Genomic DNA, 71,560 nt, shown 5'->3' with positions numbered 1-71,560 from the left:
CCGACCGGCCGCCTCCTCTCCCACGCACGCGCTTCCTCCCTCCCTCCCGGGCCACCGCTCGGCCAGCTCGCCCGCACCCGCGCCCGCGCCGTGCAAGTCTGCGTCGCCTCCCCGCCGCGTCCGGGCCGAGCTCCGCGCGTCGCCGCCGCCGACTCCAACTCCGCCGCCTACAACGGCCGCCGCCGAATCCGGTCGTCGCCGACTCGGTCTCCTCCCCAACCGTCGTCTCTGCCCTAGCCGGCGTCACCTCCAATATAAATTCCCATCCCCCGCGCCGCCTCGCCACCTTTCGCTCGTCGCCCGAGCTTGCCGCCGCCGTTCGATCTCGCCGTCGGTCGTCGGACGTCGCCGCCTATCCGCGTCGCCACTGCCGCCTCGACCTCGCCGACCTTCCGTCGGCTTCCGTCACCACCGGTGGGCACCCGAGCGCCCTCGCGCCTCTTCCTCCCCTCCGCTACCGCGTCCTCACCGCCGCCGAGCAATCTCCGCCGCCACCGCTGATCAACCGCGCCATCGGCCATCGTCACCTGACCCGGGTCCTCGCCGACTTGCTGCCGCACTCCGTCGCCGCCGGTGAGATCTCCCCTCCTTCCTCTCCCTCCTTTTCCTCTCCGCGAGCCATCACCAGGGAAGCTGTTGCCACCGCGCGCCTGCGCGCCTCGGTCCTCGCCGTCGTCCCTCCGCCCACCGTCTACTTCGCCTCGGCGTCGCCGTGGCGGCCTCGCCGCCACCAGAGCGCCGCCAGGCCCGGCACGTCACCGCCGCCTTCTTCCCGAGCCGGCGCCATCCTTTGTTGTCCTCCTCTTGGTCCGACCCCGTCTTCGCCGTCGTCGCCGGTCACGCCTTCGTCGCCGCGCTCGTCGCTACCGTCGGGTCGCGTCGTCGCCGCCCGCAACCACCACCCGCTCGTCGCCAGCACCGTCTTTTCCCCTGGCCGAGGCCGCCTCCCCCTCCTTCCTCTCTCTCCTCCCTGGGCCCGCCTGTCATCCTCCCCTCACCCCCTCTCTCCCACCGACAGGTGGCCCCCACCCATCGGCGCCACCCTTCCTCTCTCCTCTGCTGACGTCAGCAAGCCCCATTTAATTGCGCAATAATTGATTTAGGACTTTTCTGTTTAGCTAAAAAACCTAGAAAACTTCTAAAATTCATAAGTAATTCATCTAGTCTCCGTTTAGGTCCATTCAAATTTCATTAAATTCATAAAATTGTCAAGAATCCATTAAAAATACTTTCTTTTACTGTTTCAGTAGAGTTTGTGCCTGTTTTATTTATTTTTGTACTTTGTCGCTTAGATTTGAACCCCACCGAAGAACCGATTTATTTCGAGATCGTTGCCGAAGTTCCCCAAGGACCATAGCAAGGCAAGTGGAACTTATCTTTGATCACATTGAACCTATTATTGCAAATTCCTCGCTTTATTTATTCAAATATGCATTGTTTTAATTAAAGTAATTACTGTATTTATTTTTCGGGTAATCCTTATTATTATGCCGTTGTTTATCCAATTTTATCCATGCTAGACCAGGGGTAACTTGACTAGGGTTAGGCCTAGGTTAATGCTTAGCCGTGCTTAGGTCAAGTAGCTCATGGGATCATCTAATAATCATGATTAGCTCCGAATAGCTGTAATAATGATTCATTACCCAGTTCGGGTTAATGCCAACTAAAATATTGCTAATGGTGGGTTGTGGGTGCTTGGTTTTGAGAGTCGCGCCCATGAAAATTAAGGACTGGTTCGCAGAAAACCCTGGAAGTTATTTCCGTGCTAACCACAAGCCAGAATGGGCAACGGTGGGATTTGGATTGTAATTGCGAACTATTCGACGTACCCAGGCAAGGGTGAGCGTGATGGAGTATGGATGGGAGTCGTGGTGTAACGATGGCCTATGCTACTTCCGGATTTACCTAGGCACAAGAGGGGGCTGCCCGACTTGGTTTAAAGGAGGGGGCGAAACCTGAAGTGTGGTGCGATTGAATAGGAAGGGTTATGCGACGGGTCCTATCATAGTTCCCTATCCGGTATGCCATGGTGGTATGTCGGCGCACATTCAAGTGTAGTGGGACAATGTCGTGTGGGTACAGTAGTACACCTCTGATCAGAGTGTAATCTATTCGAATAGCCGTGCCCACGGTTAAGGGCGAGGTGCCAGCTTCACTATGATTAGTGAACCTTTAATGACTTGGGTAAACTGGTTTTCACTTGGGACTACTACAACGTGGTGTAAAGTTGAGTATTGGTTGAGCCTGTCGCAACGTGGTGTAACGTTGGACAGTGTTGTGGTATTTTACATTTGTTATTTACTTATTCTTTAAGTTATTTAGTTGCCTTTATTCAATTTTTAATCTCTATTATTTATTTAAATGCTGCTCTATTGCAACTATCCTTAGCCTGCCCTTGATTATCCCTATGCATCATTTGTTACCCTCTTTTCCGTGCTACTTGTTGAGTACGGTGGTTTGTACTCAGCCTTGCCTAATTTCCCTCTCCAGAGTTAGAAGTGGAATCTGATGGAGGTGACTCTCAGGAGTGAGCTGGTCTGCCGTCGAAGCTTTGCCTGTGGACTGGAGCCGTACCCGCTTGAGCTAGTCTACCTTTCTTTCCGCTGCATTTTTCGTTAGAATAAGTGTTATTTTCAGTTGTTTCTAAGAACGATGGTTATGTAATCAACATTGTCTTTTTGTGTACCCTGGCTGGTCCTGGACAGGGATTTTAATACACAACTAAGTTTAGAAATTCGTGTGAGGAATTTCTGGGCGTGACAAGTTGGTATCAGAGCCACCTTTGACCGTAGGATCAGCCCAATGGAAACCATAAGAGCCCTCTGCTTTTCATGTTTGTGCATAGTTTGTGAAAGTTAGAGTTACTTTGAAAATGGGTTAATGCTTTTCAAAAGCGTGAGTCATTTAAAAAGACAAAACCTATTTGGTTGAAAAGCGTGAGTAAATTGATTTATGGGTAAAACTTTATTTACTTTGTTTCTTTTGTGATTTATTTATCTTGAAATAAAATTTTGCATCCATTGATTCTAAATCCTTGTGTTCTTTAGATCGCCAACCACCCCTTGTTTCATCGAGGACATGGTATGGCTGGATTTGTGGCAGAGTTGGCAAGAGTGTCCTTCACGGCAGGATACCCCTATGAGCCAGAGTACACCACTATCCATCCTCTCGAAGGCGAGTTTCCCCACCGTGTCAGGTTGGAGCTACACGGAATCCCCGGTTACCTTCCTAACATGGAAGCAGAAGGAGCCAGAGGCTCGCATGAGCATGCCTGCTAGGAGGCCGCCTACAGTCTGATGACAACTCTCAGGGCCAGGCATGACCTAACATTCCGTCATTCGGCATACCGATATCACCCTGGTCGTGGACCCAAATCCATGATCAGTAGGTTTCGGTCTGCCCGGTGTGAGCAAGACCCTACCTTCGATAGGATGTGCACGGTGCTGCAAGGCCTCGACCAGATGCATCACGACCTTCATGAAGCATCCAAGGCCTTGAACGATGCCAAGCTCACGCAGATCGTCCGTCTGCAGGATGAGATTGATCGCCTAAAGAAGGAAAATGCCAGACTCAAGGGACTCCCAGAGCCCGGTGGTGCAAGGCTTCGCACCACAGCAAGGAAGCGAACCCACGGGCCACCAAGAGTTCAGTCTTACCCCGGTGCTCCGGATGAACCAAGACCACTGATGCAGATGGTGCCGACGTCTCCGACCCCGGTTCCCGAGGAAGGTGTCTCCCCTTTCAACAAAGCAAGAAACCGCAATGGTACCGTCACAGTCTCTAGCAGCAGTGAGTCCGCCTCTGGTGAAGATGAAGACGGTCTCTCCAACAACTCTAGGGGCCGATTCGAAGACGAGGAAGAAGATCCGTCCCCTGTCGTTGATCGTCGCTCTCCCTCCGTGCACTAGATGTCACCTTTAGCTTCGTTCTTAGTCGTTGTGTGCTAGTTTTGGTGTGTTAGGTTCACTAATCACAGTGAAGCTGGGAGTTCGCCCGTGACCGTGGGCACCGCTATTCGAATAGGTTATACTCTGATCAGAGGTATACTACTGTACCCACAAGACACGACTCCAGTACACTTGAACATGCGTCGACATACCACCATGGTATACCGGAAAGGAGACCGTGATAGGACCCGTCACACAACCCTCCCTATTTAATCGCACCGCACTTCAGGTTTCAGCCCCTCCTTTACACCAAGTCGGGCAGTCCCCTCTTGTGCCTTGGTAGATCCGGAAGCAGCAGAGGCTTTCGTTACACCACGATTGCCCGTCCATACTCCATCACGCCTACCCTCGCCTTAGTACGTCAAATAGTTCGAAGCCATGCTTCAAATCCCACCTTACCCATTTCGGCCATTGGTTAGCACTTAATTACTTCCAGGGTTTCCCGTGAACCGGTCCTTAATTGCCATGGGTGCGACTCTCAAAACCATGCACCCACAGCCCACCATTATCAATATTTTAGTTGACATTAACCCGAACCGGGTAATGAATCAATATTACAGCTATTCAGAACTAAGCATGATTAAATGTGATCCCATGAGCTACTTGTTCTAAGCACGGCTAAGCATTAACCTAGGCCTAACATTAATCAAGTTACCCCTGGTCTAGCAATGAATAAAGTTGGATAAGCAACGGCATAATAATAAGGTTTACCCGAAAAATAACATACAGTAAACACTTTAATTAAAACGATGCCTATTTGAATAAACAAAGCAGGGAATTTACAATAATGGGTTCAACTAGATCAAAGATGAGTGCCACTTGCCTTGCTCTGGCCCCTAGGGAACTTCGGCGACGATCTCAAAGTAAACCGGCTCTTCGCCGGGGTCCGAATCTAAGCGACAAAGCACAAAAATAAATAAAACAGGCACAAACTCTACTGAAACAGCAAAAGAAAGTATTTTTAATGGATTCTTGACAATTTTATGAATTTAATGAAATTTGAATGGACCTAAACGGAGACTAGATGAATTACTTATGAATTTTAGAAGTTTTCTGGGTGTTTTACTAAACAGAAAAGTCCTAAATCAATTATTGCACAATTAATGGGGCTGCTGACGTCAGCGAGGAGAGAGGAGGCGCTGACGGGTGGGGGCCACCTGTCGGTGGGAGAGAGGGGAGAGGAGAGGCTGACAGGTGGGTCCCGCGGGAGGAGAGAGGGAGGAGGGACGCGGCGGCGGCTGACGAGGGGAGCGGAGAGGCTCACCGGCGATGGGAACGACGGCGACGACCGGGCGATGGGATCGGGGTGGCGGTGGTGAGGTCATGCACGGCGGTGACCGGGTGGCGAGAGGATGCACGGGTGCTGGAGTTGCCCGCCGGCGACGACCGGGGCAGTAGCAAGTCGGCGACGGCGAGGCGGAGGTGATGACGCGGCTGGACGGCGGCGAAGGGCGTCCGGCAGCGAGATCGAACGGCGGCGATGACGGGGCAGCACGGTGGCGGCTCGGGCGGAGAGGAAAAAGGTGAGCGGCGGCGTGGCGGTGGTGGGGATTTATAGTGCGGGGAGGCTGGCTAGGGTGGGGCGGTGGTTGGAGACCGAGTCGGGCGCGGCGAGGACTCGGCGGCGGCTGTTGCGGCGGCGGCGGTTGCGACACGGCGGCAGCGCGGCGCGGGCTCGGATTCGGCCGGCGCGGGCGCGCAAGCTGGCGAGGGCTCGGTCACTGACAGGTGGGCCCCACCTGTCAGTGGCGCGAGGGAGGAGGGAGGCGGCAACGGACTTCGCGGGCGCGGCGCGGGCGAGCTGGGCCGAGGCTGCGGCCCAGGCGGAGGGGAGGCGCGCGCGCGAGGAGAGGAGGCCGGAGGCCGGCTCGGCTGGGCCGGCCCGGGAAGGAGGAGAGGAAAAAGAAAAAAGGAAAAAGAAAAGGAAAGGGAGGAAAATTGGACTTTGGCCCAATTTGAGAAGGAAGGCAAAACGAAAGGAAAAATGAGGGAAAAAGGAAAGCCCCACTTTTGCCGAGTTTTAAATTAATTTGTTTGGCCAAATTTTATGCTTCTGCAATTTGAATTTAAATCCAGTTAGTTGATTTGCGAGCCTCGATTTAATTAAATTAATTTCTTTTAGAGTGATTTTTCCTGAGTTAATTAAGCCAATTGTTTTTTACGGATTTCTTTTACGATTTTAGGCTTAGGACAAAACTTCGGGTGTGACAGGGGACACGGTGATACACACATCCAATACAATCACCAAGCAGGATTAGGGTATTATCTCACCTAGTTGAGAGCCTAAACCTAGGTAAATCGCCTTCTTCTTCATCCTAACCATCAAGTTCCGAGCCCAATAGCCACCCTATAAGTTTATTGCCGACATCAATCGTCGACAACTATAGTCAATGCCATCATTGAATGTGAAAAATGAAATAGTATTGACTTAAATGTTGTTGAGGCTAACAATACAGCTCTCAAGGAGTTGAAGAAGGAGAATGAGAGGTTGGAGTCCTTGGTAAAGTTTGTAGGAGTGGGAATGGGCCAAGGCCATGGGTTCTTTCAACCCTATTTAATTCTTAAAAGTTCTTAAGCTCAAAACTCTATACAGTTTTATTTTAAACCTGTTTTGAACGCGTCCCTTAAATTTTGTAGGCAAAATGGTTGGGCCCATTACCACCCCTAAAAGTTCGGATGCATTCGAACTTACTAATCCAAGGAAGCCCTCTTCAATATGATCACCACTTATCACAACAAGAATAAGAGTGATCTTGGGTATTCCCCCGGCTCAAATGCTAGATCAAAGAGGATCATAATCAATGGTAAACCATGACTAGCATTTGTGAAGGAATGAGAGTCAATTGGTGAAGAGGGAGGTAAGAACAGCCCTGAGGTCAAACAGTCCGGATAGGGTCGGACACCCTGGGCTCTTTGTCCTACAGAGAATCCCGGCCGAACAGTCCGGTCCCAGGGGCCGAACGGTCCGGCCCAACCCCTCTATCCTCAAGAGAGGCCAGGCCAGACAGTTCGGCCTGGGTCGGTCAGTCCAATCAAACCCCTCTGCCTAGCAAAGAGGTTCAGTCAGACGGTCCGGTCCCATGGGCTTGACAGTCCGACCCCAACATGGTTGGAAAGCTGAGTCTAAGCTCACCTCAATCCATGAGGATCTAGCTAAGATCAGTCTTCTCTATGGCTCTCATGAGATCATGAAGAACAACCATGGACAAGTGGTTGCTATATTCATGGGATCCAATCAAGAGAAGTGGAGGCCAAACATATGTATTCCAAAGTAGTTGACTGCTATTGTGAAGGGACCCAAACTTAAACAAGTTTTGGTACCTAAATTGCATGCTTGACCTGTCTTTTGTAGGTGTACTCCTCCGGTGGCTCAAGTTGAGTGATCGATAGTGGATGCACAAATCATATGACAGAGAAAGGACGAGAATGGTGGAGATCATGACAACATCATCTTTCAAGATGACAACAAAGGAAAGGTAATGGGATTAGGTAAAATTGCCATCTCCAAAGACAAGTCTCTCTCCAATGTTCTTCTTGTTGATTCCTTAAGCTATAACCTACTCTCGGTCTTTCAATTGTGTAAGCTCGATATAAATTGCCTTTTTACGGACATTGATGATATCGTCTTTAGAAGAGATGACAAATCTGAGGTGTTTAAGGGAAGATTGAAATGTGATCTCTATCTTGTCATTTCGACAATGATAGAGTTAACCCGAAATGTTGCCTAATTGCCAAATTATCTATAGGGTGGCTTTGGCATCATCGCCTTGGCCACTCTAGGATGAGAAATTTATCAAATCTTCTAAAGGGGAACATATACTTGGCATATCTAACGTAACTTTTGAGAAAGACTGTGTTTATCGCGCATGCCAAGCGGGAAAACAAGTCGAAACATTTCATCCTGCAAAGAACATCATGACGACCTCAAGACCATTGGAATTACTACACATGGACCTCTTCGAACCAATTGCTTATTTAAGCTTATGAGGTCACAAACATGGTCTTGTTATTGTTGATGATTTTTCACGCTTCACTTGGGTGTTCTTTCTCCATGACAAAAGCGAAATCCAAGAGATCTTCAAGAAATTCGCAAAGAGTGTGCAAAACGAGTTTTAAGTGAAGATTAAGAGGGTTCAAAGCGACAATGGTGGAAAGTTCAAGAACACTCAAGTTGAAGAATTCCTTAGAGAAGAGGGAATCAAGCACGAGTTCTCTTCTCCATATGATCCCCATCAAAATGGGATTGTGGAGAGGAAGAACCGAACGCTCATTGAGATGGCTAGGACAATGCTTGATGAGTACAAGACACTGGATGTCTTTTGGGTCGAAGACGTCAACACCGCATGCCAATCCCTCAACCGTCTATGCCTTCATAACCTTCTCAAGAAAACTGCATATGAGCTTCTCATCGGTAAAAAGTCTAATGTATCCTATTTTCGAGTATTTGGTTGCAAATGTTTCATTCTTAGCAAAAGGCCTAGATATTCTAAGTTCGCATCCAAATTAGATGAAGGTTTCCTATTAGGATATGAGGCGAAAGCACATGCCTACCATGGTTTCAACAAATCCACCGGAATTGTTGAAGTCTTAAGGGACGTGACGTTTGATGAATCTAACGGCTCTCAAGTAGAGCAAGTTGAAGTGAATGATGCAGAAATTGGAACTTCAATGGAGGACATAGTGTTAACGCCAGATTTTGGCAAATCATCGTTATTGATTGAAACATGGTTAAAAACCGAATAGGACAAGGAAGCTTGAATCGGCTAGGAACAGGAAGCTGGACGCAAAAGGGTTGCAACCGATAGAGTTCGAATCGGACAAGAATGGGAGTCCGATTGGGCCTGAAAATTGGAGATAGATTTGGTGTTTAACTGTGAGTCCGTGTAAATTAGTTAGGATTTATCTTGAAGTTTGTTTAGGATTCTGTTATTTAATTTGAGTCCGAATAATGTAAACTTAGTCACTAGCGGATTCTTATCCAGTTAGTTATTTCCCGGGTGTCACACCCGGAGTTTCGTCCTAAGCCTAAATTGAAAAAAGAAATCCGTAAATAACAATTGGCTTAATTAACTCAGCAAAAAATCCCTCTAAAAGGAATTAATTCAATTAAATCGAGGCTTGCAAATCGACTAACAGGATTTAAATTCAAATTGCAGAAGTATAAAATTTGGCCAAACAAATTAATTTAAAACTCGGCAAAAGTGGGGTTTTCCTTTTTCCCTCCTTTTTCCTTTCTTTTTCCCTTCCTTCTCAAATTGGGCCGAAGTCCAATTTTCCTCCCTCTCTCTTTTTTCCTTTTCTTTTTCTTTTTCTTTTTCTCCCCGGGCCGGCCCAGCCGAGCCGGCCCACTCCTCCTCGGCCAGCCCAGCCGCGCCGGCCTCTTCCCTCCGCCCGCGCGCGCTCCCGCCTGGGCCGCCGCTCGGCCCAGCTCGCCGCGACGCCCGTGCCGCGAGTCCGCGCCGCCTCCCTCCTCTCTCACGCGCCACTGACAGGTGGGGCCCACCTGTCAGTGACCGTTTCGCTGCCTCTCCGCCAGCTCGCGCGCCCGCGCCGCGTCCGAGTCGGACTCCGCGCCGTCGCCGTAACCGCCGCCGCCGCAACGGTCGCCGCCGAGACCGCGTCGTCAACGACTCGGTCTCCAACCTCCGCCCGCCCTAACCGGTGCCGCCACCCTATAAATCCCGAGCCGCCGCGCGCTGTCGCCCACTTTCCGTCGTCGCTCGAGTCGCCGCCGCCGCGCAATCTCGCTACCAGTCGCCGGTCGTCGCCGCCTAGCCGCGTCATCGCCTCCGCCTCGGTGTCGCCAACCTCTCCCGGGCTCTCGTCGTCGCCGGTGAACGTCCCCGCGCCGCGCATTCCTCCGTCGCGTCGTCGCCGTCGCGCCCGGTCGCCTCGCCGCCGCCGATCGATCTCTGCCGCCACCGCCGATCTCCCGCTCCAACCCGCGTCGCCACCTTCGCCTCGATCTTGCCGACCCGTCCGCGCTCTCGCCGCCGCCGGTGAGCATCCCCATCCTCCTCCCCTCTCTCTCCCCCTTTCCGGCCGACCGCCGCCGAGTCGCGAGCCGTCGCCGGACGAGACCGAAGCTCGCCGCTCCCGCCGGCCGCCGTGGTCGTCGTCGTCTCCGCGTCGCCGGCGTCTGGCCGCCGTCCCTTGCGCCCACGCGTGCCGCGCCGTCGCCGCTCGCCAGTCGCCGTCGCCGCTGTTCTGCCGGGTTGCGCCCGTGCGTCGCCGCCCCGGCCGTCGTCGCCGTCGCGCCGTCGCCGCTCGTCGGTCGTCGCCGTCGCGCCGCCGTCGCCGTGCGCCACCGCCGCCGCGTCGCCCGCCGCTCCCGCCGGCCGCCGCCGTGCGCCCGAGCCGCGCTCTGCTCCCCTCCTCTCTGTTCCCTCTCGCTGACGAGTGGGCCCCACCCGTCAGTCACCCCGCGCCCCTCCTTCCTCTCTCCTCCCGTGGGACCCGCGTGTCAGTCTCTCCCTCTCCCCTTCTCTCACCGACAGGTGGTCCCCACCTGTCAGCCGTCAGTTTCCTCTCTCCTCGCTGACGTCAGCAGCCCTATTAATTGCGCAATAATTGATTTAGGACTTTTCTGTTTAGTTAAAAAACCCAGAAAACTTCTAAAATTCATAAGTAATTCATCTAGTCTCCGTTTAGGTCCATTCAAGTTTCATTAAATCCAGAAAAATGCCAAGAATCCATTAAAAATAGTTTCTTTCCCTGTTTCAGTAGTTTTATAGCCTGTTTTGTTTGTTTTGCCTTGTTTGTCGTAGGTTTTGACCCCGTCGCAGCGCCGTTCGTTCTCGAAGTCGTCGACGAAGTTCCTCGTGGGTCTAAGCAAGGCAAGTGGCACCCTTCTTTGATCATATTGAACCTATGATTATAAAATCCCCCGCTTTTACATTCAAACATGTATTGTATTCAAATGTATTTACTTTATTTATCTATTGGGAATTTACCAATATATCCATTGATTCCCGTTTATTATTGTCATCCCAGGGTTAATTTGACTAGAATTAGGGTTAGTCAATGCTTAGCCATGCTTAGTTCAACTAGCTCACCAATTATTATTTAATTATTGTTGCACTTTGGTACACCTTCAATGGTTGTTATCATTATTCATTTCCCGAGGTGGATTAATACAACTAAAATATTGCTTATGGTGGGCTGTGGGTGCATGGTTTTGAGAGTCGTGCCCATGCAATTAAGGACCGGTTCTCAGGAAACCCTGAAGGTCTTACACGTACTAACCACAAGCCAGAATGGGCAACGGTGAGACTCGTAATCTAGCTTGTCCCTATTCGACGTACCCAGGCAAGGGTAGGCGTGATGGAGTATGGACGGGCAATCGTGGTGTAACGAAAGCTTCTCTTGCTTCCGGATCTACCAAGGCACAAGAGGGGACTACCCGACTTGGTGTAAAGGAGGGGGTGAAACCTGAAGTGTGGTGCGATTGTCTAGGGAGGGTTAGGTGAAAGGTCTTATCATGGTTTCCGTACTGAGGTATCGTGGTGATACGTTGGGGCATGGTAACATGCTTGGCAGCCATGTCTTGTGGGTAAAGTTGTACACCTCTGCAAAGTAAAACTATTCGAATAGCCGTGCCCGCGGTTATTGGGCGAACTGACAGACTCACTGGGATTAGTTGAACCCCTTTTTTTATTTAATCTTGGAATTGGTTTGACCCTGCGCAATGTGGTGTAACGTTGGCAGTGGTTTGGGTCTGTCGCAACGTGGTTTAACGTTGGACAGAGGGTTGACCCTGTCGCTACGTGGTGTAACGTTCGACAGCGGTCTGGGCCTGTTGCAACGTGGTGTAACGTTGGACAGTGGATGATTATTTTAAATGTTTACTTTACTTTTATTTCAGTCTATTTTATTTACTGTTTTGCTAAATTACTGCAGCTTTGTGCAATTTAACCTTAGCCTATCCTTGATACCCTATTGCATTCATTATTCTCCTCCTCTTAGGTGTTACTTGTTGAGTACGGTGGTTTGTACTCAGCCTTGCTTACTTTTTCCCCCACCAGAGCAAGTGCCAGAGCCTGTGTCAGAAGAAGGTTGTTCCGAAGGTTGAAGTAAGGTTCAGTCCGCTGTCGAGAGTGCCTGTGGTGTGGAGCCGTCTTCACCAGCTGAAGCTGAAGATTAGATGGTTTAGTTTGTTTTTCTTTTCCGTTGCATTTCGATAGATAATTGTTTTTATTTGTTTTTAAGTCGTGGAACTGTGTATTGATTTGTCATAGTGTGTACTCGGGCTGATGCCTGGACCGAGATTTAATACATGCTATTGTTCAGAAATTTGGTGTAAATTTCTGGGCGTGACACCGGGGCTATAAATATAGGTGCCCGGGTCTTTGTAAGATATCTCTCGATCAATTCAACTTGGCACATCGCCTCAAACCTTCGACTTGCTTGAGCTTTCGGCGCGGGGTTTGTCAGCTTCGCAATGTAAGTTCTAGTTTGTCAAAACCCGTCGATCAATTAAGACAGAACTGTCTCGATAAAGTTCGATATTCTGCCTGGTTGATCGGCGGGTTGAGTTCTATCATTATTTTAATTTGTTTTAGCTTAAGGTAATGGTAGTTCTCGATCAAGTCTTCGTAAGTTCTTCTATTTGATCTGTTCGCGTGAGTCCTGTCGATCTAATTCTACCTTGGTTCAAGCCGATCAATTAGGTTTGCTTGGTTCATGTTATCAGATTGGATTAGACGCTTGCGAGGGCTTACTGCTGGAGTTCTAGCCAGCGTTATCTTGAGTAGTTCATTGATTAGTTGGTTAAACCTGTTGATCTTCATGTTTCTATGGTTATATCATGTTAGATTGCATATTGTCTCTGTTAAGTCTTATCTGTGTATATTTGGTGTGATCTGCTTGTAGAAGTTTGTCCAATCGGCTGAGTTTAATAGGTTAGTTGACGGATTACGCTGTTGTGCTATCTTTTTGCTCACATGTTATAATATTCATCCAATGTTGTGCGTGGTTATGTTTGGATCTATACTGTCTCGATTAGGTCCAATCTTCTAGATCTGAATTGGGCATGCATGTCATTGGTTGTTATTGTTTCATGCTGATAATTAGTATAGCATTCCAGTTTATGCGTAATTCCATATTTAGTATTATATCGGCTAACAATTTAGTGGGTGATGAATGTTGGAGCGGTTCGATTAGCCGATTAATCTTAAGACTGTCTCGGTTGGGTCCAATCTTTTAAGATTAATTTGCTGATTGACTTATCTGATATTTATCCTACTTCTGACTTGGCCGGTTGGGCATATTTATAACTGTTATCATGAAATTCCTGTAAAACCGATCGTCTAGTCTATTGGCTATGGTCCTGAAACGGTATCGGCTATACGGCCGATAACGATTTCAGGGTTAACTGTTTTCCATGTTATATCTTGTCAGTTACAGGGTCAAACTGACTGGCACGCCCGGTATTTCTAAGAATTAGGTCCTGCACTGGAATGGTCTAAGATTGATTCCCAGGCCTACGTATGTGACCGTTGATTGTTATTTTCAGCGTCAACACATTTTTGGCACGCCCAGTGGGACCCGTGTCAAGAACCCAATTCAAGTCAGTCAAGTGCACGTCATGACAGGACAACAACAATGGCCGCGAAGGAAGTCAGCATAGAGAACATTCTCCCCATCACCTGGGAGAGCCTCACCGACGAACAACGGGCCTTGGTACATTTTTGTTCCATTTACAAACTGAAAGTGAATTTCAATTGCCTCAACTTACCGGTTACAATATCGGTCTAATATTTGAAAAAGAGGAGTCATAGATTTCTTTTGCAACCAAATTAGATAAGATGAGTGAAAATATGAGAATAAGGTGAGAAAGAATTCTAGAATGAGATGAGTAGTAAAAAGGATTCACACATCCTAAGATTTTTGCAATCGACTCAAGTTGAATATTTTGCAAATCATTTACCAATTGCCAACTAAGCTCTAGCCTACAGTCGGCATTGCTCTGATACCAACCGCTATGGACAGCCCGAGTATTATAACATCCAATGTCCAACGTGACCATCACATACTATTGGAGGAGTGAGATCCATACACGCATAAATAGCCACTCGTCCTCAATGTGTCCATGATCACGGTTGACAACCTTCTGTTATAATAATCGGAATGCTGAGTAGTGAGCGCAAGACATAACCGTAAGATAGCTTGCCAGTCTACTCCGTCATATGCCCATCAACCACTCGAAGGTGGCGACCAAAAGCATACCCCAGTGACTCGATCCAAAGCGCTATCCCCGATTATCTCAAGCGATCAAAACACGTTACTCATGCTTAGCTAGTCCCCATGAATGCGACTAGCCTCACATTTTCATCGTAAGCAATTAATAGTCATAACAGTACCATATCATGGATAATAAGTGGCAAGGTACATGATACAACATAGGGTCTAAGGTCCCAACATACACAAAATGAGTAGCAGCGGAAGACTTAAATAAAACTCATAAGCATAAAACAAAAGCCGGCGGTGCCACAACCCCACAAGGGCAAACCAACCGGGCAAGAGCCAAGCTGCAAGAGAAGGGATCACTCACTGCCCTCGCCACCCCCAGCAGAGCAGTGACCACACAAGAAGCACTACTCATACCCGGAATCCTCACCTGAAAATGCAGACACCGGATTAAGTACAAGATTGTACTCACAAGTCTTGCCCAAAACTATATATAAAAGGGAGAGAGCAGTATGCAAGGTTTACCTTAACTTAAGCCATCTAGGTTCAATATTTGCATAAAGCCAATTTTATTGAGCAAATAACAGATAAAGCGGTTAAGTAATAGTAAATATAACATCATTTTAACTTATGGACAGCAAGTATACAATTCTGAAATGCATTAGCAAAAGAGCCCAAACGGCGCTCTCACCAACAAGGGACTACCCAAGTCCACACCATCATGGCACAGCATGCCAACACCACCATCAAACACAAACTCATCCATATTAATCCACATTTGATGCTAACATAACTGACTAACACATCAAGCAATGTCCATAACCGAGGATGCGACTATTCGAATAGATTATACTCTGATCAGAGGTGTACAACTGTACCCACATGAAATGAACAAGGAGCAAAAGCTACACACCCCGTCGAGTGCGGGACGCGAGTGATACAAGCTCATTACATGTCTTTCCTAATCCCACCCTAACCACCTATACCACGCCGGGGTTCCCAACGACTCAGTCACGTGCCTGTGTGGTGTGACCAAGGCACGTGGCTGTTTAGGACAATGACAAGTGGGCCCAAGTTGTGGCTATTTAGGATGGTGAGAGAGGTGGGTGAAAAACTAAGTACATATTCATTCCTGCAGTTTTCAGGATTTATTTACTTTCCCTCTCTTGGTAAATTCAATTTGACTAAGCTACAAGAGTGTGAAAAATGTGTGTTCTGCTGTTGAGATAGATTGAGTTACCTAGTTTCCATTTTTCAAAGTTTCACACATAAATTCCAAGTATTTTAAATCTGGTGAAAAGATGAAATTGGTTAGGCTGAAACTTGGTTTGAATTTTTAGGAGGCCTAAAGAGAGAGCTAAAATTCAACAAAATTTATATTTAGCAATGATAAATAAACTAATATTTGAATAAAATATCAAATATGTATACTTCTGTTCAGGTTATTGCTCAAATAGGAGTGGTTTCAATTTTACCGATTAGAGTTAATTTTGTTATTGCATATGATCAAATTGCAATATAGTAAATATGCAATCAACAGGACAACAAATGAATTTCTAAATACCTGGTTATGAACTTAGGGCTCTTACAAAACCAGCCGAATCTACAGGATATGGTAGATTCGGCAGTACACCATGCCCTCATCAATCAATCGGGGGTACTGGTGAACATCCTGTCGGGTTTAATCCAGCAGGTGGCCAATGGAGCTCCTGATGAGGAATCACAGCAAAGGGGGCCTAGATACTTCCCAAATGGGGAGAGGCCTAAATATCGGCAGTACAGGGATGAAAGAGATCTAGGAGAGGAAGAGTCGATATTACTACATTCTCGAGTGCACTTGGAGGAGATCCCAAAAAGGCCAAGACAACCCTACCAGAAAAGAATTCCGCTGAGGAACACTCGCCACGCTGATCCCTTTTACTGGGACAACCATCAGTATCAGCCGCCTCCGGCATGGCCCCATCGGCAAGAGCCGATGTATGAAAACCAGTTTCGACAGCCTGACCCGGTGCCCAAAGGCCAGTTCAGGGATGAAAACTAGACAGACCATATTGCAGAGGTCATGCAGGAACGTTTCGGCCTAAGGCCGAAAGAACAAACAACTATGTATCGGTGCCCATACCCGGAGTGGTTTGAGAGGGTGCCGTTACCTCACCGGTACAGGGTACCGGATTTCTCCAAGTTCTCGGGACAAGATGGTACATTGACCATCGAACACGTCAGCCGATTCCTAGCTCAATGCGGCGAGGCATGGGCTGAAGATGCACTAAAAGTGCGCTTCTTCCCGCTCTCACTATCGGGATCGGCCTTCACTTGGTTCTCATCTCTACCCCCAAATTCGGTCAGGAATTGGGCCGATCTTGAAAAACAATTCCACAAGTATTTCTTTGCGGGAGTGTAGGAGATGACATTGACCGATCTCACTACGGTCAGGCAGAAGCTAGATGAATCAGACCACGATTACGTCCAAAGGTTCTGCAACGTGAGGAGCCGATGTTACCGGCTAAACTTAAGCGGTCAGCAGCTCGCTGAGCTAGCGTTCTAGGGCTTGCTTGGCCAGATCAGGGAGAAGTTCTCGGCACAGGAGTTCGAAAGTCTAGCTCACCTCGTCCAGAAGGTATCGGCTCATGAGATCTATTACTAAGAGGACAGGAAAGACAAGTTCCAACGTCACGTCGCCTATCTGGCTGAAGAATCGTTAGACTCTGAAGTCGAAGAGTCTGACATAGGGCTGGCAGAATGGAATAGAAACAAGAAGCCGGTGAACTGTCCTTGGGTCAAGGGAGCAAAGGAAATGGAGAAATTTGATTTCGACGTCAACAAAGCCGACAAGATCTTCGACCTCCTGCTACAACAAAAGCACATCTAGCTGCCGGCAGGACATGTCATTCCGTCGGCTGAGGAACATAAAAAGATGAAACATTGCAAATGGCACAACTCCATTTCCCACCACACGAACGATTTCCAGATCTTCAGACGACAAATCCAAGTGGCAGTTGAGCAAGGTCGCATCAAGTTCGAGGAAACCAAGAAGCCGATGAAGATCGATGGACACCCGTTCCCCGTCAATATGGTCCTGCCCAGCCAGAGTTCGGCTACGGATCAAGCAGCAGCTCAAGGAGGGGGCCAGGTAATAACAACATTACCTCCGCTTCAATGATGAACAGGTATCATCGGCATTTCGAAAGGAACCAAAGGCACGACGGGCTGTCCCGATATGATGATCATTGGGATTGCCCGTTCTTCCAATACTGCTGGGAAGAAAAGATACGGCTGCCATCGAGGGAAGACTGCCCGGAATGCAATCCCAAAGAACGAAGCTACACCAGCCGGCAACCACGCTCCAGGAGGCCAAGTACCCCACCACGACACCACATGCTAGTGCACGACAGGCTGGGCCCTCGAGAACAGGACCATGCAGGTTACGACGAGGAGGAGACCGGCCAGTACTATGACGATGATCAAGAGCAGCTACCAATGAGGCCTGGCCAATGGTGTCCTAGCGGCCTGTTCACAAAAAACCAAAAGAGAAGGCTACAACGGCTTCGCCAACGTGAACTCCAGCAGCAGCAAGGGGAAGAACAGCCGTCGGCACCCAAAAGGACACGCAAAGAATGGCGCATCAAGTCAGAAGTCCACAAGCCATCGACCGATGTGAACATGGTAGTCATTCTACCAGCAGAATTCAGGGCCAATTGGTCCGATGACGAGGTACAAGAGGCAACAGCCCAGCTAGCCGTCTTCGAGAAACCGACAGAAAAAGACCATCTGCACCTTTGACCACTCTATATTCAGGGGCACGTCGATGGAAAGCCGATGGCGAAGATGTTAGTTGATGGCGGCGCAGCAATAAATCTAATGCCATACTCCACCTACAGAAAGCTGGGCAAAACTCCCGATGATCTCATCAAAACTAACATGATGCTTAAAGACTTCGGGGGCAACTCTTCAGAAGCCAAGGGGTGTCTCAACGTAGAACTCACATTCGGGAGTAAAACGTCGCTGACTGCATTCTTCGTCATCGACGGGAAAGGGTCCTACAGTCTACTACTCGGACGAGATTGGATCCATGCCAATTGCTGCATCCCCTCGACCGTGCACCAAAGCCTAATACAGTGGCATGGCGATCAAGTGGAGGTGGTTGCAGCCGATAGATCAGTTAACATAGCCATGACAGATCTTCCCACATGGGAGGCAGAAGGCTATGAGTGCATCTCCGGAAAACCCTAGTCGGGGGAATTCAGCCGATACGCGACCAGGAGTCCCAGTAAATACTTTGACCGGAGCAATAGATGACTTAGATGGTATGCTAGGCCAGGGGTTTATGTCGGCCGATAAGTTAGAAGAGATAGACATAGGACCTGGAGACAGGCCAAGGCCGACATACATAAGTGCAAGTTTGGCCCCGGAATTCCGGGAAGAACTAATAAAATTATTGAAAGAATACGTGGATTGCTTCGCATGGGAATATCATAAAATGCCAGGATTAAGCCGATCGATCGTCGAACATCGGCTGCCGATCAAGCCAGGATATCGGCCCTTCAAGCAACCACCGAGAAGATTCAGACCCGACATGTATGAACCGATCAAGGCTGAAATCACAAGATTATATGATGCTAAGTTCATCCGGCCTTGTCAGTATGCAGAGTGGGTATCCAACATCGTCCCGGTGCTCAAAAAGAATGGCAAGCTATGGGTCTGCGTGGATTTTCGAGATCTGAACAAGGCAACTCTCAAGGATGAATACCCGATGCTAGTAGCCGATCAGCTAGTAGACGCAGCTTCAGGGCACAAGATGATAAGTTTCATGGATGGCAACGCGGTTACAACTAGATATTCATGGCGGAAGAAGACATCCACAAAACAGCTTTTAGATGCTCGGGGGCAATCGGTTTGTTCGAATGGGTCGTCATGACGTTCGGACTTAAGAGTGCTGGGCAACCTACCAGAGGGCCATAAATTACATCTTCCATGATTTAATCGGCTCCCTGGTAGAGATCTACATAGACGACATCGTGGTCAAGTCTAGAACAGTGGATGAACACCTGGGCAACCTTCGGCGCGTGCTGGAAAGAACAAGGCAGTATGGATTGAAGATGAATCCTACAAAGTGTGCCTTTGTCGTCTCGGCAGGAGAATTCCTAGGATTCATGGTGCATGAGAAAGGGATCGAAGTAACCCAAGGATGTCTCCATGGGATAAATGATACTCAACCTCCGGAAAGCAAAACGAAGTTACAATCCTTGATCGGCAAGATTAATTTCATCCGGAGATTCATCTCAAATCTATCAGGAAGAATCGAACCTTCTCTCCTTTGCTGAAATTAAAAGTCGATCAAGAATTCTCGTGGGGGGAGAGTCACCAGAGGGCGTTTGACAAGATTAAAGAATACCTGAAAAAACCTCCAATCAATATGCCACCCAAAAAAGGGGTACCCTTCAAACTTTATTTGTCGGTCGATCACAAAACTATCGGCTCAGTACTTATCCAAGAGGTGGACGGCAAGGAAAGGGTGATATATTACTTGAGCAGAAAGTTGTTGGATGCCGAAACCAGATACCCAGAAGTCAAAAGACTATGCCTGTGCCTATACTTTTCATGCACCAAACTAAGGCATTATCTACTGGCAGCCGAGTGCACAGTCGTATGCAAGGCCGACATAGTAAAATACATGTTATCGGCCCCGGTTCTAAAAGGAAGGATGGGTAAATGGATTCTGGCGTTAACAAAATATGACTTGAAATATGAGTCGGCCAAGGTAGTAAAGGGACAAGTAATGGCCGACTTCATAGTCAAATACCACAAGGAAGCTGATTATGTCAAAATCGCACCTTGGACAGTATTCTTCGACAGATCGGTCTGCAGACATGGGTGCAGCATCGGCCTAATGATAATCTCGCCTCGGGGGGCAGGCTTTGAGTTTGCGTATACAATCAAGCCATATCGGACCAACAATCAGGCCGAGTACGAAGCACTGATCAAAGGGCTGGAGCTTCTAAAAGAGATAGGCGCAGAAGCGGTTGAAGTCATGGGGGATTCCCAGTTAGTGATCAAGCAGCTATCCGGGGAATATGAGTGCAGAGACGACATCCTCAGGACCTACCACGAAGCAGCTAAAGAACTACTAGAGGATTCAAGCAAGTCACGTTGACCCATATCCCTCGAGAGCAAAACACCAAAGCAAACTCCCTCGCCCAAGGGGCATCGGGTTACCGGTCGATGAATGCAGAAACCGAAGCAGAAATAACGCAAACGGAGCTGATAGAAGGAGCCAACATATTGTGCGCAGGAGCCGATGACTGGAGACAAGAGATTATTGACTATCTAAAAGATTCGTCATCATCAGCCAACCGGAATATTAGGTACAAAGCGCTCAAATATGTACTACTCGAAGATCTGCTATATTATAGGACGATTGATGGTGTGCTGCTGAGATGCCTGGACAAAGAGGAAGCCAAAGTGGTAATGTGCGAAGTGCACGATGGCATATGTGGTACCCATCAATCGGCCTACAAGATGAAGTGGTTGTTGCGGAGAGTGGGGTACTATTGGCCGACTATGCTGGAAGACTGTTTTACATACTACAAGAGCTATCAAGATTGTCAGAAGTTTGGAAACATACAGAGATCTCCAGCATCGGCCATGAATCCGATCGTCAAACCTTGGCCGTTCAGAGGCTAGGGCATCGATATGATTGGACAGATATATCCCCCGTCAAGCAAAAGACATAAGTTCATACTGGCGGCCATAGATTATTTCACCAAGTCTGTCGAACCCATACCGCTCAAGAGAGTAACTTTGGCCAACGTTATAAATTTCATAAAGGAACACATCATATACTTGTTCGGAATTCCTCAGACAATAACCACAAACCAAGGATTGGTATTTATCTCGGAAGAATTCCAATAATTTGTCGCTGGTATGGGAATTAAACAACTCAACTCAACTCCTTATTACGCTCAGGCCAATGGACAGGCAGTGGCTTCAAACAAAAGCTTGATCAAGCTAATAAAAAGAAAGATAGTCGAGCAGCCTAGGAGGTGGCATACCTCGCTGGCCGATTCACTCTAGGCTTATCGGATGGCGTGCCATGGATCCATCCAGGTCCCACCCTATCAACTGGTATATGGGCATGAGGTAGTACTCCCATGGGAAAATAACATCGGTTCTAGAAGATTGACGTTGCAAGATCAGTTGACGGCCGATTAATACTATAATCTCATGATGGATGAATCAGAAGAAGTTGCCCAATCCCTGTTAAGGGCGCTAGAAAAAATAAAAGAAAACAAGGCTCGAGTATCAAGACACTACAACAAGAAAGTCAAGTCCAAGACTTTCGAAGAGGGTGAACTGGTATGGAAGCTGATCTTGCCGATCGGATCCAGAGATAACGTGTTCGGCAAGTGGTCACCGAATTGGGAAGGCCCCTTTCGGATTCACAAGTGCGCCCCGAGAAACGCATATATGCTAGAGGGATTAGATGGAGAAGTGTTCGGCAGAGCCCTAAACGGGAAGTACCTAAAGAAATACTATCCGAGTGTATGGATAAACCCCTGATCGGTTAAAGTCGATTAACGTGAAAGCCGATACAAGCAAGCATCACCTCAAGATGGCCGGTGTCAATACATCGCCCTTAGACCAAAAAACTCATCACAAATCAAGACAGAAGAGAAGTCATAGCGTGATGAACAAGAAGCTATAAAAAGAAGCCAGTAAAAGTATCAAGTCATGCCGACAGGCCGAGTACAAAAATAGGGACAAGAAGTTACAAGCCCAAGTATTTTTTGAGGGCGGCTATCGCACGCAGGAGAATGTTGTCAGCCTCTTGAACGATCTTCAAGTCGTCGGCGTCGGTGCCAGGAACTAACTTTAAGGATCGGCGACTATGGATGGCGACTTGAACAGCCGACTTCAAGGCTTGCTCCTGAGCAATAACAATTGATGGCAGGTTGGCCAATCGTTCTTCTTCAGCTACAAGATTCTCTACCACCTTAGCCAGCCTTGCTTCCAGGTCGGCTTTCTGCGTCTTCAGGTCAGCAATGGTGGCCGATATACCAGGCGCAGCCGATTGGAGCTCATCCAGCTTGGCCTTCTCGGCGACAGCCTTATCTCGATCGGCGCACACCTTTGCCTGGGCTGCAACTTGGGAGGCACGATGCACGATCCATTGACGAACCCTAAGCACGGGGAGTCGATGAGACTCAATGTAACCCTCAGGAGCTATAGCATCCACCAGGTCGTCAGGCAGCCGATCTTGGATTTCTTTGACTCTGGATCTAATCGGCCCGGCGTCGTTGATCAGTGTGTCGATTGGGTAGTCCAATCGGGCTAGGATATCTTGAAGTTGTGCTCGAAGGTTGGCCGATAGATCAACAGGCTCGTCAGCGTCGGCTTCAGAGGGATTCAAGTATTGGTCGACGTCGAAAGAGAAGAAATCACCTAAGTCCTGAAATGGAGGTGACCGGTGAGCCAGGGCATAAGTAGAGCAGGTGGATAAGCTGAATAGAATTACTTGGGATATGGAAGCGGCATCGGTCGATAGGTTGGGCGCACCAGCAGGAATTTCTTCCACGGTGAGTACCGGTGTTGGATCAATATCGGTCGGTGGGGTCGACGAACTGGGAGCATCAGGAAGCTATCGCAGGAAAAGCGAAACGTTAACTGAAGATGCAAAACTAGATGGTAGAGGCACCATCGGACACGTACCGGTGCAGACGTGACGGCTGGCTTGGGAGATCGATGGGCCACCCTCTTTCTCTTCGTGCCGGATTTCGGGGATGGGCCAGATGGCGAAGCTGGACTCGGTGGCACCGGTGGTGTGGCAGCAGCAGGAGCCGGATCATTGGCAGTGGGCGACACCGAGGTAGCATCGGCTGATGCTTAATGGGAGACTGTAGGAAACAGAATTAGCAATGCAATCGACAAAATACAAACATAAGGATGTGTTATAAGGCAGTTACTCGCAGAGAGGGAAAAAGACAGGTAATCACCTGTTGGCGAGTCTCAGTGTCAGAGACCTCCTCGGCGGCAGCATCAATGGCAGCATCCAAATCGGCCGATCTCGCAGGAACCGGCAAAGCTACTCCCATCGTTTTGGCCTTCTTCTTCTTCAGAGCCAAAGTAACTTTCTTGCTCCTGAGAGGCCTCTTCGCCGGACTTGGTGGCCTCGAGAGTTTCTTGATGTACTCGCTAGGGGAAGGTGCTCCGTGGCCCAAAGAAGGAAGAGCCGATGAAGAGTATTCGATCGGCTCGCCGCTCCGGCTGACAGCAGGAACTGCATGAGTGGGCTGCAAATTGGAAAAGATTAGTAATGACAAGAAAATATATCGGAGAAAGGATAGGTTCTGCATAAAAGATTACCTCAGAGTCAGAATACTCATAATCGGAATCGATCCGGTTACAGAAGAAGCCCACCGGCGCTGAAAACAAATGTTGGTGCAGTTCTTCCCACTAGCCGATGTAGAGGTCTAGCACCGTGTTTTCGAAAGAAAAGGAAGATATTGACCCAAATGGGATCACTTCGGCTATTTTGTTGATCCGGTTGAACTCCAACGCTGAGGCTACGAGACCCCTTATCTCAATCTTGCCTAAAAAGAAAAGATCGGCTGGTAGTTGACCACACCCAAGCTGCCGGGATGCAAGGGCCGGGTGGTAGAACTCATAAGATGGTCTAGCTGATCGACCGGCATGGAAACCGACGGTTAGCAGGTAGGGGGTAAGTACAAATGCAAGATTTTTTTATGAGCATTTGTTAGTGGAAACTTCGTTCAGTCGGAAGAAGGTAGGGATCACGTAATCCCCATAGTCCGGGTATGCAAACCAGATACATGCATTGGGTTCTGGCCCAAGGTAACACAGCTTGAAAACCTGGGCTAGGCGAGCTGTTGACATCCGATGACCGGGGAAGGAGGAGACCACCTCACCATAAGACATGCATTGCCGAGTCTCCGCTGGTTCCAACTCTAAAAAGGATAGAGAAGGATAGGTCCGCTGGTGAAAGGCCGACAACTCTAATACTCTGGAGAAGTACAAGCAGAGCCAAAGTTGAAGGAACCACCAGGCCGATGGAGAGCTTGGATAAGACTTGGTGAAGCATGTGGTAAACTGCTCCTAACAAATACTGCCCAAGAGGAATGGGATTCCCATCGGCTAGGTACTCTGCTATGTTGTCACACCCGGAGTTTCGTCCTAAGCCTAAATCGTAAAAGAAATTCGTAAGTAACAATTGGCTTAATTAACTCAGGAAAAATCCCTCTAAAAAGGAATTAATTCAATTAAATCGAGGCTCGCAAATCGACTAACATGATTTAAATTTAAATTGCAGAAGTATAAAATTTGGCCAAACCAAATAAGTTAAAACTCGGCAAAAGTGGGGCTTTCCTTTTTTCCTCCTTTTTCTTTTCTTTTTCCCTTCCTTCTCAAATTGGGCCGAAGTCCAATTTTCCTCCCTCTTTCTTTTTCCTTTTCTTTTTCTTTTTCTTTCCCTTCCCGGGCCGGCCCAGCCGAGCCAGCCCGCAGCCTCCTCCTCGGCCGGCCCAGCCGAGCCGGCCTCCCTCCGCCCGCCAGCGCGCGCCCCGCCTGGGCCGTCGCTCGGCCCATCTCCCGCGTCGCCCGCTCGCCCGCGCCGCCTCCCTCCTCTCTCTCGCGCCACTGACAGGTGGGGCCCACCTGTCAGCGACCGAGCTCCGCCAGCCCGCGCCGCGCCCGCGCCGGCCGAGTACGAGTCCGCCGCCGCCGCAACGGTCGCCGCCGAGACCGCGTCGTCGCCGACTCGGTCTCCAACCTCCGCCTGCCCTAGCTGGTGCCGCCACACTATAAATCCCCACCGCCGCCGCGTTGCTGCCTCTTGCCACCGCCGCGCAACTTCGCCGTCGGACGCCTTCGCCGCTGTCCAGCCGCGTCATCGCCTCCGCGCCGCTGTCGCCGACCAGTCGCCGTCCTCGTCGTCGCCGGTGAGCGTCCGCCGCGCCGCGCTTTCCTCCGTCGCGTCGTCGCCGTCGCGCCCGGTTGCCTCACCGCCGCCAATCGATCTCCGCTGCCACCGCCGATCTCCCGCTCCCGCCCGCGTCGCCACCTCCGCCTCGGTCTCGCCGACCCGCCCGCGCCCTCGCCACCGCCGGTGAGAACCCGCACCCTCCTCCCCTCTTTCTCCCCTTTCCGGCCGCCCGCCGCCGAGTCGCGCCGTCGCCGGACGAGACCGAAGCTCGCCGCTCCCGCCGGCCGTGGTCGTCGTCGCCTCCGCGTCGCCGACGTTTGGCCACCGTCGCTTGCACCGCACGTGCCGCGTCGTCAGCCGTCGCCGTGCCAGCCGTCGCCGCTGTTTTGCCGGTTGCGCCCGTGCTCTCGCCGCCTCCGTCGTCGTCGCCGTCGCGCCGTCGTCGCTCGCCGGTCGTCGCCGTCGCGCTGTCGCCGTCGTCCCGCCGTCGCTGTGCGCCGCCGCCGCCGCGTCGCCCGTCGCTCCCGCCGGTCACCGCCGTCCGCCCGACCGCACGCTCTTTCCCCTCCTCTCTGTTCCCCTCTCGCTGACGAGTGGGTCCCACCCGTCAGCCGTTCCCCACGCCCGCCTCCTCTCTCTCCTCCCCGGGCCAACGTGTCAGTCTCTTCCTCCCCCTCTCTCTCACCGACAGGTGGTCCCCACCTGTCAGCCGTCAGCTTCCTCTCTCCTCGCTGACGTCAGCAGCCCCATTAATTGCGCAATAATTGATTTAGGACTTTTGTGTTTAGCTAAAAACCCAGAAAACTTCTAAAATTCATAAGTAATTCATCTAGTCTCCGTTTAGGCCCATTCAAATTTCATTAAATTCTTAAAATTGTCAAGAATCTATTAAAAATAGTTTCTTTTGCTGTTTCAGTAGAGTTTGTGCCTGTTTTATTTATTTTTGTGCTTTGTCGCTTAGATTCGGACCCAGCCGAAGAGCCAGTTTACTTCGAGATCGTCGCCGAAGTCCCCCTAGGGCCAGAGCAAGGCAAGTGACACTCATCCTTGAACATATTGAACCCATTATTGCAAATTCCCCGCTTATTTATTTTAAATATGCATTGTTTTAATTAAAGTACTTACTTTATGCTATTTTCGGGTAAGCCTTATTATTATGCCGTTGTTTATCCAACTTTATTCATTGCTGGACCAGGGGTAACTTGATTAGAGTCAGGCCTAGGTTAATGCTTAGCCATGCTTAGAACAAATAGCTCATGGGATCACATGTAATCATGCTTAGTTCTGAATAGCCGAGATAATGATTCACTACCCGGTTCAGGTTAATGTCAACTAAAATATTGATAAAGGTGGGCTGTGGGTGCATGGTTTTGAAAGTCGCACCCATGGTGATTAAGGACCAGTTCACGGGAAACCCTGGAAGTAATTAAGTGCTAACCACATGCCGAAATGGGTAAGGTGGGATTTGGAGCATGACTTCGAACTATTTGACGTACCCAGGCAAGGGTAGGTGTGATGGAGTATGGACGGGCAATCGTGGTGTAACGAAAGCTTCTCCTGCTTCCGGATCTACCAAGGCACAAGAGGGGACTGCCCGACTTGGTGTAAAGGAGGGGGTGAAACCTGAAGTGTGGTACGATTAAATAGGGAGGGTTGTGTAACGGGTCCTATCACGGTCTCCTTTCCGGTATACCATGGTGGTATGTCGGCGCACGTTCAAGTGTAGTGGAGTCGTGTCTTGTGGGTACAGTAGTACACCTCTGATCAGAGTATAAACTATTCGAATAGCCGTGCCCACGGTTACGGGCGAACTCCCAGCTTCACTGTGATTAGTGAACCTCTAATAACTTGGGTAAATTGGTTATCACTCGGGACTACTGCAACGTGGTGTAACGTTGAGTAGTGGTTGGGCCTGTTGCAACGTGGTGTAACGTTGGACAGTGTTGTGGTATTTTACAACTGTTATTTATTTATGCTTTACTGTACTTAATTACCTTTATTCTTTAAGCTCTGTTATTTGTTTAAACTGCTGCTTTATCGCAACTAACCCTAGCCTGTCCTTGTTAATCCCATTGCATCATTTATTCTTCCCCTTGTCCGTGTTACTTGTTGAGTACGGTGGTTTGTACTCAGCCTTGCTTAACTTTCCCAACCCAGAGCTAGAAGTCGAGTCTGATGGAGGTGCCTCTCAGGAGTGAGCTGTTCCGCTGTCGAAGTGTTGCCTGTGGACTGGAGCCGTACCCGCTGGAGCTAGTCTACCCCTTTGTTTTTCTTTCCGCTGCATTTCCGCTAGAATAAGTGTAAATTTTCAGTTGTTTCTAAGAACGATGGTTATGTAATCAACATTGTCTTTTTGTGTACCCTGGCTGGTCCTGGACAGGGATTTAATACACAATTAAGTTCAGAAATTCGTGTGAGGAATTTCTGGGCGTGACATATGTTCTCCATGTTGGTAGTTGGACCTAAAGTCTAGCCACAAAAGACAAACCTTTCTAGGCAAAGGTTTAGAAAGGCGCTATGCTCCCTGTGGTCGTCCAACCCCGAATCTTTGCGGTGAGCTTCGATGTATTCAGACCAACCCCCAATATTCTTGGTCTGCAGCCGATGCTGGAATTTGGCCTTTAAGTTGAAGGGGTTTACTGGGGCCATAATGTTCAGTCCCGTTAGCATGACAACATCCATAAGGGTAGGGGTAAGTATACCATGGCCAAATACAAATGCGTTTAGAGCATCGGACTAAAAGTAAGAGGCAGCGGCCAACAAAGGTTCATCCTTTTCCATTTCAGACAGACTTAGTCCTATGCAATGGTTGATGTCTAGTTCTTCCCACTGGGTGCCATATGTCTTGAATAACCGATTGTACCAGTCTCTCCAACCAGCCAAAGGAGTAGGGAAAGATCTAAAGGACTGGGTCCAATCCTTTCGCTAGGATCAGGGTTTTTAAAGGAGATATTCAGCTGGGCGTTTTTGAAGGGGATCCTATTGGCTTTCGAACAGATGATTTCACTAGGATCAGGGTTGCCCATTGGCCCGAGAAAGTAAAACCTAGGGTTTGGGCTAGGAATCAAAATTTGGTTTCTAAGTTGCTGAAAAAGAAAACAATGCGAAAGGGGAATCAGTTAACAGGCCGATTGAAGGCATTTTACAAAGAAAATTCGCTAAAATTGAACCCTAGGATCAAGAAAGCAGGGCACTCAATGGCGGGAAGCGGAAATGTGGCAGGAACGAGAATTTGCCTCTGGGACCTCGTATGGAGTGTCCGGTGATGAACTCGTGGAAGCCATTGCTGGTGGAGGATGCTCGGCGCAGCGGATTCGCGTGAGTCCTGTCGATCTAATTCTGCCTCGGTTCAAGCCGATCAATTAGGTTTGCTTGGTTCATGTTATCAGATTGGATTAGAGGCTTGCGAGGGCTTACTGCTGGAGTTCTAGCCAGCGTTATCTTGAGTAGTTCATTGATTAGTTGGTTAAACCTGTTGATCTTCATGTTTCTATGGTTATATCATGTTAGATTGCATATTGTCTCTGTTAAGTCTGATCTGTGTATATTTGGTGTGATCTGCCCGTAGAAGTTTGTCCGATCGGCTGAGTTTAATAGGTTAGTTGACGGATTACGCTGTTGTGCTATCTTTTTGCTCACATGTTATAATATTCATCCAATGTTGTGCGTGGTTATGTTTGGATCTATACTGTCTCGATTAGGTTCGATCTTCTAGATCTGGATTGGGCATGCATGTTATTGGTTGTTATTGTTTCATGCTGATAGTTAGTATAGCATTCCAGTTTATGCGTAATTCCTTATTTAGTCTTATATCGGCTAACAATTTAGCGGGTGATGAATGTTGGAGCGGTTTGATTAGCCAATTAATCTTAAGACTGTCTCGGTTGGGTCCGATCTTTTAAGATTAATTTGCTGATTGACTTATTTGATATTTATCCTGCTTCTGACTTGGCCGGTTGGGCATATTTATAACTGTTATCATGAAATTCCTGTAAAGCTGATCATCTAGTCTATCGGCTAGGGTCCTGAAACGGTATCGACTATACGGTCGATAACAATTTCAGGGTTAACTGTTTTCCATGTTATATTTTGTCAGTTACAGGATCAAACTGACTCGCACGCCCAGTATTTCTAAGAATTAGGTCCTGCACTGGAATTGTCTAAGATTGATTGCCAGGCCTACGTGTATGACCGTTGATTGTTATTTTCAGCGTCAACACATAGACAACAAAGCTATTGGCGATGTGAAGCCCCAAGAGGTTGAAGGGGATAAAGTGCAAGAAATTGAGCAATACTCCTCAACCCAAGTCGACCAAGTACAAGATGGCGATGGTGGAGTGGATCAATACCTTGCGGATGTGATTGATGCTGTAGGCACATGTGAGAAAAGAGACACCAAACAAGCTCAAGCCCCCACAGTGCACTATCCCCGGATCCATCAAACCGTGCAACGCGATCATCCCGTTGATAACATTCTCGGTGACATGCATAAAGGGGTAACAACTCGATCTCAAATTGCAAACTTTTGTAAAAACTACCCCTTTGTCTTGTCTTTGGAACCTGTTAAGGTGGAAGAAGCGTTTGGTGATCCGGATTGGGTGATGGCCATGCAAGAAGAGTTGAACAACTTCAAAAGGAATGAAGTATGGTCGCTCGTGGAGAGGCCCAGGCAAAATGTCATCGGTACCAAGTGGGTCTTTCGCAACAAGCAAGATGAACACGGAGTAATCACCCACAACAAAGCACGGTTAGTGGCTCAAGGGTTCACCCAAGTCAAAGGACTTGACTTTGGTGAAACCTTTGCGCCGATTGCTCTCCTTGAATCCATTCGAATTCTTTTAGCTTATGCAGCTAACCATGATTTCAAGTTATATCAAATTGATGTCATGAGTGCTCTCTTGAATGGACCAATCTCGGAGTTAGTGTATGTTGAGCAACCACCGGGTTTTTTGAAGATCCAAAGTACCCGAACCATGTCTACAAGCTTCAAAAGACACTCTACGGGCTCAAGCAAGCCCCTAGAGAATGGTATGAGTGTCTTCGCGATTTCCGCCAAGAATGGTTTTGAAATCGGGAAGGCGGACACTACTCTCTTCACTAAAAAGTTTAAAAGTGATCTCTTTGTGTGCCGAATTTATGTCGATGACATAATATTTGGCTTAATTAACATTTTTTTGTGAAGAGTTTAGCAAGATAATGACTAAGAGGTTCGAGATGTCGATGATGGGGGAGTTGAAGTTCTTTCTTGGACTACAAGTGAAGCAACTCAAGGACGACACATTCATATCTCAAGGGAAGTACTTGAAGGACGTGCTCAAGAAATTCGATATGGATGGAGTCAAACCTATCAAGTAACCAATGCCAATCAATGAGCACCTCAACCTCGACATAAATGGTAAAGATGTGGATATGAAGGTATACCATTCCGTGACACCTAGAAATTCCTTACGCAAATTTCTGAACTTAAATGTGTATTAAAATCCCTATCCAGGACTAGCTAGGGTACACAAATAGACAATGTTGATTACATAACCATCGTTCTTAGAAACAACTGAAAATAACAATTAAATTAACAAAAATACAGCAGAAAGATAACACAGACTAGCTTCAGCATAACACTACTCCAGTCCACAGGCGGATAGTTTACTCCTAAGAGTCACCTCCATTGGATTCAATCTCTAGCTCTGAAGGGGAAAATTATACAAGGCTAAGTACAAACCACCGTACTCAACAAGTAGCATGGAATAGGGGTAGTAAGGTCGCGTTCGCCCCCCAGGTAAGTTAACTTACCTCCTTCGTTTTCCCGCGCGCACGCTTCCCAAACTGCTGAACGGTGTATTTTTTGCAAAAAAATTCTATAGGAAAGTTTTTTTAAAAAATCATATTAATCTATTTTATATTTTTTAAAAATTAATAATTAATTAATCATGTACTAATCTATTACTACGTTTACCGTGCCGGATAAGTTAACTTATCCACACCTCTCACGAACAAATGATGTAGTGGATCACAAGGAATAGGCTAAGGTTAATTGCAATTTGCAATAAAGCAGCATTTAATAAATAACAGAGATTTAAGTAGAATAGCATAAATAAATAAGAAAATAAATAACATTTGTAAAGTACCAACATCACTGTCTAACATTACACCACGTTGCAACAGGCCCAACCACTACTCAACGTTACACCACGCTGCTGTAGTCCCAAACCAGTGCCAGTTTACTCAGGCCATTAAAGGTTCAACTAATCACAATGAATCTAGCAGTTCGCCCGTAACCGTGGGCATGACTATTTGAATAGGTTTACTTTGATCAAAGGTGTACTACTGTACCCACAAGACACAGTTCCACTACACTTGAATGTGTGCCCACATACCACCAGGGCATACTGGAAAGGAACCTGTGATAGGACCCGTTGCATAACCCTCCCTTTTCAATCGCAACACACTGCAGGTTTCTCTCCCTCCTTTACACCAAGGCGGGCAGCCCCCTCTCATGCCTAGATGAATCAGAAAGCACCATAGACCGTCGTAGGGTCCATCCATACTCCATCACGCTCACCCTAGTCTAGGTATGTCGAATAGTTCATAATTACACTTCAAATCCCACCGTTGCCTTTCTGGCTTGTGGTTAACACTAAAATAACTTTCAGTGTTTCCTGCGAACCGGTCCTTAATTGCCATGGGTACGACTCTCAAAACCATGCACTCACAGTCCACCATTATCAATATTTTAGTTAGCATTAACCCGTACTAGGTATTGACGGGAGTCGGAGAGGAGGCGTTGACGGACGGCGCAGCGGACGTCGGCGTACGGGTGACGAGATTGATCAGCGGTGAAGAGACGGCGGTGCTCGGGTGCAGGGAGAAAAAGTGGCAGCAGTGCGTGGAGGGGAGATTTATAGGGGAGCGGTAGCCGACACAGGCGCGGTGGGCGGTGGCGGTTGCGGCGGCAGAGGTGGACTCGGCCATAGAGGCGGCGCGGGCTCGGTCAGGCCATGACAGGAGGAGGAGGGAGGGAGGCTGAACTTTGGCGGTGTAGGCGCAGGAGCTGGGCCAGGGCGAATCGGCTGGGTAGGAGGGATGCGCAGGCATGGGGGAGGAGGAGAAGAGTCATGGGCCACGCTTAGCTGGGCCGGCCCAAGGGGAAGGAAGGGAGAGGGGAGGAAAAAGAAGAAAGGACGAGGAAGGGAAAAAGAAAGGAGGAGAATATTTGGGTTGCGGCCCAAATCCGAAAAAAGGAAAAAAGAGGGAAAAGAGAGGGAAAAGGAGGAAAAAACCAAAGCCCTCGGCCAGCTTCTATGAGGCGGTCGGACAGTCCGGCCCTCGGGCTATAAAAGCCCACGAGGCCGACTCCCTCATCTCAGTTCATCCAATCTCTTCTCTCTCTCTCTCAAACCCTAACTGCTCAAGCCCCCTACGGTGATCCCTTGTTTCCTTTATCGAAACTCCATCGGGTTCCACGTTTTTCCTTCCTTTGGAAGTGAAGAATTCATCCCGCGACAAGGATCGATGACTCACGACCTCAGGTATTTGTTTGAATCTGTTCTCAAGTTTCCAATATCGTTTTTGCCCGATCTACCAATCTGAGAATGTAGGATACTTTTCAACCACATAGGGTCATTGTACTAAATGCCTAGTTAGCTGATCTATTGTGAAACTCAAAATGCATTGGTCAATTTCTGTCTTCCTTCCCAGGACCAGACGATCTAGTGTTCTTGACCGGACGATCCGGCCAAGGGGCTCGGTCTAACTGAGAGTCCTGACTGGACTATCCAGCCTCTGCCTAGTTTCTAGACCAATGCACACCTTTGGCTCTATCTTACAGTCATTATTCATACCTTCTTTGATTCTATGTTTGTAAGATCATCATGACTCGAGGAAGCAGCAGCAATGTGCCTGAGAAGAGACGCAACAAGAGACAAGATCCTGTTTCAACCTCCATAGAGTCAGATGGTGATCACTCTCCATCGGTGAATTTTCCCAGAGGGAGAATGGGGAAGAAAAAGGTGGATGCCCCAATTCCAAGGAGGAAGGTGAAGAGAACTGTGAATCGCCAACACCCAAGTGGTGGGATTCGCATTGAAGAGCCACGCCCCTCTGGCTCTTGTCAAGGTACTCCTTCAAATGCTGCTCAAGGGAATGCTCCAAGGGCGTGTGATGCTTAGCGTCCCAATCATGAAGAAGCGGTAGGAGATATTCCCCTCACTCCCAAGAAGGTGCAAATTTTCCCTGGCCGGCACGAGACCCCCAAGGAAGAGGGTGGATTACCTGAGGAACATGGCCAAGACAAAGACTAATCGTGGAAGGGCACGAGAGGCACAACTTGCTTGTGACTTGGACTTTCGGTTCTATACCTATGTACAAGGCAATTGGTACAACTCAATCTTCATGGGTCCCAAGAAGCTCTCCATCATAGAGATGAAATGGATTGATTGGGAGTTCTTGGGCAAACAGAGGAGTAAGGTGGCAAAGACAGCGGTCCACATGTGCCATGAGAAAAATGTGGACAAGCTCATGAGTTTGGAGCATGCTTGGAGTGCTGAGCTGATTGGGCAGTTCTATGCAACTGCATACTTTGAGGATAGTGAAGATGGGACGGAGGAACATATCAGGTCGCTGATGGAAGGATTGGAGTACACAGTCACCATGTCACACTTTGCGTCAATCCTAGAGCTTGATGAGCATGACCTTAACAAGCCAAGTCTTCATAATGAGCCAGCTCTTTCTCAAGATGTGATTCGGAGGCTATATATGGATGACAATCATCAAGTGCACCTTGGCACAAGTAAAGGCCTCCTTCCACATTTTGATCTTCTTTTGAAGATTATCAAGACCACTTTGTCTCCCAAGAGTGGAGACAAATCAACTCTCACCACTAGGCATGCAGCTTTGCTTCTCCGCATGTGTTCCACAGCTCAACCATTCAATGTCATGAAGTACATTTGGAATGAGATACAAATGATTGTCCTTGATCCCTCCAACGGCCTGTCCTATGCTCCTTTCCTTCATATGATGATCCAAAAGATTATAGGCTTTCACTTCAAGGGAGAATGCGAGCACTATGCCTATTGCCCGAAGATTCCACAGGCTCCTAAGATTACTGGTTCAAAGGGAAAGCCAACTAGTTCCACCTCACAGCTAGTTCATCCTTCTTGTGGCTCTTCTTCCTCTTCGTCAATCAAGAGGGCTCTTTCTGCTATCTTTGGGCTTTGCAAAGAAGATGGCACTGAAGGTCAAGTCTATTGAGACAAAGCTCAATAAGTTTCTACATAATGTCGAGCACGATATCCCTCAAGAGTCCGATGATGAAGAGTACATTGACCCGTTTGTGGCCTATGAGGCAGAATTGACGACAAGGGTAGCTAGTGCATCTTCTTCACGCACTACTCAAGACAGTGATCAAGACACCGAGGAGGAGGAGGAGGAAGCTGATGACGACGAGGAGGAGGATGATGATGACGAGGAGTGATCCTCTCATTCCCTCCTATACACTTCCTTTTTATTGCCTTGATGCCAAAGGGGAGAAGATGTAGGAATTGAGAGGGGTCACATTCTTTTTCCTGGATAGATAGTGTCGGCTGGACCATCCGCCCTAAAGCCAGACAGTCCGGCCTCTCCCTCTCAGTCACCCCACTATCTATAGACTCTTTTATTTGTTATTCTGTCTATTCGATTTCACTGGGTTGTAATGACTGTTAGTTGCTAGCTCGTACCTTTATTTCCTTGCATGTGTGTTTCGATACTTATGTGAACCTCTTAAGTGTAATTGTTGTGGTTTAGGCTTAGTTGTTCTCATGCATGCATGTTTGTATTGTTGGCACACGTGCGGTCGGCGGTGACAAGTTGCTGCTGTGCCGTCACGACTAGCTTGGCCACATCGTCCAGCCAGCGCTGGGCGTTGGTTCCTCGATCTACGGTGACCGGGGGTGGCGTAGGAGCGCCTCGTCTGCCTGGAGAGCACCCTCAGGGGTGCCAAACTCCAGGCGGCATTGCTCCTGCCCCTAGCGTGCTCAGGGGCGTCCACATCAGCCGCGGCCGCCTGCGCCACTACGGGATCTTGGCTTGCCGCGGGGGCGTCAGGTTGCGGTGGCGGTGGAGGAGATCTGCGAGGACGCTTGCGATGTCGGTAATGGGGGTTGTTATCGCCCTCACCGGCCGCGTCGATGTCGTCCCACACGTCCTCTACCACCATGTTTCGGTCGCGGGGTGGGGGCGGAACATGGTTTCCCGGCCGTTCCGCCATCACTGACCAATAATTGAGATCGAAGAAGACCCCCCGGAAGGCGGGAAAGGGAGGCTTTCAAAAACCCAAACAACGCACCCCTAACTGGCACGCTAGCTGTCGGGGATTGAGCTCCTCGAGCGGAAGTTTAGCGAACCCCCTTTGTGAGTTCGGCCGGGGATGCAAGGTTGAGTCCGAAAAAGCCCTGTGAGTGAGAGAATACGCAGTAGAAATTATACAAGTTCGGACCACCGGGAGGCGTAATACCCTACTCCTGTTGCTTGAGCACTATCCGAGTAAATGCGTACAAGCTTTCGAGGGAATGTTCCCCTATGTGTCTTTTTTTGGTCCCTCGTTGGTCCCTCCCCTCCCCATTTAACGGTTGGCCAGGGCCTCCTTTATACTAGTAAGGGGACACCACAGTTGTCATGGTCATACTAGCTACCAATGCATAGGCTATTATTACGCTACGGTTAGTAGCCGCTTGGCTAATGCTGTAGCAATCTACTAGTGTCATACAGCTCATGTCCAGTCCTATTCGTTAAAGGGTAGGTGTGGTGGGAAGTCGTGCCATCCTTACCTAGTCCCATCAGTTAGAAAGTTGGCGGAGGGGATGGCCACGCCTCTCCTGCCCGGTCCCATCGGTCAGCGTCTAAACCGTAGGGCCAGTACTCATTCGGACCCAGCGGTCCGAATAGGGCAGGCACCCTTACCTCTCCGCACCCGTCCATTGCATTTAATGTGGTGGCGATGGAGAGCGGACAAGCCATCCCTGCGGTGACGGGGGCATCGCTGCGCTGTTATGGACGTATGTCCCCTTTTTTGCCTCTTTTCCTACGGGAGCGAATAGGAGCGCATGCGCGCCTGTGCTGCATTTAATGTGGCGCATGCGCATGCCCATCATGCGGGCGTCGCGCGCCTCAAGCTCCTTCCCACCTCAATAACTGCAGTTGTTGGGCACCGAGGCCGCGTCCGCCGCGCGGTGGGCCCCGTGGTGCTCGAGCCACGCGCCGAGGGGGTCGGGAGAGCTCCAACCCCTCCGGCGCCCACTCAAGGCCACCCCTTGGGGCCCGATCTCCCTTCCCTCTCAGGTTTGAGAGTTCCTGTGTCCACAGTCGCTGCACACCAACCACTCATAGGAGATATCCTGGGCCTATATCTCCGACAATAACAAATATCCCTATTTCTAGTGGCATGTTAGGAACCAACAAATTTATAATGACGTGTATCTAGTTAATCCAACAATATGGTTTAATAGTCCGGGCTGAATCAAACTGGCCTTAGAGCATCTCCAATAGCTCATCTATCCTATTCTCTATCCTAAAAATAGAGGATAAAGACTACAAATTGAGCTCCAACAGAACGGCTATCCTATCATTTATTTTTAAGATGTCATCCATATTAGGAGAGAGAACCTTCATATTTAGATGATCTCTCCATCCTCCAAAGAGATATAGAGGATGCTATATATGAATGATGTAGTTAAGTACATAGGATGCCATATATGAATGATGTAGTTACGTACATAAAAATACGAAGGATGAAACTAATTTAGATGATCAAATTTATTGCGGGCTCTTAGGGTATAGGGTATGTTTGGTTGCGGCTGCCTCACTCGAGTATATCTTCCGATCAAAAAAAAAAGAGTAAAAACATAAAAGTAAATCCCGTCCTTGGGCGTCGCTCTCGGTCCGGTTTGGTCTCCTACTGCGCGAGTTCGCCCGCCGCCCGCGCGGATCTTCGGCGAGCAGGGCCGCCGTCATCCTGCTGTTTCCGCCGCATCCTCACCGGTGAGCATCCACTCATCTGTTACGCAGCCACATCCTCTTTACCATCCCTCTCTATCCACGCACCTTTTTTTTTTCCTATGAACCCTAGTTTTTTTTTTTGGTGAAACTGTGACCCCTAGGTTCAACTCAAGTCTGGAAGTTTCTCCCTTAATTTGCCTTAACCTTAATACTAATAGCAGTGTTTTTGTTCCCAAAAAGCTTAGGGATTCAACTCCATGTCACTCATCGAGTATGTGTGCGTGATGCAGTACTAATTGCAAGCTGTTTATTTCCCAAAAGGAAATCGGGGTTTATTTGAATGCCAGTGCCCCGTGACTGTATTATTGCCCTTGTTAATGTCTGTTTGTCTTTTGGTAAATATGATATATGCTTCTGTCCCTGTTGCTTTATTTTGCTTATATCTTCTGTTAAGCAGTACAATGCATTCTAAAACGTTCAATTCCATATATTTTAAAGAATTCTTTTATTGTGTTTCAAGGTATTTTAAAGATTGTTAGAACCATTGGTGATGAGGTGTTTCATTTCCCTTTAGGATGCAGTGAGGTGATTCATATTATTAATTAATAAAACAGGATTCCGTTTAAGTGAGATGGTTAGCCATTCCCCTTTGTGTTTTGCACTTCTGTATTTGGAAGTGGGATGCTTTAGTCATTCTCCTTTGTGATTTTCTTTCTTTTTCCTTGTTTGCAGTGGAAATATGGCAGAGAGCCTGGAGACTCTGGATGTACCATTAGCCCAAAGTGATATGAATGGAAGCGCCACTATTCAGGAGGAATCTTGTTCTAATGAAAATGAGTTGAATGTAGATGATTATGATGCCATATGGGATGAAATAAATATTGGGCTTCAGGTCTTCAGATATGTTACTAAATCTGTTATGAAGGGAACTATAAGTGCTGTAGAGCAAGAAGCAGCGCGGCAGATTGTGTCCAAAGATGCAGAGATAGCGTTCTTGAATGAAAAGCTGCGGCAATTCAGAAATAGTGGTTTGAGTTTATGTGAGGGTCGAGATAGATTCCATGAAGAAGTTTATAGCCTTCGCCAACAACTTGACACCATTTCTGAATCACTCATGAATTCTGAGTGGGGACTTTCAGTATCACACTATAATAACTTTGATGGTGCGGAAGATGTGAGTAAGCATAGAGTGAAGGAAAAATCCTCTAAAGATGGATTAACTAAGGAAGATAGTTCTAAAGCCTCTAATGAAGATATTTTTATTGATCCAATAGTTCTGAAGCACATGGATAGGGATGATTTGATAATTCATTTTAATAAAATGATGAATCAGATGAAACGGCAGCATGATTCGGCTTTGCAAGAGAAGACAGAAGAGATATTCAGACTAAAGCGGGAGAACCTAAAAAAAGAAGGAACTACGCCCTGGCATTTACGAAATAACAAAGAATTTGAGCTCATGAGGAAGAAAATCTGTGGAGTCATTGCAAAATTGGATGAGGTCCTGATGGAGAATAAAAGAATCATTCGCAGCAAGACTGATGTATTTCCTGGTCAACAAGACAAGATGAAGGTTGTAAATTCTCATAGCCATCAGCTACAATATGCTCCAACTGACAATGAAGAGGATGAAACATGTGCTACTCCAACTAAGAGTTCACATTTCACATTCACTGAGGCAGACTACATAAATCAAATTAAGAGGCTAGAATCTGATATTGAAGATGCAAGCATTGAAACCATAATTAGAGAAGAGATGCAAAAGATCTTAATAACAGAGTTTATTAGTGAAATAAAAATGGGATTGCATGGTTATGAGATGGAGTTTAATATGAATCAAGATATCTGCTCAATTATTCAGAACGAGGCCATGGCTGAAGCAATTTCAAACTTTAATTTGCTGTTAAGAAACAGTGAGGAAAATAGGTCCGCTGAAACATCATCTCTGCAAATTCAAGCGATTGACAAATTGATACTCACAGTGGACTCCTTGGATTTAGTGATGAGGGAGGAGGAATATTTGTCACAGATTGGATTTGAATCAATGAAGGGTCATATGGATTTACTATTCCATGAACTTGGTTCACTAAGAGGCAAAATTGAAAAGCAAGATTCCTACATTTATGAAAAGAGTATGGAGTTTGATGTCATTGTTAACAGGTTGGAGCAAGCTCTGCAGCATGTTCATCATGATGAGATTGCTCTGAATGAGTTAAATGATAGATTTAGGATTGTGTCAGACTCTCAGAAGGAGTTAGAGCAACAAAATAAAGTTTTGCATGCCATCATTAAAGAAAAGGAGAAGACATTTTCATCATTCATTCCTAAAGAATTGGAGTTTACAGAATGCATGAGAAGTGTTGTTGAATCTATGAGATGTTTTGAAAAGTTCATTACAGACCAGCAAACTACCATTGCAAACAAAGTTCAGCACAATGAATCAAGGTGCTTGTATTTTCCATTCATCCACTACTTTCTTTTGTCACAATGTTTGTTGAGGTTTGTTGTTACCATTACTTTTACAATTCTCATTGCCTATGACTTTTCTCTGTTGTAATTATGCAAAACAGGTTCAGTCTATTGAAAGAGCAATGTAAACTCATTGCGAAAGAAGGCAATACTTTTAAAAAGAAGGCCTTGAGATACAAGGAAATATCTGAGACAAGAGGTTTCAATCTTCAGAGAGCTGAGCTCGAGGTAATGGAATTTTTAAATGTAAACAGTAGCACTTTGCATATTTGTTTTCCGCAACTGCTTATCCCATCAACTGCGGCAGTCTGTAACCTAGATAGTATCTTAAAATGAGAAGGAATTGCAATGTGATTTGTTGTTTTTTACAGGTAGATTTACTTGGTGACGAGGTTGAGGCATTAACAGATCTGCTTGCAAAAATTTATATTGCACTTGACCACTATTCTCCAGTCTTGCAGTACTACACTGGTGTAAGTATACTATTCTGATTAAATCTCTGTTTCAATAATGAAATATGAAATCTCTCTAAAGAAACAAAATTGATGTAATATAGTTTCTACAGTAATTCATTATCACTCTTTTGTTATAGCGTTGTAAACCCATGATGTTTCTATTCTTTGTTAATTACTGTTATGCTTGTAAGTTATGATATTTTTGGTTTTAATTGTATTATCTCTTTTAACAGGTGATGGAGATCTTAAATATGATCAAGAAGCATTTGAACATGTCAAAGTAAAATGCTTCATATTTATATCTGCGACTATAGTGTTAGCAAAAGGCTTGACAGCTTGACGACATGACTCTGCATTTCTAGTGGTTTGATACGGCTTTTGTAGATGATGCCCTTCTTTTGTTGCCGAATCAAGGGTTAGGTGATTCAAAAGTAGCTTGTTACCCATTCTGGTAGTAGTTTTTGGTAGCCTTTCTGTACTTTGTAAATGAGCCTTCATTAGTTAGCGCTTGCATACGGCTATGGCCCTATGGGTTGTGATCTGCTGGTCTGCAAAACACAAAATCTGAAATAGTGTTCCACTTGATGGACTAAGAAGTATGTTAATGGAGTCCGTGAAACCAATCTATCATGTGGCTTGGCTTCCACAATGATAGAAGATGTATGGATTTATGTATGAGATTGACCAAGTGGTGTATCTATTGTATGTCTTTTTGAGCAATGACATTTTTGTATTCGCGAGAATGTTTTGATCTGCGCCACTTCACTCTTCTACTTTCACCCTACAAATCTACAATTGGCAGTATTAGGAACCTGTATGCTGATGTAAAATAAAGTGCCAAGTAGAATTTTGCAGTCTAAGATCACATGTAACCAACATGGCAATTGCGAAATTGATATATTTTGAGTTATTCTTTAACAATCTCAAGTTCTCAACTCAGACCATCCAAATTAGGGAAATCACTATACGGGGTAAAAGCGAAATAGCATATTTACAAACGAAAAATAATTTATGAATAAAACTTCTATATATGTGTTCTTATCAATCTAAAAACCAAGGTTAAAAAAATAAACTAGGATAAAAAACCACCAAAATCAACTTTAAATTTAAGGTTGAAAAAATTCAAAATTTGGCTTATAAACATAAGCAAAAGCGAAAAGGTGATGGTGATAGTTGCAAACTTGCAGATATTTGTAACATATTCGTGTAATCTTATTCTGCCAACAAAATCATATCATATCAAATAAATGCAGAGACGATTGGATCAGTTGGGCACTTCGGCATTTCGATCAAACAGAGACCAAGTTAACCGAAAAGGTAAAAAAATACACATTTTAACATGGCCTATTCATACATGTTTCTCTTGGAACTCTAATAGCATTCGTACAAGTCACCAAGAGTTAGAACCAAATGTCGTGAATAATTCTTTGAACACGCTAATTAACTACATCAGAAATGTATGTTCCCCGCTTACACACTGCACAGAAAACACATCCATCCATTCTTCACGCAGCAGCCACCCTGGTGCTGATGAATGAGCCTGTCTCACCATTCCAATCTTATTCATCCTTTGGTTGTTTAGTTCTGTAATTTACAGTTGAAATAATTTGATATGCTAGAAATCAACTTCCGTTTTCCAGTTTCAGTCCTTTACGATGATAGCTCCATGCAAGTAATGCTGCACCAATTGCTGGTTCCACCTGCAAAAATGTGATAAAATAACCTTTTATCTTTGTCATGCCCAAAAATTGTTCATACTTCAACCCTGGAGACAGAAATATACGCAGAACTAAATTTGACAACATTAACTACGTAGACTAATGTAGCATGAGCATCCATCATCTACACGCATTGAACAAAAAATACTTGTAAAGAAAAAATTGTATTCCCTTGAAATTTGAAAAAGGTACAGCACCACAAAATGTTTAATCTCTTTGACCTTTGGAATCTCTAGAAAATTACACTGCTAGGAAAATAAAGTTGACGACAGGACAGAGTAGTACTAACCTCAGGTCGAATAGGATGGACACCTGGGAAGACTTCGGAAATACATCTTACAACCTCACCACTAATGTTCCATTTTTTGTTGCCTTCGAGGACACCTCCAACCAAAACAAGTGGAAATTGGTCATTTCCATCTGCAAAGAGTAACAAGGAAGCAACAATGTTTTACTCAATTCTTCAAAGAGTTAACAACTTATAACAATATAAATATCTGATATCATTGCCCTAAATAATCTCTAAAGGTGTGTGCTTTTGTGTCAAATTGATTCCATGCTGGTATCAAGTTGGGCTTGGCCCAAAACCTGAATTCAAAGTGCAATAACTTATGCTGTGCACCACCTGAAAATGGAACTACAGTTTTGAAGAATATCTTGGACCAAAGCTGGAAATTCCTGGTTGCAGTAACATAAAAAATTTCTACTTGCTTTGGTATTATATGATGCAATCTCTCCATTCATTTCATGAATAACATCAAGAATTTTGTTTGGTAGAATAAAACACAAGCTGTGCTGAATTACTACCTTCACCACACAATGTGAGGCGACGAACAACAGCAACAACACTATCAGCTAACTCTTGCACTGAATCACGCAATATTTTGTTTGCTACTTCATCACCATCTTCAGCAGAAGATACCACAACAGGAACAAGTGCTGCAATACGGGCCCAAGATGGATCTGCATACGTCCACCTGCGTCACAGACAAGGATGATAAACTAAAATACTCCAAATATCCATAGTTTGCAAGCTAAAATATGAAACAATCTCAGTTTCTTTTTTTTTTTAATCAACACTGAGATACCATTTTGGTCTTACATACTATAGTATCGCCTTCATAGGTTAAAATATGGAGGCGTTGGATGCGATGAGCTTTAACGCATAACAAAAACACGTTTCAGAATGGGCAAAAGATCTCAAAAAGGATGTTTGACAATAGTGATAATTTCTATGGTAAAAATTTAATAGCAAGATACAACTAAAATATAATCTGTTGGGCAAAAGGATATATATGTGACACAACTTACCCAATCAATTCATCTGGTGAAGAAAGCTCAAGTTTCCTAAGGATCTGTCTTGTAAGATTAGTATGTGGTCCACGTCCATCATATGCTTTTACGACTGCTGTCAGGGCCTGTGCAGCAATGCCATATCCACTGCATTAATGTACACGTGTCACCTATATTTTCCTTTGTCACAAGTAAAAGCCATTGAAAATATATCAATTTGGAAAATTTTGTAATTTTCCTAAGGATTTAGACGTATTCATGGTCAATTTGTGTAACCTATATTTTCCTGTCACTCTATTGAAATGCTAACAGTTTTAAATGCTCATTCACCCTTAATTAAGGATGTCATGTTCGATTCTGGTAGTGGATCTTCACACCAAGTGAAAATTCATTATCCCTTGGAAATAAATAACATATTTTCTGATTCTCATGATATAGGTCAGAAGCCTTTTCTGGGAGAGCACAATGCAAAGAAAATCCCAAAACAGAAACGATATGTCAACTTCAAATAACACATTTATAATTGGAATTTCTAGCATTCTTCTGTTATAAATGCTGTAACTCACCTACCCCAGTCGCCCAAAACAGGCCCAGCACCAGCAGCTCTTGCTACTTTTCCATCTTCCGTGACCCCATAAGCTATGCTTCCTGTACCCGCTATCAATACACAACCATGAAGCTTTCCCATTGTACCACTAGCCAGGGCAGCCACCGCATCGTTTTCCACATAAAACTTGACATGGCCAGGGAAGATATCTCTGGAGAACAGAAAGGATCACTTAGCACTTAGCAGCAAGTGAGAAACTTGACTCATGCATTGCTTGCTAGAATCAGATTGTGTCCTATTTAATTAGATGCCATGATTTACACAATTTATTGATGCTATTTAAAGTGGGCAGAGGATGTATTTATGGGAAGAACATATATGCAGAGAACAATACCTAATCCAGTCCAGCATCCTCTGCTGATCAGATGGATGGTTAACTCCAGATACAGCTAAACAAACTGCGCGGACGGCTGAATGATCTGTGTTGGCCATCATGAGGGCTTGTCCCATGACCTGTTCTAGAGTTTCCAGTGCAGCACTTTCTGAAATAAGATAAAGGACAAAGTGATCAGTTAACTTGAGAAAAACTCTTGCCATACTCAATTCTATCTATAATTATTTATAACACCTAGACAATTAAAAATATGAGTTAATACTTGGAAACATTCCCAACATCCAATTACACAGTGAGAAAACATGTATGGTTTGAGTGTGCACTATCCTTCGGAATCAATTATAAAGTTCAAAATAACAATGGTGTCAACATGATGTTTAAGTAATGTTGTGATTTTTAGTTTTATACTGATCAACATCCACATAAAATTTATCGGACTGCTCTATCAACAATAAAGTTTAGCAACCGAAATGTCCATTTCTCATAAGTATCTGGACCAGATGATTCTAGGCACGAATCCACTCAATCTATAATAAACAGATGGACTTTTTTTTTTGGTTTCAAAATTGTCAATAAATTTCACATTAGAAATTTTTCGGAGATACTCAAGCTTATAATTGTGCAAACAATTAATCTTCTTATCTGAAACCCTCGCCCAATTGACAAGATCCATCACTTGTTGCAGTTCTTAAGACGGGGGAAACACTATTTCATCACAAAATTCACCAGAATCACACAACAACAGCAGCGTTCACGGCCACGGGCACTGCAAATCGCCAGAATCTGACCCCAGATACCGATCGCCAAACCCCAAGATCCAACTAATAGATACGGAACGCACCGGGAGGCGCCACGAGACTGGGCCAAGCTCGCAGGGCCGTTACCTCCGACGGAGTTGCGGTTGGAGCAGCCGGCGACGGCGCGGGACAAGACGGGGACGGCGGCGGGCGACTCCGGCGGCGGCATTGCGACCGGCAGGCAGACGCAGACGGTGTTAGTGGTGCCCCCGTCGACGCCCAGGATGACGCCGCCCTCCCCGGCGGCGGCCGCCGCCGGCGAGTCGCCGTTCTCGTAGCCGCCCATCCCCTCCGTGTGGGGTCGCGCGAGTCAAAACTCAAAGATGAGATATTTCTCTCGTATTGTGGAGTGTGTTGTTGTGTATTCTCCGCTCTCTTTCTCTCCCTCCTAACAGGCTTCTAACTACCATCTAATCCACGATTAGCAGGTCAATTCTCTCATAAAAAAATTATAAGACTACGTCCCAATAGAATAAAGAGCACATCGAGTTTATTTTCATATGACTCGATCATTTAAAAAAAAACTAAAATCACTTGCAAACTCACTAGAAATGCATTTGACTAGCATTGGGAGAGAGTATTAGACCAAGTTTTATAATAAAGTTAGGTGTCATGTCTAATTTTATCCATATATATAATTTATTAACTCAAAGATAGACAGGTAGAACCCATCACATCTATCCCTCTAATACACTATTTTCAATCATTGATTAGTCAACCTATTATTTCACTTTATTTCTTCTTTAGAGATTTTGTGGAGGCTACCATGAGGGGTGACTCATTGCTTGTATCCTCTCTTCTCTTCCCTTCTCCACCTCACCATTTAATTTTATATGGCATCTTAGGGTTTGGAACAAGAGTCTCATAGTACTTGCTTCTAAGAGCATCTTCAAGAGAATAATTAAATGACTCTCTATACCAAATTCTAGCAATTATACTAAAAATTGATCTTCAATAGTGGATATGGAGTATTGGAGTTTCTAATAGACAGTGAATATAGAGTATTGGAGTTTCTAAAATTTAGATAGTGGTAACTAGCCATTAGAATTTTGTAATAGTCCACTCTCCAGAACCATAAGAGTACCGCGTAGCCCAGCCCAACCGACGGGCGGGCCCGCTTGCACATACTACCCCGCTTACACACTTGACCTGTATGCACAACCGTGAGAGTCGGCTTTGATACTATGGGATACCTATACCGGGGGTATCCGGAGACTATACAAATACGTATGGTCAATGGGGTACCGAATAGAAAAGAGAACATATCTGTACGGTATCGGCTAGGGGTCTGGTACGTACCGGATTGTATGTCGTGTACTTTGGACCCGAGCTATAACCGAATTGGGATAGATCTTAGTCTTACTAGATTAGGAATCTATCATATCCTTAGCCCTTCCCCCACTATATAAGGGGTACGGGGCGTGTCAATCCCAGAAATTCCTCTCACAAATTTCTGAACTTAATTGTGTATTAAATCCCTGTCCAGGACCAGCCAGGGTACACAAAAAGACAATGTTGATTACATAACCATCGTTCTTAGGAACAACTGAAAATTACACTTATTCTAGCGGAAATGCAGCGGAAAGAAAAACAAAGGGGTAGACTAGCTCCAGCGGGTACGGCTCCAGTCCACAGGCAACGCTTCGACGGCGAAACAGCTCACTCCTGAGAGGCACCTCCATCGGACTCAACTTCTAACTCTGGGGTGGGAAAGTTAAGCAAGGCTGAGTACAAACCACCGTACTCAACAAGTAACACAGACAAGGGGGAAAAATAAATGATGCATAGGGATTAACAAGGACAGGCTAAGGTTAGTTGCAACATGTCACGCCCAGAAATTCCTCACACGAATTTCTGAACTTAATTGTGTATTAAATCCCTGTCCAGGACCAGCCAGGGTACACAAAAAGACAATGTTGATTACATAACCATCGTTCTTAGAAACAACTGAAAATTACACTTATTCTAGCGGAAATGCAGCGGAAAAAAAAAAGGTAGACTAGCTCCAGCGGGTACGGCTCCAGTCCACAGGCAACACTTCGACGGCGGAACAGCTCACTCCTGAGAGGCACCTCCATCGGACTCGACTTCTAGCTCTGGGGTGGGAAAGTTAAGCAAGGCTGAGTACAAACCACCGTACTCAACAAGTAACACGGACAAGGGGAAGATAAATGATGCGTAGGGATTAACAAGGACAAGCTAGGGTTAGTTGCGATAAAGCAGTAGTTAAACCAAATAACAGAGCTTAAAAGAACAAAGGTGATTAAGTACAGTAAAACATAAATAAACAGCAGTTGTAAAGTACCACAACACTGTCCAACGTTACACCACGTTGCAGTAGTCCCGAGTGATAACCAGTTTACTCAAGTTATTAGAGGTTCACTAATCACAGTGAAGCTGGGAGTTCGCCCGTAACCGTGGGCACGGCTATTCGAATAGTTTATACTCTGATCAGAGGTGTACTACTGTACCCACAAGACACGACTCCACTACACTTGAACGTGCGCCGACATACCACCATGGTATACCGGAAAGGAGACCGTGATAGGACCCGTTACACAACCCTCCCTATTTAATCGTACCACACTTCAGGTTTCACCCCCTCCTTTACACCAAGTCGGGCAGTCCCCTCTTGTGCCTTGGTAGATCCGGAAGCAGGAGAAGCTTTCGTTACACCACGATTGCCCGTCCATACTCCATCACGCCTACCCTTGCCTGGGTACGTCAAATAGTTCGAAGTCATGCTTCAAATCCCACCTTACCCACTTCGGCATGTGGTTAGCACTTATTTACTTCCAGGGTTTCCCGTGAACCGGTCCTTAATCGCCATGGGTGCGACTCTCAAAACCATGCACCCACAGCCCACCATTATCAATATTTTAGTTGACATTAACCCGAACTGGGTAGTGAGTCATTATCTCAGCTATTCAGAACTACGCATGATTAAATGTGATCTCATGAGCTATTTGTTCTAAGCATGGCTAAGCATTAACCTAGGCCTAACTCTAATCAAGTTACCCCTGGTCCAGCAATGAATAAGGTTGGGTAAACAACGGCATAATAACAAGGTTTACCCGAAAATAACATAAAGTAAATATTTTACTTAAAACAATGCATATTTGAAATAATAAAGCGGGGAATTTGCAATAATGGGTTCAATATGATCAAGGATGAGTGTCACTTGCCTTGCTCTGGCCCTTGGGGAACTTCGGCGACGATCTCGAAGTAAACCGGCTCTTCGGCGGGGTCCGAATCTAAGCGACAAAGCACAAAAATAAATAAAACAGGCACAAACTCTATTGAAACAGTAAAAGAAACTATTTTTAATGGATTCTTGACAATTTTATGAATTTAATGAAATTTGAATGGACCTAAACGGAGACTAGATGAATTACTTATGAATTTTAGAAGTTTTCTGGGTTTTTTAGCTAAACAGAAAAGTCCTAAATCAATTATTGCGCAATTAATGGGGCTGCTGACGTCAGCGAGGAGAGAGGAAGCTGACGGCTGACAGGTGGGGACCACCTGTCGGTGAGAGGGAGGGGGAGGAAGAGATTGACACGCGGGCCCGGGGAGGAGAGAGAGGAGGCGGGCGCGGGGAACGACTGACGGGTAGGGCCCACTCGTCAGTGAGAGGGGAACAGAGAGGAGGGGAGCAGAGCGCGCGGCTCGGGCGGACGGTGGCGACCGGCGAAAGCGGCGGGCGACGCGGCGGCGGCAGCGCACGGCGACGGCGACGGCGACGGCGCGACGACGACGACCGGCGTCCGGCGACGGCGCGACGGCGACAACGGCGGAGGCGGCGATGCACGGGCGCACCCGGCAGAACAGCGACGACGGCGACTGGCGAGCAGCGACGGCGTGGCACGCGCGGCCACAAATGACGGCAGCTAGACGTCAGCGACGCGAAGGCGACGACGACCGTGGCGGCCGGTGGGAGGAGCGAGCTTCGCACACGTCCGGCGACGGCGCGCGACTCGGCGGCGGTCGGTCGGAAAGGGGGAGAGAGAGGGGAGGAGGTTGCGGGTGCTCACCGGCGGCGGCGAGAGCGCGGGCGGGTCGGCGAGGTCGAGGCAGAGGTGGCGACGCGGGTGGGAGCGGGAGATCGGCAACGGCGGCGGAGATCGACGGGTGGCGGCGACGGGCGAGACGCGGCGGCGGTGATTGGAGGAGCCGCGGCGGGCGAGACGCGTCCACCGGCGATGACGAGAGTCCGGGAAAGGTCGGCGACGCGAAGGCGGAGACGATGACGCGGCTAGGCGGCGACGAGCGGCGACTGGTGGCAAGATTGCGCGGCGGCGGCGAGAGGCGGCAGCGCGGCGGCAACACGAGCGACGGCGGAAAGTGGGCGACGGCGCACGACGGCTCGGGATTTATAGGGTGGCGGCACCGGCTAGGGCGGACGGAGGTTGGAGACCGAGTCGGGGACGACGCGGCCTCGGCGGCGGCGGTTGCGGCGGCGGCGCGGAGTCGGACTCGGCCGGCGCGGCGCGGGCGCGGGCGCGGGCTGGCGCGGAGCGGCGAAACGGTCACTGACAGGTGGGCCCCACCTGTCAGTGGCGCGAGAGAGGAGGGAGCGGCGATGGACTTCGCGACGCGGGCGAGCGGGCGAGCTGGGCCGGAGCCGCGGCCCAGGCGGGGCGCGCGCGACGGGGGAGGGCGGCCGGTCGGCTGGGCCGGCCGAGGGAAAAGCGGTGGGCCGGCTCGGCTGGGCCGGCCTGGGAAGAAAAAGAAAAAGAAAAAGAAAAGGAAAAAGAAAGAGGGACTTCGGCCCAATTTGAGAAGGAAGGGAAAAAGAAAGGAAAAAGGAGGGAAAAAGGAAAACCCCACTTTTGCCGAGTTTTAAATTAATTTGTTTGGCCAAATTTTATACTTCTGCAATTTAAATTTAAGTCTTGTTAGTCGATTTGCGAGCCTCGATTTAATTGAATTAATTCCTTTTAGAGGGATTTTTCCTGAGTTAATTAAGCCAATTGTTGCTTACGAATTTCTTTTTACGATTTAGGCTTAGGACGAAACTCCAGGTGTGACAGGGCGCCCCCTTGAGGGCAACAGAGATTCATCTACGCAATTCAATTGCCAAGCAGGATTAAGGTATTATCTCGCCACGTCGAGAGCCTGAACCTGAGTAAATCGCTTTCTTCTTCATCATTAATCATCGAATTCCGAGCTCGGTAGCCACCCTATAAGTTAATTGTCGACTCCAATCGTTGACAGTTGCCGCGCCAGTTAGGTTGTGTGCTATCTTTCTTTTTCGTTCTAAAGCTCTTTTCAGCGAAGTTCGATGGACTTCAACTCGGACATCATGAAGAGGAAGTTCCTGCCGGGCTCAACCTTCAAGTTCGGCGGCATCAGGCTTTAGATCGACCAGTTTGGCGCATTGTCGTACACCGACTCAAGCTCCTCCGACTCTGACGAAGAAGTTTGCCGGTTCGAGCCTAACAAGGATGCATCGGGTCAGACTCAGATTCAATCTGGGTCACACGACACGGAGATGCTCTCTCCTAGCTCGGTTCGACAGGCAAGTCAGGGCGCGACATCGATGGAAGTCGAAACCAATCTCGAGGCGGCACCGACTCCTTTGGTCGACGCTTCCGAGACTCGGAGCAGCAACAGAAGCTTTGTGCCGCCCCGAGAGGTCTTTGCCGCCAGCAAGCCGGTGTCGCCTTCTTCTGCAGCCAGGCGGCAAGAGGAAGAGAAGGAACGCCAGGAGCGGGAGGAAAGGGAACGACAAGCGACACACTCTCAGGCCGCGCTACGAATCCAATCTCGCAAGATGCAGCGCAGTCTGCTCCAGACCCAAGTCGACGGACATAACGTCTTCAAGACGCCCCGGCAGAACATCTGTGCGGCTGTCGATCTACTCGGCGACATCATCCAGCAGCTCCCATAGCCGGATCTACCTGTGGTAGAAACCATAAACAAGGTCAAGGCCATGGTGACTACTGCTGCGATTCAGCACTCCCTCCAGTGCACGACAGGTACCCCAGCTGCTTGTTCGAAGGCTCAGTCGTCCAGATCTCCCGGGTCTCGAGCGAACGTCTCCCGGTAACCGACTGGGTCCCGGCCGCATAGCGAAAGCAGAGCACGCCGGCACTCTCCTGACTCGGCGCGGAAGAGAGACTCCGTCGAAAGGCAACGCCGCATCGACGACGAGATTCACCGACTGGATCGGCAACGCCAAGAGCTCAGGGCTGAGAAGTGGCGCCTTAATCAAGAGGACTCCGCCGACCTTCGCTGCAAGCTTGAACACCAACGCCACACCCGCCGGGAGGACCGCCACCGTGACCGGGACCACCGAAGTCATAGCTAGAGGTCTAGGCATCGGTCGCCCGAGAGCTCTGACACTGACATGATAGATGGCGTCCCGGCCTTCACAAAGAACTTAAGTTAGTTGACTTGGCCGATTGGTTTCAAGCCCACTGGCATTAAGAAGTACAATGGCTCCACCGATCCAAAGGCATGGCTCACGGTATACTCCATGGCCATCTGGGCCGCAGGAGGCGACACCAAAGCCATGGCCAACTATCTGCCAGTTGCCCTGGATGATTCGGTCGGACATTGGTTGTCGGGGCTCCCCAAACGGTCCATTGACTCATGGGCAGAGCTCCGTGAACGATTCATCGCCAATTTCCAGGGCACATACGAAAGGCCAAGGACGAAGTACGATCTGTACCAAGTCCAGCAAAGAAAGGGCGAATCTCTGTGGGCCTATATCAAACGGTTCTCAGAGGTATGCAATTCCATCCTAGACATAGAAGATGACGTGGTCATCGCCGCATTCCGAAAAGGGGTACGCGATGAGCCATTCATCGCCAAATTTACCAGGAAAGAGCCGACTACTGTTAAAGATCTCTTCGACATGGCTAATTCCTATTCAGTGGCCGCTGACACGGTGTCCGCTTCACGGGGAGACAAGCACGATGAGAAAGGGTAGTTGTCTGGCAAAGGAAAGAAGAAGGAGCACAAGAAGGACTTGGACTCACGGAAACACAGCCCGAGGAGCTGGTCACCGTCGCAGATCGACAGCCGATTCAGCGCTCCAAGATGTCTGATTATGACAAAGTCATGAACAGCAAGTGCCCCTACCACCTGAAGTCCTCCCACTTGGCCAAAGATTACTTTGTCATGCATCACTACGTAGAGCAGTTAGCCAAAGACCAGTCGGGACCGCCGGGCCAAGCAAGATGAAGCCCGCTGACAAGAAAGACGCCGACTTCTAGGATCTGCAAGCCGAGCTAAACCACATATTTGGTGGCCCGCTAGCATACGAGTCCAAACGGAAGCAAAAGCTCGCATCAAGGGAGACAAACACCACTGCGGTGGACGTCCCCCAGTACCTACGTTGGTTGGAAGTTTCGATCACATTCGACCGCTCGGATCATCCTGACCGAGTGGCTCACCCAGGGTGGTACCCACTAGTGCTAGCCCTAGTCGTCGAAAGCGTCAAGTTGAAGCACGTGCTCATCGACGGTGGAAGTGCTCTCAACATCCTCTTCGCCAAGACGCTCGATGACATGAATGTCACGCCCAGAAATTCCTCACACGAATTTCTGAACTTAATTGTATATTAAATCCCTGTTCAGGACCAGCCAGGGTACACAAAAAGACAATGTCGATTACATAACCATCGTTCTTAGAAACAACTGAAAATTACACTTATTCTAATGAAAATGCAGCGGAAAGAAAAGTAGACTAGCTCCAGCGGGTACGGCTCCAGTCCACAAGCAAAGCTTCGACGGCAGACCAGCTCACTCCTGAGAGTCACCTCCATCGGACTCAACTACTAGCTCTGGAGGGGGAAAAAGGGGCAAGGCTGAGTACAAACCACCGTACTCAACAAGTAACACGGAAAAGGGGGCAATAAATGATGCATAGGGATTATCAAGGACAGGCTAGGGTTAGTTGCGATAAAGCAGCAGTTAAACAAATAACAGAGATTAAAATGAATAAAGGTAATTGAATACATTAAAGGATAAGTAAATAACAGTTGTAAAATACCACAACACTGTCCAACGTTACACCACGTTGCAATAGGCCCAACCACTACTCAATGTTACACCACGTTGCAGTAGTCCCGGGTGAAAACCAGTTTACTCAAGTTATTAAAGGTTCACAAATCATAGTGAAGCTGGGAGTTCGCCCGTAATCGTGGGCACGGCTATTCGAATAGATTATACTCTGATCAAAGGTGTACTGCTGTACCCACAAGACACGACTCCACTACACTTGAACGTGCGCCGACATACCACCATGGTATAATGGAAAGGAGACCGTGATAGGACCCGTCACATAACCCTCCCTATTTAATCGCACCGCACTTCAGGTTTCACCCCCTCCTTTACACCAAGTCGGGCAGTCCCCTCTTGTGCCTTGGTAGATCCGGAAGCAGCAGAGACTTTCGTTACACCACGATTGCCCGTCCATACTCCATCACGCCTACCCTTGCCTTGGTACGTCAAATAGTTCGAAGCCATGCTTCAAATCCCACCTTACCCATTTCGGCATGTGGTTAGCACTTAATTACTTCCAGGGTTTCCCGTGAACCGGTCCTTAATTGCCATGGGTGCGACTCTCAAAACCATGCACCCACAGCCCACCATTATCAATATTTTAGTTGACATTAACCCGAACCGGGTGATGAATCATTATTACAGCTATTCAGAACTAAGCATGATTAAATGTGATCCCATGAGCTACTTGTTCTAAGCACGGCTAAGCATTAACCTAGGCCACTCTAATCAAGTTACCCCTGGTCCAGCATGAATAAAGTTGGATAATCAACGGCATAATAATAAGGTTTACCCGAAAAATAAATACAGTAAATACTTTAATTAAAACAATGCATATTTGAATAAACAAAGCAGGGAATTTGCAATAATGGGTTCAATATGATCAAAGATGAGTGCCACTTGCCTTGCTCTGGCCCCTGGGGAACTTCGGCGACGATCTCGAAGTAAACCGGCTCTTCGGCGAGGTCCAAATCTAAGTGGCAAAGCACAAAAATAAATAAAACAGGCACAAACTCTACTGAAACAGCAAAAGAAAGTATTTTTAATGGATTCTTGACAATTTTATGAATTTAATGAAATTTGAATGGACCTAAACGGAGACTAGATGAATTACTTATGAATTTTAGAAGTTTTCTGGGTTTTTAAACTACACAGAAAAGTCCTAAATCAATTATTGCGCAATTAATGGGGCTGCGGACGTCAGTGACGAGAGAGGAGGCGGCGCTGACGGGTGGGGGGCCACCTGTCAGTGGGGAAGAGGGGAGAGGAGAGGCTGACGGCTGGGCCCCACGGGAGGAGAGAGGGAAACAGAGAGGGGAAAGGAGAGCGCGGCCGGCGGTGGGTGCTTTGGGCGGCGCTAGCGGACGGCGGCGGTGCCACGACGACGGCGACGCGGCGACGACCGCGCACGAATCGGCGGCGCAAGGGCGCAGCTGAGAGGGGCAGCGGTGGCCGGCCAACACGACGACGACGAGCGCGCGACGCGCGCACGGCGGCGAGAGGTGGCAATGGGTGCCGGCGTGGTCCCCCTGTCATCCTCCCTTCCCTTCCTCTCTCCTTTCTCGTGGTCCCCCTGTCATCCTCCCCTCGCCCCTCTCTCCCAATGACGGGTGGACCCCACCTGTCGGCGCGGCCTCTCCCCTCCACTGACGTCAGCGCCCCATTTAATTGCACAATAATTGATTTAGTACTTTTCTGTTTAGTTAAAAAAAACCCAGAAAACTTCTAAAATTCATATCTAATTCATCTTGTCTCTGTTTAGGTCCATTCAAATTTCATTAAATTCATAAAATTATCAAGAATCCATTAAAAATACTTTCTTTTACTGTTTCAGTAGAGTTTGTGCCTGCTTTATTTATTTTTGTGCTTTGTCGCTTAGATTCGGACCCCGTCGAAGAGTCGGTTTATTTCGAGATCGTCGCCGAAGTTCCCCAGGGGCCAGAGCAAGGCAAGTGGCACTCATCTTTGATCATATTGAACCTATTATTTCAAATTCCCCGCTTTATTTATTCAAATATACATTGTTTTCATTAAAGTATTTACTTTATTTATTTTTCGAGTAATCCTTATTATTATGCCGTTGTTTACCCAACTTTATTCATGCTAGACCAGGGGTAACATGACTAGAGTTAGGCCTAGGTTAATGCTTAGCCGTGCTTAGATCAAGTAGCTCATGGGATCATTTAATAATCATGATTAGCTCTAAATAGCTGTAGTAATGATTCATTACTCGGTTCGAGTTAATGCCAACTAAAATATTGCTAATGGTGGGTCGTGGGTGCTTGGTTTTGAGAGTTGCACCCATAACAATTAAGGACCGATTCACAGGAAACCCTGGAAGTTATTTCCGTGCTAACCACAAGCCAGAATGGGCAACGGTGGGATTTGGAGTGTAATTGCGAACTATTCGACGTACCCAGGCAAGGGTGAGCGTGATGGAGTATGGATGGGAGTCGTGGTGTAACGATGGCCTATGTTGCTTCCGGATTCACCTAGCCACAAGAGGGGGCTGCCTGACTTGGTTTAAAGCAGGGGGCGAAACCTGAAGTGTGGTGCGAATGAATAGGGAGGGTTATGCGACGGGTCCTATCATAGTTCCCTTTCCGGTATGCCATGGTGGTATGTCGGCGCACGTTCAAGTGTAGTGGGATTATGTCTTGTGGGTACAGTAGTATACCTCTGATCAGAGTAAATCTATTCGAATAGCCGTGCCCACGGTTAAGGGCGGGTTGTTAGCTTCACTGTGATTAGTTGAACCTTTAATGACCTGGGTAAACTGGTTTTCGCTTGGGACTACTACAACGTGGTGTAACATTGAGTAGTGATTGGGTCTGTTGCAATGTGGTAAACGTTGGACGGTGTTGTGGTATTTTACAACTGTTACTTACTTACTCTTTAATTTATTTATTTACTTTTATTCAATTTAATCTCTGTTATTTATTTAAATGCTGCTTTATTGCAACTAACCCTAGCCTATCCTTATTGATCCTTATGCATCATTTATTACCCTGTTTTCCATGCTACTTGTTGAGTACGGTGGTTTGTACTCAGCCTTGCCCAATTTCCCCCTCCAGAGTTAGAAGTGGAATCCGATGGAGGAGACTCTCAGGAGTGAGCTGGTCTACCGTCGAAGCTTTGCCTGTGGACTGGAGCCGTACCCGCTAGAGCTAGTCTACTTTTCTTTCTGCTGCATTTTCGTTAGAATAAGTGTTACTTTCAGTTGTTTCTAAGAACGATGGTTATGTAATCAACATTGTCTACTTGTGTACCCTGGCTGGTCCTGGACATGGATTTTAATACACAATTAAGTTCAGAAATTCGTGTGAGGAATTTCTGGGCGTGACAGGTCTGCCGCGCATCGACCAAGTCGTAGACTCGACGGCTGGCTGTGCATTACTCAGCTTCCTCGACTGCTACTCGGGCTACCATCAGATCAGCCTAAGACAGGCTGATCAGATGAAGACCGCCTTCATCACACCATTCGTCGCGTACTGCTACATCACGATGTCGTTCGGTCTGGAAAACACATGAGCAACATATCAGCGAACGATCCAGGGTTGCCTCCACGACCAGATCGGGCGAAACGTAGAAGCATACGTCGACAATGTGGTTGTCAAGTTGAGGAAGAAGGATGACCTACTAGATGACCTAAAGGAAACCTTCAATAACCTCCGCGATACAGGATGAAACTAAATCCAGAAAAGTGTGTGTTTGGCGTCCCATCTGGCATGCTCCTTGGTTTCGTCGTATCCCGACGAGGCATCAAGCCAAACCTAGAGAAAGTCTAGACCATAGTCAACATGAAGCCTCCTAGCGAGCTCCGACATGTCCAGAAGCTGGCCGAATGTATGGCACCCCTTAGCCGATTCGTATCACGACTCGGCCTACGAGGGATGCCCTTCTTCAAGTTACGTAAGAAGACCGACCACTTCACATGGACCCCGGAAGCACAAGAAGCCTTCGAGGACTTCAAGAAATACTTGACCTCTTCCCCCGTGCTGGCTTCGCCCAGCCCAAGCGAGTCGCTCCTACTCTGTCTCAACCACAGAACAAGTCGTCAACATGATCCTCGTGGTCGAGCAGGAAGAAGATGGACACGCTCAATTGGTGCAGCGACCAGTCTACTTCGTCAGTGAAGTACTCGAGGAGTCCAAGCTAAAGTATCCCCAAGTCTAAAAATTGCTCTACGGCGTCCTGATCACGGTAAGGAAACTCGTTCATTACTTCCAAGCCCACTAGGTTTCAGTCGTCACATCCTATCCACTCGGTGATATCATACACAACAAGGAAGTGCAAGGCCGCATCGCAAGGTGGGCACTGGAGATGATGCCATACGACATCACCTTCAAGCCCCGCGCCGCGATAAGGTCATAGGCACACACCGACTTTGTAGCCGAGTGGACCGATGTACAACTAGAAACCGTGCCAGAAGAGCTGCCCCACTGGACAATGTACTTCAACGGTTCCTTACGCATATCGGGGGGGCTGGGGCTGGAGTGGTGCTTATATCGCCCAATGGCGAAAAATTCAAGTATGTACTCCAGATCCACTTCCCGGCCTCGCATAACGTAGCCGAGTACGAAACACTCCTTCATGGGCTGTGGTTGGCTATATCCCTCGGGATTAGGGGGCTGCTCGTTCGTGGGGATTCCCAGCTAGTAGTCAACCAGGTCATGAACGAGTGGATCTGTGCTGACGAAAACATGCAAGCCTACCGACAGGAGGTGCGCAAGCTCGAAAATAAGTTCTAGGGACTTGAGCAGGTCCATGTTCTGTGGCACAACAACGAAGCCGCCGACGAATTAGCCAACCACGGCTCAAAGCGACTGCAGGTGTCAACCAACATCTTCGTCGAACACCTCACAAAGCCAACAGTCGAGAAGAAGGGCGAATCCAAGCCAACCCCGAGTGAAGCAGAAGACGAAGGAAACAATGGCGAACCGCCGAACTCCAACGACCGCACGGTCGCTGTCATCAACGACGACTGGAGAACCCTGTTCATCAAGTTCCTCATGGAGGAAGTCCTCCCGACAGATAAGGCAGAAGCCGAGCGCGTCAGCCGACGAAGCTACTGCTACATCGTGTCAGACGGAGAACTCCTTCGACGAAGCGCGTCGGGCATTCTTATGCGCTACGTGCTCCCTGACGAGGGCAAACAAATCTCTAGTCGATCCACTCGGGCCTCTACGGCAACCACGCCTTAGCCAAGACGCTAGTTGGAAAGGCATATAGGCAAGGCTTCTTCTGGCCAACCGCCATCACAGACGCGCAAGAATTGGTTAAAAAGTGTGAAGGATGTCAATTCTTCGTAAGGCAGACAAACGTGCCGGCAGAGGAACTGCAAACTATCCCGATCTCCTGGCCGTTCGCTGTCTGTGGACTCGACATTGTCGGGCCCTTTAAGCGGGCACCAGGAGGGTTCACCCACCTGTTTGTTGGCATCGACAAATTCACCAAGTGGATAGAAGCAAAACCGGTCGCCACAATCGACTCGGCGCATGCGAGAGACTTCATACAGAACATCATCTACCGCTTTGGCATTCCGAACCATATCATTACGGACAATGGTAGGCAGTTCATCTCTAGAGTCTTTCAGGATTTTTGCGAGGAGCATGGGATCACGATTTGCTATGCCTCCGTAGCACACCGAAAGAGCAACGGGCAGGTCGAGAGAGCTAACAGCATGATCCTTCAAGGAATTAAAACCAGAGTCTTCGACCGACTACACCCCTACGTCAGACGATGGGTGCAAGAGCTGCCACTAGTACTCTGGGCACTCCTCACATCCGTCAGCCGTGCTACAGGACAGTCGCCCTTCTTCCTCGTGTATGGAGCAGAAGCAGTCCTACCGACCGAAATCGACCACAAATCCTTTCACATACGCAACTATAATGAGTCCACGGCGGACATGGCCAGGGAAGACGACCTCAACAGGCTAGAAGAAGTCAGGGATATTGCAACCATCTAGTCAGCATGTTACCTGCAGGGACTCTGCCGATACCATAACAGGAATGTCTACGGACGGGCATTCCTAGTCGACGACCTCGTCTTACGCAAAGTACAGACCACCAAGGATCGACACAAGCTCTCTCCAATCTGGAAAGGGCCCTACATCATAGCCGAGGTCACTCAGCCCGGCTCATACCGGCTAAGGATGGAAGACAGAAGGCTGCTAGAGAATTCGTGGAACATCGAACAACTACGTCCTTTACACGCATAGTCGATTTCTTGTAATTTTTCTTTTTACCCTTGACTGCCCTCGCCGAGTGGTCCCCACCCGGGAGACCAGTCGGGGCCTACAATGTACTCTACCTTCGGGTTCTTTTTAATAAAATCTACTGCCAAAGAGCTCTCTAACTGTCGGTTAATCGAAGTCTGGATGCGGTGGCACATCCGCTCAGTCACACCTCTCTCCCCACCAAACCGGGTAACACTACGCTAAGCTCCGCGCTGGCCAAGTCCGCTCGGGGGCTGCTGGGACAGGCACACGCCGAGAGGATAACCCTTCACATGACGACGAAACACACCACAACAAAAGACTCGAAAGCAAATAGATTAAATAAAATCACATTACAATTGTCCAGCCTAAATTTGTCAAACTACTGCAAGTTCTCCTACTTCTTTATAGGCCAAGGTCGTCTGCAACCGACTTGGCGACCTTCTACGCCTCGTTGACGTACTTCATGGCCATCTCCTTGTCGCAGTCGGCAGCAAACCCGTCGTAGACGGCGTTAACTTCCACTCGAGGATACATCGACTTCATCACGGCGAGAGCATGGCTGGATGCCAGCTTCGCCGTCTCCCGCAACTCGGCGCTGTGGGCTGCAGGCATCGTCTCTAGCTACTGGACCACTCTGTCTATGCTGATCGAGGAGGATCCTAGCGCCAGCAGCGGCGTCGCCCCGAGCACGTTGAGGGCTACCGTGACGAGCCGGTCCCGAGCCAGCTCAGCTTCCTGAGCCCTGGCCTCAGCGGCCTCCACCACGGACTTCGCCCGAGACTGTGCCTCTGCTGGTAGCATACAAGTCAGGAAATGCCCCGAAGGGAGGAACGAAGGACGGGGTAAGGAAGAACTTACCCACGAGCTCGGCGACGGCGGTATCCTTAGCCTTTCTTGAGTCGAGCGCATTCGGCTTCCAGCACAGCCTTCGAGGCCGACAGCTAGGAGCGCTCGGCTTCAAGCTCGGTCTTCACCGCCAGCAGCTTGGTGCACTCAGTTTGTAGCCCAACATTTGCCTTCTTCAACTCCCCCAAGGCTGCATCTTGATCTGGCAAAGGGAGACCATGATTAATTGCAAAGTGAAAGCGATAATCAAAGTCAAAACGTCACACCTTTGATTCGGGCGCGCTCGACACTTGCTCCACACGCAGGTCAGCTATCTCACCTTGCAGGCGGCTCTTCATAGCTTTGGCATGTTCCAAGATCTCGTCGCGATCCTAGCGCAGGGAATCCATCGTCCTGAGCTGCGGGTCCAACGAGAGAAGCGCCTCCGACTTCGCCTTGGATCGCGCCTTGATCCCCTGAGCGATACGACAAGAGATTAACGGGATTGCACACATAGGATGACGGCTCAAGAGCGTACCTTCATGAGCTTGACCGACTTCTCGATGTACCGCTCGATCTTGGCGATGTCCTTCGAGTCGTCCGACGGATCAATCTTGACCCGCTCGGGGTGGCTCTCTTGGGCCCTCGGTGGGAGTGCAGCCAGGGTCGCGACCACACCCGGAAGAACGGACACCCCAGCACTCGTCTCCACGGTGCCCGCGGATTGGAGTACTATGGCTATGTCCCGCTCCACAGTCGGTGTTGCAGCGGTGGCCGGGACGATCGCCAGAGTTGCTTCGGTGGCTGGCCCCGTGACAGGGTTAGCCACTGAAGCAAGGGTCAAGCTTAGGCAGCTGGAACAATGGTAGCCGGTGGACCCAGGGGCTGAATGTCCCCGGAGCCGGCCGGTGTGGCCGGATCAATCTCGCTCGATTTCCTAAAAAAGCCGAGTGATATGACTTCAGCAAGCATAAAAATCCTAATTGGATCACGGCATGGAAGCTGAGTTGTGTTACCTCAGTCTCGTCTTGAAGGCGGGTCTTCTCAAGCGCCTCAAGGGAGGCGGGCTCGGAGAGCGTGTCGAGGCCAGGGTGTCCTTGTCCTCCGGCGGCCCAGCGGGCTCCGCGTCAGGATCAAACGCCAGTCGCTTGGTAGTTGGCTCATCAGCAGAAGCTTCCGCTCCCCTATTAAGCACGGGCGAGGCCCGGCTCGGGGGCTAGGACAGGAATTGGTGGTGGTCCTACAGAAGAGAATATAAGTCAGAACACGACAAGTCGGAAAACATCCAAAAAGCTAGAAGCAAAACACCCAGAAGAGACAAAGGATTCACCGGAGGGGGAGCATTCCCAGCGTGGAATGGTGATGGGAAGCCGGCGGGGATAGCCGGGATGTTAGTAATTGGGGCAAACAGCTGTCGAGCCCTAGCCTGGATGGCTTCCTACCGTAGCACCTCTGCCGACTCCCGAATCAGGTCATCGCTCTCGGTATAATCAAAGGCGAATCGGACCCGGTCCTTCAGGGGCTGGATCCGGCACCAAATGAAGTGCCGGGTCACCCAGACGCCGGTTAGGCCAACGGACTTCAAGTTCTCATCCATGTTGAGCAACGAGTTCACCTGCGACATCTCTTCGGTCGTCGGGAGTGGTGACTAAGGCTCCCGAGCAACAGGAGCATGGCCAACAAAGGGAGGAAGGGAGTCGGCAAGGTTGGAGCAATAAAACCACGCCGCATGCCAGCCCTTAAGGGAAGTCTTTATGGGCAGAGAAAGCCAAGCTTTCTTGCTCCCCTCACAGAGCTGAACGCCGGCGCCGCTCACCACCGATGGATGATTCCGGTTGGGTTGGGGCTTGATGGCAAATAGATGGCGGAAGAGGTTGAAGTGAGGGGGGATCCCAAGGAAGGTTTTGCAGGTGTATACGAACACCGCGATTTGAAGAACAGAATTGGGGTTCAAATGATGGAGTTCGATTCCATAGAAATCCAACAAACCCCGGAAAAAGGAAGACACCGGTAGCCCGAAACCCCGCTCAAAGAAAGGCTCAAACACTACCACTTCCCGCGAGTCGGGGGTAGGAATTCCTCACCATAAGCGCCGCGGAACCCGGCTAGTTCCTTGCTCTGGGTCAAGCCGGCTCCGGATAGGTCGGAGAGGTTTTGGTCGGAGATAATGGAGGACTGCCAGGCATGCAGCAGCAGCATTTTCCCTGAATCCGCTGGGGAAGCCATTGGGGGTTCTCTTCGGTAGGTTGGAGGGGAGGCGTGGGGGCAGCGAGCGGAGGAGCGGCAGCGTTTCCCTGAATCCGATAGTTTGTTTTTCTAATAATAAATACTTAAGATGCTATAATATTGAAGTGTAATGATCCTAAACATAAACACGAAACATAGTAACTAATGGTAAAAGTTGAACAATAATACTCAACATCGATAGTTATTTTAAAAATAAAGTAACATGACACAGTTTTCTTACTGGATTAGATAAAATAAAATAGACCATGGGCCCTAAACCTATTCGACCATTTCATTTAGATCAGCAAACTTCTAATCTGCAGTTTTATTTCCCCAAATTTGTCTAAATCTTTGATAAAAGGTCTAATCTCACCCCACACCACTCCATATTCTCTCCATCCCAAAATAAATCAAATTTTCACTTTTTACGTACAATGTTTGACTCTGTCTTATTAAAAATTTTGTAAGATTAACATTTTTGTTTTTATTAGATGATAAAACATGAACATTACTCTATATGTGACTATTTTTTTATTTCTTACAAAAATTTCAGATAAGACGGATGGTCGGGCATGGAAACCAAAAGTTTGGTTTATTAAGAGACGGAAGGAGTTTGGGGTAGCTAATTGGTGCCTGAGTAGACTTATTCTTTTTGTTTTTTTTTTCCTTTTTGAATCGATGAACAATGGAATTGAATCGTCTGAGTGACTGGTTAAATATATACCTCCGTATTTAATAGGTGGTGCTATTGATTATTGATTTTTTCTTACACGTTTGATTATTTGTCTTATTTAAAAAACTTACGTAACTTTTATCTATTTTGTTGTGATTGGATTTAGTGGCAAAGGTATTTTAATTATAAGTTAAACTTTTACATATTTGCACAATTTCTTTGCTGTGATTGGAATTATTACTAAATGAATTTTAATTATAACTTAAACTTTACATATTTGCATGCACAGATTTTCTAAATAAGAATGATCAATTGTGTAACAAAAAGTCAAGAGCATTATCTATTAAAATACAGATGAAATATTATATAAAAACAAAGTACAAGGTTAATGAGACATGATTGAATTTCATGAAAGCAGCTAGGTTTGCATGACTAATGCACAAATTTTCATAGGTCCAGGACATGATTTGCAAGAAACACATGTATGTATGCATTTCAAATTTGTATTTAAACCATCCCAACAAGTTGCAGCGTACTGGCTGGTGGTCAAGTGACAGCGTGCGGTTGAGATTCGATCTCTTGGAATGCTTTATACTAGTACAAGTTCAGGAAGCTCGAACTGTAGATGAAAAATTCATGTACTCTACCTTAGTGAAGTAGTGAATCGTCTGGATAAGTTTTAGGAAAGATTCGGCTGACAACAATTTTCTTCTGCTTGTGATACTATGTCGTAGACTTCACTATTTCAAGGCAATTTCCTGGTTGATGTTTTTTTTTTAAATACTCCTAAGTCATAGAGATGCTACTGATTTTGATACACAGAATACTAATTATATGAAAAAGAAATACCCTCTTCACGTATTCCTTTTACATCTTTATATTTCAGTGTAGTTTTTGCAATAACTTGTATATATAAGCCTAAGGGACATCAGAGAATACATTACACACACACAAAACTTCACATCATCCAAATGCACAAATTATACGAACACAAATAAGAACATGCAAACATAAATAAGAAAAAGAAATTATCCACAACTATTTGCATGGAGTGCTTCAACATAAAATTCTACCCATAGATTAGGCATGCCAAGCTTAATATAGGAGGGTGCTTCCTTCCTTAAACAACACGAAGATGCTGCTACCATCACCTCTGGAGATTCTAAGCTCATCATCAAGATAGGTTGTGAGCAACCAAGCCTCGGCATTGTCGGTCCTAATTGGTATCTTCAGTGGAGGTTGACCAGAGATGGTTCTTGCAACTGAGGATGCCGCATTTTCAATTGAAGAAAATATGCCCTTCAACGGGGTCAGGTCAATGTTCTGCCCAAAGAACTCAAACTTCTCTGGTAGTACAATAGAATCAGTCAATTGTGGTGTGCCGATAATGCCTTCATCAAATTTGATCTGAAAGAGTTTCAAATTATGTGAGTTTTGCAGAAAACCATAACACAGTTCAATTGATATCTGCACACAAAGAAACAGATATGCAAGGGTTTTTTCCTACCCCTTTTACCAAACCATTTCATATTATACAACTAATTTGGCAGCTTCAGGATGGAAATGGCAATAATCTAAAACAGTCAGGGAAACATGTTTCAATTGCTCTATACATCTCCTCATCTTTTTGTGTTTTATAAGCATAAGCGAAACAACTTATTAAAGATTAAAATATAATTTATGGGTAAAACTTCCATATATACATGTTGTTAGCGGTATAAAAGCAAAGGCTGAAAATATACTAGATGAAAAATAAAATCCCAAAATAACTCCAATTTTAAGTTTTAAAAATCAATATTTGGCTTATAAGCATAAGCAATAAGATGGGGTATACGTAACAGTAAAAAAAATTAATCCTACAGTTCAAAATATGGACAATTTCTATTTGCTCTAATAATGTAGTAATCATGAAATATCAAATTAGTGCTTGTTTCCCAATCTTTACAATCGATATTCAAAATGTTACGAGCTTCAGAACAATTGAGTAGCTTATGATAAAAAAAGCTCTACAAAAAACTGCAGTTCCAAAATTCCTGAAAAGCTTCTCACATATGAAATAAAGGTTGCTGTACTTGATATCCAAATTGCTCAATTTCACTAGAATTTCATATACATTCTTTTTCCAAGTATCCAAAAATAAGTTTAAAAAATGAAATAGATCATGACATGATTTCACTAAAAAATGAAAAACATTATTGAGATAAGGGAATCACACCTGTACACGTTTGGGGCTTCTAACTTCAAATTTGGCATTGGTAGACACTGAAGTCGTTGCTAAAGGTCCGGAAAACTTGATGCAGTTCTGCACTGTGAAGTTCTCGGAATCAATAGTTTGTGATATTTCCTCCACCTTAACAAGCTGAGGCAAACTTGCAGCTCCTAACAGTGGGAACAGCTGTGAAAATGAGGTGTACCTGTGTTCACCTAATTTATTAGTCTCCAAACTATTCAGTGATTCTTCAACTACGTTTAATCAGAATTGTGATCTATTACTAGACTTCTCAGCATCCTAGATGCTAGTCATTGGTTCAATACAGTACCGATGATGTTGAGATCATTTGACTATGTGAGTGTCTAAAGTACTGAGGCAATCACAGTTGTCCTTTTCTCAAGTAAATGATAGCAACAGGTACCTGAATACTTTGTTTTTATGGTTGTGCATAAAACGGTCTTCTAAAAGACTTCCCTAGTGATTTCATATAACCTCCCTTAGCAATTTCAAAGGTTGTCCAAGAGTAGCAAGCTAGCAGATGCTTCGTTCATATACAAAATTTTCCTTTTTACGGATATATAACTAGTGATATCCCTTGGTATTACAATGATAATAAAAGGATTCAAACAAATAAGCTAGTGAAACATCAGGCATTCTGTACATATAATTTCAGCATAACTTAAAACTGAACATGAAAACCAAAGGATCATTCTGTAAACCTGAACATTTATAATCAGTCCACAGATGGCTGAAGTGAACTACAAAGCTCACTCTTATAGATACTAGTGAAACGACAAAAGACAAATATTAAAAGCAGAGCAACATATCAGTATAAGCTGCAGCACTGTGCTTAAAAGAACACAATTACTCATAAATCTGCCAGGTGCTGCGATTCCTTCAGAACGGAAACAAAATCAATTTGTAGAATGAGTTTAATCAAGTCACAGTACTCTATCGAGGACACATACTTATGAAACTATACATTTCACGATTAGCGGACGCTGAAAGAAAGGAGTAAACAGCGATTTTCCTCTCGTAGCACGCGTTCAGAGCCCATTAGATCGATTCAATAATCTAGGCCAACCGGGAATGGAACTAAAAATAGTAAGAGATCACAAGTAGTAGCAGATTATGGAGGAGAAAGGGGGAAGGAAGGAGAAGGCCTTACGCGAGGATCCACTTGCCGTTGAGGAGGGTGAGCGCCTCGGTGGGCGCCGGCGTGGGGTTGCGCGCCTCGAGCTGCGTGATGAGCTCGACCACCTCCGCCCGCGTCTCGCTGGACGCGCGCAGGCCGCGCTCCGTCCCGTACAGCGCGTCCTTCAGCTTCGCCTTGAGCTCCGCGACCTCGCCCGCCACCGGCGGCGCCTCGGCCACCGCCGCCGCCGCCGCGGCGCCGCCCTGGTCCGCCGGGTCCTTCCCCCACTCGTCCTCGGCGTCCCCGGCCACCGCCCGCGCGGTCAGCCGCCGCGGCACCGGCACGGCGGCCCGCAGCGCCGGGAACCGCGGGGCCCCGCCGAAGGCGGAGGTGGCCACGTGGCGGCCGCGGAGGGCGAGCGCCGGCGGGGCCGGCGAGTGCGTGGAGAGGGAGGTGGTGCTGAGGGACGACGCCATAGCTTCAGCCTTCAGCTCTGGGGTTCCGTTCCACTCTTCTTGCTGTGTCGCTGAGAAGAGAGAGAGATCTTCTTGTAGAGAGAGAGAGAGAGGGAGAGGAAGAGGGAGAGAGAGTGGAGGAGACGTGTCGGATAGGTGAGCTGCGGCCGCGCGTCGAGTGTTGCTTCACGTATTATTACTTCCCGAAGTGAGATCAAACCAGGGCCTGAAAAATCGCGGGGCACCTGTTTTTTTTTCCCGTACACTTATAACCTAAAATTTAAATTTTTAATTCAAATTAATTATGAAATTTTTTCATTGATGTTTTTATATTGCTAAAAATAAATATATAAATATTTTATTTATAAATTATTTTTGAGAAATTGAAGAGAATTGACTTTTTAAAGAAAATTATCTGGTCTTGTTGCATTGCGTGGAGAATTCTGGAAGCTTCTCGTGTTGGGTGTGGCGTTTAGTGGCTAGTATGGTGATATGTCGTGTCTGCTTGGTGTTCCTTTGTTTTTTTTCTTTTCACAACTTTGACGATGAAACTGGCTGTATATTGTCAGCACGGCTCAATTTTAGTTTTGTAGTCTTAATAGAAAATGTTAATAGAAAATGCAGGCATATAAGTATTAAATTATTTTCATTAAATTCACCGCAAATATGTTTTACTAAAGACATTTCTTTGTAGTATAAGGTGCTGATGTATTTTCATTACAATCGAAGTATTTAACTGTACCACCATATGCATAAAGGATGTTTTTTCTTTGTTTTCACTAAGAGCTGCTAGAGGCCCCATCTTTTATTATAGATCGGAGTTAAGGCAGCGAGTTGAAATAGTCTCAACTAGGAACCACGAGTCATTCGTGGGTAATCCAGGCATGACTTCAAATACAACTAAATTAATTTATTAAGTTGAACTAGAGCTGATTATAAACTACTCATTCGTCGACCCACCCTTATTCCTAACCTCAACGAGACCAAGTATAATAATGTTGACGCTGAAAATAGCAACAACGTGTCACACACGTAGGCATGGGAGTTACTCTAAGACCACTCCAGTGCAGGACCTAATTCTTAGATTTGCTGGGCGTGCCAGTTAGTTTGATTCCGTAACTGACAAGATATAATATGGAAAAACAGTTAAACCTAAAACCACTATTGACTGTGTAGCCGATACCGTTTCAGGACCCTAGCCGATGAACTAGACGATCGGCTTTAGATGAATTTTCTGTTATCGGATGATAATATGCTCAATCGACTGAATCAGAAGTAGGATAACCACCATGTAACCCGATCAATCAGTTATTCTCAAGAGATCGGACCTAAGGAAGACAGTCTCGAGATTAAGCAGCCGATAGGACTAATCTAGTGCTTATCACACACACAGTCAGCAGCCGATGCAGAACTAAACGTGGAATTCAAAGTAAATCGGACTGATACAGCAATTACTAGTATAGAACAATAGTAACCAAACATATACATATTCACGCTAGACTTAGAAGATCGGACCTAACCAAGACAGTTCATGCCTAAATGCGATCATGTATAAAATTAGTAAGTATTGCAACACACCAACATAAGCCGCCAATCTACTCACTAATCTTAACCGATCGGACGAGCTCCTACCACTAGATCGAACCAAACATACACAGATCGGACTTAACCAAGCCAATATGCTGTCGAACATGATATAATTATAGGAAACATGAAAATCGACAAGTTTAATGAATAAACCGATGAGTTACTTAGGATAATGCTGGCTAGAACTCCAGTGATAAGCCCTCACGAGCACCCGATCCAATCAGTTGATACAAACTCAGCCAACTAGATTGATCGGACTAAACTAAGACAGAATCCAGTCGAATAAGCTCATATTAACAGATCGAATAAAGGAACTCGCAAGAACTTGATCGAGATCTACCACTACTTCAAACCATATGTAGATTAAAGCAATAATAGAACTCAAACCGCCGATTAGCTATGCAGGAGATCGAACTTAATTGAGACAGTCTTGTTCTAGCTGATCAACGAGTTTGACGAACTTGAACTTACATTGCGAAGTTGACAAACCTCGCAACGAGAGCTCAAGGAGTCGGGAATTTTGGAGATGCGCTGAAGTTGTGTGTTTGATCTTATTGATGATTTACAATGACCTCAGGCACACATATTTATATCCTCGGGATTAACTAACTTGACTAGATAAGGACCCGTATCAATAACTAACCTATTGTTTTCGGACTCTAACTAGATATAAAATCCTAAACAAACTCTAAGATAAAAACTAACTAATTTACACGGACTCTTGATTAATACCGAATCTATCTCTAACCTTCGGGCCCAATCAGAGTCCACTCCTTGTCTGACTCAAACTCTATCGGCTGGATTCATATTATCTTCAATCTTTTCTCCCAGCCGATTTTGTTTACTCTTGTCCGATTCGGTCTTTAACCGCACTTTAATCCCTAACAGCAATTTGCCAAAATCTGGCATTAACAAATAAGTTATAGTATGAAGCATTATTGTTATAGTGCTAGAGTCATGCGTATATGACTCTACCTCCAGGGTTTAAATCCCGGTGTCAAAGTGTATTTAACGACATAAATAGGCAGAATCTTTACAACGATAACATTTATCAAAGCCATTTGTAGGATGACATTTCGCAGAACCCGTACTCGTCAATAGCATTTCTTGGACATAGACGTTTGTCAATGATATTTTTTAGATTTTCTCTTGTTAAAATCTGTGACGCTGCCTATTGATACACCCAAGTCAAAATAAAGGTACTAAAATATCCCAGCAAAAGGATATTGACCTATTGTCGTGCGTTACAATTTTGTTCTGGTCAAATTTTTCTCCAAAAAACTTCACAACAGGCTTCAAGAACAAATTTAACTTGAGATGATGGAATCACTGGTACTGCTTGGACCGAAAAGAAAAGTGCTCCCTTACCATCCGTTTAGTCCTATCTGTTTATCCACCTATCCATATAATTATAACAAAGCCGAGAAGTATCATTTGCACTCTTGAGACCTATAAATAACTATACTAATTACAGAAAGTAAAATGGATTATCCACACCATTGTCCGGGTTGGTTGAATATACTAATATGTATATTTCAAGACATAAATAAAACAGAGCAACTGTGTTTTAATCTTGTTTTCAACTTTAATTGTGATTTTACCCTTACTTTTTAACTCAATTATTTTCCCTCATTTATTTAGACTCAAGTTTGTGTTTGCCTCTATTCCATCAAGTACACTTGCGTTCTTTTTGTAAGATGAAGATTAAAGATGAAAGATTATCTGATTTTTTTGATAGCTATTTTATGGTACAAAGAATTGAATTAATTAATTGTTGACACTAAAAAAAACAATCAACAATCATACACGTAGGCCTGGGAGTTACTCTTAGACCACTCCAGTGCAGGACCTAATTCTTAGAATTGTTAAGCTTGCCAGTCAGTTTGACCCAGTAACTGACAAGATATAACGTGGAAAGTAGTTAAACCCGAAATCGATATCGGCCAGATAGCCGATACCGTCCCAGGATCCTAGCCGATGACGATCGGCTTTACAGGAATTTCATGGCGACAAGTATAAACATGCTCAATCGGCCGAATCAATCAGTAGGATAAACACCAACAAGACCAGTCAACTAATTAATCTTAAAAGATTGAACTTAACCAAGACAGTTTTAAGATTAACCAGCCGATCGAACCAATCCGATGCTTTATCGCACACAGAATCAACAACCGATAGGAGACTAAACATGGAATTTAAGGTAAACCGGATTGCTACACCAATTACTAGCGTAAAACAACAACAAACGACCGCATACATACTCACGCTAGACATAGAATATCGAACTCAATCGAGACAGTACAGATCTAAACATAACCATGCATGGAATCGGTAGATCATTGCAGTATACGAGTAACACGATATCAAACCGGCGTAATCTACCGATCCATTCATTAAATTCAGCCAATCGGACAAATTTCTATAAGCAGATCAAATTAAACACGCATAGATCAGACTTAACCAAGGCAGTATGCGATTTAGTACGATATAATTGTAGAAATATGAAGATCGATCAACTTAAAAAATAAACTAACAGATTACTTGGGATAATGCTGGCTAGAACTCCAGCGATAAGGCCTCACAAGTACTCAATCTAATCTGATAACATAAATCCGTCCAACTAGATTGATCAGACCAAACCGAGATAGAATCAAGTTGAATAGATTCACGCCAACAGATTGAATAGAGGAACTCGCGAGGAATTGGTCGAGGAACTCTAAACTACAAGTAGATTAAAGCAATAATAAAACTTAGCCCGTCGATCAACTAGGCAGGAGATCGAACTTAACCGAGACAGTCCTGTTCTAGCCGATCGACATGTTTTGACGAACTAGGAACTTACATTGCGAAGCTGACAAACCTCGCGCCGAGAGCCCAAGCAAGTTGAAATATTTGCGATGCGCCGAAGTTGTGTAGATGATCTGAAGATGATTTACAATGACCCCGGACACACATATTTATACCCTCGGGATTAACTAACTTGACTGGATAAGAACCCGTATCAATAACTATCCTATTGTATTTGGACTCTAACTAGATATAAAATCCTAAACAAAATCTAAGATAAAAACTAATTAATTTACACGGACTCATGATTAATACCGAATCTATCCCTAAATGCTGGGCCCAATCGGACTCCCGTTCCTGTCCAAGTCGGACTCTATTGGCTGCATTTCGTGCTGTTTTCAACACCCCTTTCTCCAGCCGATTTGTCCTTTCTTGTCCGATTCGGTCTTTAATTATGTTTCAATCCATAACGACGACGATTTTACCAAAATTTGGCCTTAACATTAATACAAAGTTAAAAATTTACTTCAGAAATGTGAGATGATCAACTTCTATGTAAAATTTTTTAATAAAAAAATACGTTGTTTAGTAGTTCGGGAAACGTACACACAAAATAAAAGAAATAATCTACCATATTTTAGTGCAAAAGAATTTAACCTTCGTGGTGTGAAAATCCACAACAAAAGATGGTCAAACTCTTTAGTTTAAAATGGA

The 71,560-nt window shown here is 46.7% G+C and overlaps 3 protein-coding genes across 3 annotated transcripts; 1 reads left to right on the top strand and 2 right to left on the bottom strand.

Annotated features, from left to right (window-relative positions):
• Positions 1–36,953: 36,953 nt before the first annotated feature.
• Positions 36,954–40,685, top strand: LOC102703515 (WPP domain-associated protein-like). The gene is made up of 5 exons (XM_006660370.3): positions 36,954–37,083; positions 37,774–39,486; positions 39,612–39,738; positions 39,882–39,983; positions 40,199–40,685. The coding sequence occupies exons 2-5, from the start codon at positions 37,781–37,783 to the stop codon at positions 40,247–40,249; spliced, it is 1,986 nt and encodes a 661-aa protein (XP_006660433.1). The 5' UTR covers positions 36,954–37,083; positions 37,774–37,780; the 3' UTR covers positions 40,250–40,685.
• A 534-nt stretch (positions 40,686–41,219) lies between these two features.
• On the bottom strand, positions 41,220–45,092 carry LOC102700827 (N-acetyl-D-glucosamine kinase-like). The gene is made up of 7 exons (XM_006660977.3): positions 44,802–45,092; positions 43,918–44,065; positions 43,543–43,734; positions 42,995–43,123; positions 42,491–42,660; positions 41,973–42,103; positions 41,220–41,665 (listed from the first exon to the last, which is right to left on the bottom strand). The coding sequence occupies exons 1-7, from the start codon at positions 44,998–45,000 to the stop codon at positions 41,588–41,590; spliced, it is 1,047 nt and encodes a 348-aa protein (XP_006661040.3). The 5' UTR covers positions 45,001–45,092; the 3' UTR covers positions 41,220–41,587.
• Positions 45,093–63,529: 18,437 nt separating this feature from the next.
• Positions 63,530–66,625, bottom strand: LOC102700267 (probable plastid-lipid-associated protein 2, chloroplastic). Its single transcript, XM_006660976.3, has 3 exons — positions 66,051–66,625; positions 64,886–65,084; positions 63,530–64,077 (listed from the first exon to the last, which is right to left on the bottom strand). The coding sequence occupies exons 1-3, from the start codon at positions 66,491–66,493 to the stop codon at positions 63,766–63,768; spliced, it is 954 nt and encodes a 317-aa protein (XP_006661039.2). The 5' UTR covers positions 66,494–66,625; the 3' UTR covers positions 63,530–63,765.
• Between the last annotated feature and the right edge of the window lie 4,935 nt (positions 66,626–71,560).

Source organism: Oryza brachyantha, chromosome 9 (genome assembly GCF_000231095.2).
Source record: "Oryza brachyantha chromosome 9, ObraRS2, whole genome shotgun sequence".
Lineage (NCBI taxonomy): Eukaryota > Viridiplantae > Streptophyta > Magnoliopsida > Poales > Poaceae > Oryza > Oryza brachyantha.
The sequence above is the reverse complement of the archived record's forward strand: the minus strand, read 5'-3'. Positions and strand labels throughout refer to the sequence as shown.

Bases quoted from the DNA above. Each gene is read 5' to 3' on its own strand.
- LOC102703515 (XM_006660370.3), top strand. From the start codon at position 37,781: ATGGCAGAGAGCCTGGAGACTCTGGATGTACCATTAGCCCAAAGTGAT. The intron at 39,487-39,611 runs GTGCTTGTATTT...TATGCAAAACAG, and splicing joins GTTCAGCACAATGAATCAAG to GTTCAGTCTATTGAAAGAGC. The intron at 39,739-39,881 runs GTAATGGAATTT...TGTTTTTTACAG, and splicing joins TTCAGAGAGCTGAGCTCGAG to GTAGATTTACTTGGTGACGA.
- LOC102700827 (XM_006660977.3), bottom strand. From the start codon at position 45,000: ATGGGCGGCTACGAGAACGGCGACTCGCCGGCGGCGGCCGCCGCCGGG. The intron at 43,735-43,917 runs GTATTGTTCTCT...TCTGTTCTCCAG, and splicing joins AGGATGCTGGACTGGATTAG to AGATATCTTCCCTGGCCATG. The intron at 41,666-41,972 runs GTTAGTACTACT...ACATTTTTGCAG, and splicing joins TCCATCCTATTCGACCTGAG to GTGGAACCAGCAATTGGTGC.
- LOC102700267 (XM_006660976.3), bottom strand. From the start codon at position 66,493: ATGGCGTCGTCCCTCAGCACCACCTCCCTCTCCACGCACTCGCCGGCC. The intron at 65,085-66,050 runs GTAAGGCCTTCT...AGGTGAACACAG, and splicing joins AACGGCAAGTGGATCCTCGC to GTACACCTCATTTTCACAGC. The intron at 64,078-64,885 runs GTGTGATTCCCT...AAACTCTTTCAG, and splicing joins GAAGCCCCAAACGTGTACAG to ATCAAATTTGATGAAGGCAT.